We start from the raw sequence: 62,597 nt of genomic DNA, 5'->3' as shown, positions 1-62,597 counted from the left end.
CCATCTGAGCCTGAAAAATTTATGCAACTTAAGAGTTGTGGGCTCTAATAACGCATTGGATGCTAACTGCCTAACCTATTCCTTTCTAGAAACTCCAACATAACCAAAAGTGATGCATGCTTATTAGAAGGATTTCTTTCATTACCTTGCAAGGATTAATTTAAGCCATTTCGTTTGTTTTTGTTTGTTTGTTTGTTTGTTTGTTTGTTTGTTTTTTTTTTTTTTTTTTTTTTTTTTTTTTTTAAACAAATTCATCTACATCCATATTTACTTATCAATATGTATGATGTTAGAAGAATCTAAAAAAATCCCATTGATAGTGTTAGAGGAGTCTCTTTTACCCTATTTCGCCTTGTTCGGTTAGCAGCTTGGGAGGCTCGTGCCCTATTAAGTGTGGTTACGATAGGCGGCCTACAGGCGTGGAGACATAAACCACTGACCTGAAAGTCAAACGCACCATCCGGCCCTGAAACATTTATGCAACGTAAGAGTTGTGGACTCTAACATTCAAACCTAGGCTTTACGCCATTCAAAGGAAGAATCAAAGGGGCGACGCGAAAATCAGCCAAGGGAGCATAATCAAGACATTTTATGTTGATTTCTAGACATATTCCCCTCACACCTATGTTTTAAACATTGCTAGGCCGTTATCGAGCGTCGGGTACAGTCCTAATTGGTGGCCTAGGGTTTTTTTTTTTTAATTTTCTTATGTTAATTATTAAATTTATTATACGACATATAAATAAATGCATATTTATTCTTAAAACAAATCAATAAATGAAAACTATACTTGTAATGGGGAAACATAAAATGCAAAATATAAATATAAATAAATTATAAAGTACTAGGGACATGAACACATTGCATTCTTGGTTTTCTTTTTTTTGTTTGGGAGAGAGTGAGTCAAGACTCATTGTCAATTAAAAAAAACAAGACAACTACCTATTCCGCTAGGCACACAGAGGCGCCATACCTTATTTTCTAACCGACTGGTAGTTAATAGTGGTGTTGGCCAGCTATATAAACCGTTTTTTAGAACATCAATTCACACTGCTTTCACCATCTATCCTTCACCTTTCTTCATTGGTCATCCGACCACATGTTTTTCATCAATCTATAGATTATAAGTAAAAATTAAAAACATAAAACTATTTGGTTAACAAACTAGCTCTTAAGTTTCAATTTTGTACCAAAATGTAGTTAGGCCTTATAGAAAACTAAAGTATTCCACTGTCGAAGTCGAAGTCCATATTGAAAGTTACCAATTTGTTTTTGCTACGACGGATGTGATCGGTATTAACGTTTTACTAGTCTCTAGGAGAGGAATACAACTTGCTGGAATGCACCCACTAGTTTTCTAATGGTGGAAAGTACTACTCTTTTCTTCTATAAGAGTCAATATATTGGCGTCCGACCTTGAGTTTGAAATTGTGCGGCGGAGTGCGGTTCTTTTCTTTGAGTTGTTGAAATTCCCACCTGCTTCAACAAATTTTGTTTCTTTCTGTTGTGTGTGTGTGTGTGTGTATGTCAACAATCTGTGATATAATTATATATGTTAATAAATAATAAATGCGAATAGAAAAATTAATAGATTATGAACAAAACAAAAATATAAAACAAACAACTTGAAGATCGAGGCTTGCGTAGCGCAATGTCCTTGAAATAGAAATTTCGTCCCTACTCAATGCTTGTAGTTCTGCGAACGTTTGCTTCACCAGGATTCAACGATCAAGTTAGAATTCCAGCATCGGAAAATTTAACTTTTGGCGAATTTCTGTGTGGTTCTCTCAGTAAGAAGGTTTAGGAATGTAGAAGAAGAATTTGATATTTTCTGTATTCTAAATGTCATGCAAATGGATGTATATATAGTGGGATTATGCCTGTTCGCAACAAGTATGAGAATGAGATGTGACTGTTGGGAGACATCTATTCAGAGGGGTGTTGTGCTCTCTGTGTTTTTTAATGATGAGTCTGTTCAAATAAAAAATAATTAAATTAAATTGGAAATTAATTAAATATAGTACACTCCAAGGCCCATTTTTGATATATAAGCCCAATAAGCCCAACCCTAAGGGTGAGCTAATTTTATTCTCTAAAACCTATCACTTCAATCATTTTCTATAAGGGATAAAGTCTTATAAAGTGAGGAAACCTTTTGGGAACGATCAATGTGGGGCAATGAAATTTCTACTCAAAATTTCTAACACTTTTTTGCACGGATTAAGATGGAGGTCGAGATACCCACAACACCATGATAATTCAATGAGCGAGCCAACTTCGTCCCTGAACTCATCTTGACCCTTGTATTCTATCAAGGGAAGGTTGATCGATGACCAGACTTTACATCTCTTTCTTGCCAATTGGCTTTTTCTTTGTAAGATTGTGTACCCAAAACTCATTGCGAACTGAAAGCAGTAGAAAAGTGGAGAAAAAGAAAATCCAAACCTCAAAAACTCAAAAGTGTAATTGTATCAGTATCAATGTTACTCCTTATTATCCTTAATGTGTTGCGGTCATTTAAAATGTTATCATGGTTATATATGCACATTGTGTTTTTTTCCATTTTTGGGTTAAATTCACTAACGGTCTTCACCACAAGAGTTTAAATGCATCTTTGAGGTTGGATCGTTGAAACTAATTTCGTAGAATGCATATCCTATCAAATTAATAGATTTAACAAATATTTAAGAGTTAATGTTATACTTCCATTAAGTGTAAAATAAGATTTATCCATTAGTGTAAATATTTTAAATTGAAGATCGAATTCATTCAGTGCATCCTTATAAGGTAGAGGAGTGTAGCTGTAAAAAATCATCAAAATCGAAGCTAAAATAACCATTAAATTGTGATTTTTCGTTCATAACCATCGAAAACTTTTGTTCCGTTACCTAATCTTTGAATGTTTGTTTTTTGCGATTTTTTACGTATGCGATCTCGAAGTGTGTAAAAATAAATTTGACGGTTTGATCATTGAAAAACATTTCGTAGAATGCTTATCGCATCAAAACGGTATATTAAACAAACACTTAGAGTTAATGTTATACTTCCCCATCAAGTATAAAATAAGATTTTGTGGTATCCATTAGTGTAAATATTTTAAATTGAAGATCAAATTCATTCAATGCATTCTTATAGGGTCGAGGAGTGTAACAGTAAAAAATCATCAAAACCAGAGCTAAAATAACCGTTAAATTGTGATTTTTCGTTTATAACCATCGAAAGCTTTTGTTCTGTTACCTAATCTCTAAATGTTTGTTTTTTGTGATTTTTTACATATGCGATCTCGGAGTGTGTGCAAACAAGTTTGACGGTTAGATCATTGAAAAAAGTTTTATAAAATGTGTATCGCATCAAAAAGGTAGATTAAATAAACACTTAAAGAGTTAATGTTATACTTCCATTAAGTATAAAATAAGATTTTGTGGTATCCACTAGTATAAATATTTTAAATTGAAGATCAAATTTATTCGTTACATTTTTATAGGGTCGAGGAGTGTAGCTGTAAAAAATCATTAAAATCAGAGCTAAAATAACCGTTAAATTGTGATTTTTCGTTTATAACCATTGAAAACTTTTGTTCCGTTACGTAATCTCTGAATGTTTGTTTTTATGATTTTTTACGTATGCAATCTCGGAGTGTGTACAAATAAGTTTGACGGTTGGATCGTTGAAAAAAGTTTTGTAGAATGCCTATCGCATCAAAACGGTAGATTAAACAAATGCTTAGAGTTAATATTATACTTCCATTAAGTATAAAATAAGATTTTATGGTATCAACTGGTGTAAATATTTTAAATTGAAGATCGAATTCGTTCATTGCATTCTTATAAGGTCGATGAGTGTAGCTGTAAAAAATCATCAAAATTGGAGCTAAAATAACGGTTAAATTGAGATTTTTCGTTTATAACAATCGAAAACTTTTGTTCCATTATCTAATCTCTGATTTTTTTTTTTTTTTTTTTTTTTTTTTTTTTTTTTTGCAATTTTTTACATATGCGATCTTGTAGTATTTACAAACAAGCTTGACGGTTAGAGCATGGAAACTAGTTTTCGTAGAATTCATATCTCTGTTAAATTTGCCTAAATTTTGAAGTGGGAAAAGTAATTTGTGCTAAATTTTTATTTATGTTTTTCAAGTATTGATTAAAAAATATTTAGTTTGTGTGATGACATTTTCATTATACAATTATCTTTTTGTTTCTTTATCGCATATTTTACATAGGCTATTATCTATTAGACCAAACAATTATTTATTTAATTTTTAAAAACGTATTCTATTTAAATATATATTATTTATTTATTTATTAAACCAAACAATTATTATTTTATTTTTTAAATTCGTAACAAAATTTTGGGGGGATTTTTGCCGTCATTTTTTTTCTGATGGTTTTTATTTTAAAATATGTTTCTGTCGATTTTAACTGACAGTTATGAAAATTTTCCAAAATAAAACCTCCTCATCTCTTCATTGCGTTGGTGCCTTCTCCCTTCCCCCTTTTCTCGGTTGAGACAGAGGACCACTTCAGGAACCAGAAGTAGAGCAATTTGCTTAATGTGTTGGTTTCTGTGGTTATTCCTCCCATAACTCTTTTTCTTAACGTGGAGCTGACCTTACTTGCAGCGTACATCAATAAGCCCAGATCGTAGGCTTGTTGCCGTTGTTGGTGATCATGTAGATACATTGCTCATGGATTCGCAGAATGGGAAGGTACCAAGATCTTTTTCCTGATCATGATACTCTTGTCTGCAACTTATTTTGCTGCATTTTTCTTTCCATAGAAATATTCTTGCTAATAAGATGAGGTAAACTGTTTGAAAATTGAACGCAAGACATGTAGACTTTGAGGAAATGGTTAATGGTGGAAAAATACCAATACAAGTGTTATCTTTAATACGATAACAAATTCTTATAATTGTTCACCATAGAGATATCTGTCAGAGGATACGTTTTAAATTTCAGGATGCATTAACTGCATCAGTTTGGAGACGCTCTATAAATAGAGCACTCCGCATGTTTGTAAGTTACAAGAAAATAAGAAGAAGAAAGAAAACTAGAGAAAAATATCAGTAACATCATCTACTCCTCTGTTTTTTTATTTGTTATCTGCCTGTGCTATAATTTTAGTGTGGCATTTTACATCTACATTGCACCCACCACTTAAAAGGTTATCTCTCAAACTTTATTCCTTTTATAACACGTTATCAGCACGAGTCTCTATATATAATTATTCTCTCATCTCTCTTCGCCGAACGAACGAAAGAAAGAAAAGAAAAAAAAAATGTTTCCTTTAAGGTTTTTACTGTTCATCTTCTTCCTCTGCCTCAACTGCGCCGTGTACCCTCGCGACGAATTGTTTGCTCCGTGCCTACTCATAGTCCTCCAACTAACGGTTACATACATTTTTGATTACTTGTTTGGTGTAGAGATTGATTACTAACCCAGTATTTATTCTACTGCAATCCAAGATGGTGCGGTACAATCGCCCATCTTGAACTGCAAATTTATTCTTACTGCGATCCAAGACGGTGCGGTATCATCGCCTATCTTGGACTGCAGATTTAATTTTACTGCAATTTTTAGGTGGAGCGGTATAATCGCACACCCTACCCTGCATATTTGAATTTACCTGCTGTTTAATTTTATTGCAATTTTATGTGGTGCGGTATAATCGCCCACGCTGCTCTGCATATTTAATTTTCCTGTTACTTGAGTGGTGCGGAATAATCGCCCATTCTATATTACATTATTTCAATGAAAATGGTGCGGTACGATCGCCCTTCTCATTCACCCTGAAAATCTCGAGCCAGAAGTTTCGAGTGCTTATCATTTTGGCCTGAAGATCAAAATGAAAAATTTGTAAGAACCAGAAGTTCTAACATCATATTCCTCCAGGAATACATATTATTGCAAGTTCTTACACATCTCATTTTCTTTCAGAAAAGAAAATGGCGAACTTGGCGAAGCTTGAATTTGCTGCCCTGGATATTACCGGGAAGAATTACCTGACCTGGGTACTGGATACCAAGATCCATCTGGAAGCAGGGAATCTTGGAGATACCATCAGGGAAGAGAGCAACTCATCCTCTCAAGATCGGGCAAAGGCCATGATTTTCATTCGCCGCCATCTTGATGAGGCGCTAAAGAGCGAGTACTTAACGGTTGAAGATCCGTTAGCTCTCTGGAATGCCTTGAGAAATAGATACAATCACCAGACAACGGTGATTCTTCCAAGGGCCCGCTATGAGTGGACTCATCTGAGGATCCAAGACTTCAAGTCAGTGGCAGAATACAATTCTGCATTGTTCAGAATTACCTCTCAGATGAAGCTCTGTGGGGATATTATTACTGAGGAGCATATGCTGGAAAAGACTCTCAGCACATTTCATGCCTCCAACGTGCTCCTGCAGCAGCAGTATAGAGCGCGAGGCTACACTGAGTACAACCAGCTGATATCTGTGCTCTTAGTAGCTGAACAGAATGATGAGCTCCTGATGAAAAACCATCATTCCCGACCTACTGGATCTGCACCATTCCCAGAAGTGAATGCTGCTTCCCTCGAAGTGAATGCCACATCCTCTGGTGGTGATAATCATAAACGAGGACGTGGCCACAAGCGAGGTCGATGGAATAGGAAAGGCAAGAACCATGGAGTTCAGTTTCACAACCAGGTTCCGAGGCATAATTCAGGCCCGAGCTTCAAAAATGTGAATCGCCACAAAGGCAAAGCTCATATGAACCATGCTCCTAGAAACTTTGAAGGAGCCTGCCATAGGTGTGGTGGCAATGGGCATTGGGCGCGTACTTGTCGTACCCCAAAACATCTAGTGGATCTGTATCAAGCCTCCCTCAAGGAGAAGGGTGTCGAGACCAACTTTCTCGACCAGGCTAGACCAATGGATATACCTGATCCAGTGTTCGACTTATCAGGGCAGTTGAACACAACTCATCTAGATGTTTCAGACTATATTGTGGAAAGAGGAAATGAAGTATATCGGTCCGATTGAATCATTAATGTACTTTTATTATGCTGAACTTGTAGTATTTTCAGATTCAATAAAAGTGGCATGTAAATTTTCTTGTTATAACTTGCTTTTCTCTTACTCAGAGAGCATGGATAAAAATTGTGGTTATTCTCAAAACATGAGAAATGGCGGAGATATTTGTCTTGCAGACAGTGCAACCACACATACAATACTTCGTGATCGAAAGTATTTCTCAAGCTTAATACCTACAAGAGTAGGGGTAACAACAATATCAGGACCTTCAGATGTAATTCAAGGTTCAGGGAAAGCCCAGATTATGTTACCAAATGGAACAATATTGTCCATACATAATGCATTGTATGCTACTCGATCTACTCGAAATTTGTTGAGTTTCAAAGACATACGTCTAAATGGATACCACATTGAAACAAAAAGTGCAGAAAATGTTGAGTATCTATGCATTACCTCCAATGATACCCAGAAACGTATATTGGAGAAGTTGCGTGGTATGTCGAGTGGATTATATTATACATACATAAGGACAATTGAATCACATACTGTCATGAACCAGAAGTTCATTGATTCAAAGGTTTACATGCTTTGGCATGACCGTCTGGGTCATCCAGGATCTACCATGATGCGTAGGATCATTACCAACTCTAATGGACATCCATTAGTGAGCAGACACATTACTGCCTTAAATGATAACCCTTGCAAAGCTTGTTCTCAAGGGAAGTTGGTAATTAGACCATCTCAACTAAAGGTTGATGCTGAATCCCCATCATTTCTGCAAAGAATTCAAGGAGATATTTGTGGGCCTATTCAACCATTATGTGGACCATTTCGATATTTTATGGTTTTGGTTGATGCATCTACCCGATGGTCACATGTTTGTCTCTTGTCTACTCGGAATGTAGCCTTTGCGAGACTTCTTGCTCAAATAATTAAGTTACGAGCACAGTTCCCAGATTATCCCATTAAGTCAATCCGACTTGATAATGCTGGTGAATTTACGTCTCAAACCTTTGATGATTATTGCATGACATTGGGCATTGATGTTGAACACCCTGTTCCTCATGTCCATACTCAAAATGGTTTAGCAGAAGCATTGATCAAGCGGCTTCAGTTAATAGCTCGCACTCTGCTTATGAAAACCAAATTGCCAATCTCTGCATGGGGACATGCCATCTTACATGCTGCATCATTGGTTCGATTGAGACCTGTAGCCAACCATCAATACTCTTCAGTACAACTCGTGTTTGGACATCAGCCAAACATTTCCCATTTACGAGTTTTTGGTTGTGCTGTTTATGTGCCTATTGCACCACTGCAACGCACTAAAATGGGACCTCAGCGTAGACTGGGAATTTACTTGGGTTTTGATTCACCATCTATCATTAGATATTTGGAACCCTTGACAGGTGATATGTTTACAGCTCGTTTTGCTGATTGTCACTTTGATGAGACAATTTTCCCGTTGTTAGGGGGAGAAAAGACCGTTCCAGAAGAACGGAAAGAGCTGACATGGGTTGTTCCCACCTTGTCTCATTTTGATCCTCGCAACATTCAATGTGAAAATGAAGTGAGAAGGATCGTTCATCTTCAAAGCATTGCCAATCAAATGCCAGATGCATTTAATGATGCTATGAAAGTGACAAAATCACATATACCAGCTGCAAATGCACCTGCAAGAATTGATGTCCCTGTTGGACAAAATAAAGTGGCAGCAAATGATTCATCTGGTGCACGCCTGAAGCGTGGTAGACCCCAAGGTTCAAAAGATTCAGCTCCTCGAAAGAGAAAGTCGAGGGCACAACTGAATCCAAATGAAATCATTCAGGAAGAGAAAATGAATGATACATCCACAATTCATCATTCTGGACTTCCAGAAAAAGAAAATGTCCTTGATGAGACATCTGTCCCTGAAGAGACAGAAGTACATGAAAGCAAAGAAATCTCCATAAATTATGCATGTACAAATGAATTGTGGGATCGAAATGAAATAATCATCGATGATATGTTTGCATTTGCAGTAGCCACTGAAATCATCTTAAGTGATGATATTGAGCCCCGTTCTGTTGATGAATGCAAACAGAGACAGGATTGGCCTAAGTGGAAAGATGCAATCCAGGCAGAATTAAATTCCTTGGAAAAGCGGAATGTTTTTGGACCAGTAGTCCAAACCCCGCCTAGTGTAAACCCCGTGGGTTACAAATGGGTATTCACAAGGAAACGCAATGAGAAAAACGAGATCGCAAGATACAAAGCACGACTCGTTGCACAAGGTTTTTCTCAAAGACCTGGAATTGATTATGAGGAGACATACTCTCCTGTAATGGACGCAATTACGTTCCGTTACTTAATAAGTTTAGTGGTTTCAGAAAGACTTGACATGCGACTTATGGATGTCATCACTGCGTATCTATATGGAGAATTAGATACTGACATCTATATGAAAGTCCCAGAAGGACTTAAGTTGCCTGAAACAAGTAATAAACCACGAGGTATGCTCTCGATCAAATTGAGGCGATCATTGTATGGTCTGAAGCAATCTGGACGAATGTGGTATAATCGTCTCAGTGAGTATTTGATCAAAGAAGGGTATATCAACAATGTTATTTGCCCTTGTGTGTTCATTAAGAAATCCAATTCTGGATTCGCTATAGTGGCAGTATATGTTGATGATATGAATCTAGTTGGGACTCCTGAAGAGCTCCATAAAACTGCTGAATATCTGAAAAGCGAATTTGAAATGAAAGACCTTGGAAAAACGAAATATTGTCTCGGCCTGCAGATCGAGCATTGTGCTAGTGGAATTTTGGTCCACCAATCAGCTTACATTGAAAAAATTCTGAAGCGATTTGGTATGGATAAGGCTTATCCACTAAGCACGCCAATGGTCGTTCGTTCTTTGGACATTAAGAAAGATCCATTTCGTCCAAAAGAAGATGATGAGCTGGTCCTTGGTCCAGAAGTACCATATCTGAGTGCAGTAGGTGCTTTGTTGTATTTAGCACAATGTACTAGACCAGATATAGCTTTTTCAGTTAATTTGTTAGCAAGGTATAGCTCTGCTCCAACAATTCGCCATTGGAAGGGTATCAAAGATGTATTGCGATACCTTCGTGGGACAACAGACATGGGTCTCTTCTACTCAAAGGACTCCACAGATGACCAGGTCCTTGTTGGATATGCAGATGCTGGCTTCCTCTCTGATCCGCATAAAGCCCGCTCACAAACTGGATATGTGTTTAAGAATGGAGATACAGCAATCTCATGGCGCTCAACCAAGCAAACATTAGTTGCTACATCTTCAAATCATTCAGAAATACTTGCTTTACATGAAGCAAGTCGTGAATGTTCTTGGTTAAGATCAATGATCCATCATATCCGGAATTCATGTGGTCTAACTTCGAAGACAGACAATCCAACTGTCATCCATGAAGATAATGCAGCCTGTGTTGCCCAAATGAAGGAAGGATTCATCAAGGGCGATAAGACTAAACACATATCTCCAAAGTTTTTCAGTGCACATGAGCTTCAGAAGGCTAAAGTTATTGAAGTCAGACAAATCCGTTCAAATGAAAATCTGGCAGACTTGTTCACCAAATCTCTACCAAAGTGCACATTTCAGAAGTTAGTACAAGGCATCGGATTACGTCGACTTACCAAACAGCTAAATTTGGAAAATGCGGAATCAGGGGGAGATACATATCAGGGGGAGCATCCCTGATACATGCTTGTTGTACTCTTTTTCCTTCGATTAGGATTTTTCCCACTGGGTTTTTCCTATCAAGGTTTTAACGAGGCAACATAAGCATACTTGACACTATATCAACGATCCAGGAAAAGTTGTACTCTTTTTCCTTCGCTATGGTTTTTTCCCACTGGGTTTTTCCAAGCAAGGTTTTAACGAGGCAACTCATGTTGATATGTGGGCATCCAAGGGGGAGTGTTGAAAAGTCTAATGTTTGATGGCAATGAATGCCCACAAAAGCAAAAGTCTTCTGCATGGGCAAAGTTTTCAATGCCCATGCAAAGTGAAATTGGAAAGTGAATTGTAATGTCAGAGGATACGTTTTAAATTTCAGGATGCATTAACTGCATCAGTTTGGAGACGCTCTATAAATAGAGCACTCCGCATGTTTGTAAGTTACAAGAAAATAAGAAGAAGAAAGAAAACTAGAGAAAAATATCAGTAACATCATCTACTCCTCTGTTTTTTTATTTGTTATCTGCCTGTGCTATAATTTTAGTGTGGCATTTTACATCTACATTGCACCCACCACTTAAAAGGTTATCTCTCAAACTTTATTCCTTTTATAACAATATCTACTTTTTGTTTATTTTTCAGTATACCTTAACTTCGTGTTAGCAGAGCAGTTGTGCTTCTAAATTCCAAATTTACACCTAAAAGCATTTTCCAGGTTGTATTTTCAAAGATGGGAACCGTTTACTAACTCTAAACAACTCCGTTTTTTTTTTTTTTTTTTTTTTTGTCATTCCAGACTATTACTAACTATATACAAATCTTTCATTGCCAGTTGCCGTTCTGAAGAATAACTTGGGTGCTGCTAGATCAATTCGCTTTTCATCATATGGTTAGTTCATGATGGTCGCAGAACCTGCAGATTTTGTGCATATATAGCACAAGGGTAGATTACAAAGTGCAGCAAGAGATTGATTTCTTTGGGGAGATATCAATGAGTTGGGATGACGAGTCTCTGTATATAGGAATCTAGGATCGAACCATCTGGAGAGAAAAACATGCAAGATGAGGAAGTAATCTTATCTCTTGGTTTCGCCGGTTTTAGGGTTGATTATGCTTTTGTTTTCCTTTGTTTTTGTCCATTGTATGAGAGGTTTTGTTTCTTAGTGGTCTATATTTTTTTTATTATTAATATATTTTCTGTAAGTTTTATTCGATGGAGTATGCTCTATATTCATTATTAATAAATTCTCTGTCGGTTATATCCGACACAAGTTCTGTCGGTTTTAGAGTATTTGTTGTCAGTTTTATCCGACAAAGAATACTCTTATTTATTCATTATTAATATATTCTCTGTCGGTTATATCCGACACAATTTCTATCGGTTTTAGGGTATTTTCTGTTGGAAAATTCATTTCCTGACGCTAGCAATTATGTCGCTTATTATATCCGTCACTGCATCCATTTTCTATTGGATTTTGCTTAATATCCTACAGTAATATAAGTTCCTTGTCGATTATCATAGCGACACTAATAAAGGGTTTTGTAGTAGTGGAGGATTTAAAATCTCAAATGTAGTGTTTGCAAATGATTGTCTCCTGTTTGCTAAGGCCACGCCGAGGGGTGCGAGGAATATTCTTCAAATACTTAATATGTTTTCTAAAGAGGCGGGTCAACAAATAAACTTTCATAAGTCTTCCTTGTATTTTTCCAAGAATACCACTTCTTCAACTGGAATTGATATTGTTAATATTTTAAATATTCATTATAAAACTACTATAGGTAAGTATCTAGGAATTCATAATATTGTTTTATGGAAAGACCAAGTTAATGGTAATGTGCTACTTAAGAGGGTTAAGCAAAAATTAGCTGGTTGGAAAGCAAGCACTCTTTCAAGAGCAAGGAGGCTTACTTTAATTAACTCTAATCTAATGGGTATGCCTAATCATGTTATGTCTTGCTTTAAGTGTCCTGACAGGATTGTCAATAAGCTTAATAAAGAGTGTAGGGATTTTTTCTGGGATAGGGACAAGAAAATCTTTCCAATGGCTTGAGATTCGGTTTGTGCTCCTAAGAAAGTGGGAGGTTTGGGAGTTAGAAGACTTGATCATTCTAATAATGTTTGTCTTGCTAAGTTGGGTTGGAAGGTAATGACTTAGGAGGATTACTGGTGGATGAAGTTAGTTAAAAGTAAGTATCGTAAAAAGGAAAATTTTCTAAATAATAAAATTATACAAAATCATTCTTTTGCTTGGAAATGTATCTTGAAAAGTAGAGATGTTATTCTTAACGGTATGAGATGGAGATTGGGTAATGATAAGGACATTTTGTTCTGGTCCCACATTGAGTTTTTCTTTACCTGTTATTCTATCTCTTACCTAATATTGACAACCAAAACATTAATTGGGTCTTGAAAGTTGGTGAATTTATTGATAATTATTGTTGGGATAGGAGAAAACTTTCGCAAGTGGTTAGTAATGAAATTGTGAGGAAAATTTGTAATATTATAATTCCCTTGCAGGATTCCAAAGATGTGCTAGTTTGGGGTCCAAATACAAATTGTAAGTTCTCTGTTAAATCAGCTACTTGGATCCAGAAAGGGATGTTGACTCAATCTACAAAGCATAAGTTCATTAATAAGATGTGGAAACTTAATATCCCTCTTAAAGTTAAGATGTTTGCGTGGTTGTTCATTCGTGATAGACTTCAAACTAGAAAAAGATTAAGTCATATTGTAATTAATAGTGATAAGTTGTGTCATTTTTGTAATTTCGTAGTCGAGGATCAAAAGCATTTATTTTTTCATTGTGGTGTCATCAAATTGATTTGGGACATTTGTTCAATTAAGCTGGGCAATTTCACTAATGCTAACTTCGACTCGGCAGTAGACTGGCTAAATTCTTTAAAGCATGTTGATAAGGAAGTTCCTAGTGAATTGAGCTTGTGTTTGCTCCTTTGTTGGCAAATTTGGAATAACTATAATAATATGGTGTTAAGAAATGTTTTGCCCATCTCGGCAAGATCTAAGTTATTGGCTATATCTATGGGTGAGTGATATCTTAAAGCCAATGGTAAAGGTTAGAGAAGAAATACTAATGATACTTCCACAATTGTTAAATGGCATCTGCCGGATAAGAGTTCTATTAAGTTAAATTTTGTAAGTTCGGCGGTTCGGGACAAGGCGGTGACGGGATTTGTTTTAAGGAATCATAATGGGTAGATTATTGGAGGTGGAACTTTAAATTTGGATGGTGCCACTATTTATGAAATGGAGGCTAAGGCTCTCAAAGAGGGCCTTCTTTTTGCTTAGAGGAAGGGCTATACAAAGATTATGGTTGAAGGTGACTTTAAGTTGGTCATTCAGTCAGTGTTGGACCAGGGTGTGACTTCATGGAATCTGGTTTCTATTATTGAAGATATCAAGGGGACGGCAACCAATTTTGATTCCATTGACTGGAAACATACTTGTAGAGATGCTAACTTTGTGGTGGATGTCTTCGCTCGCCAATGCCTTCTTATTACTGATTGTCATACTTGGGATGATTGTATTCCTTCATTTTCTCTTCTTGCTCTTCAGTTTGATTCTGTAGGTAACGGTTGTACTCGAGGGTTTTCCTTTTAATATATTTTTCTTGATTAAAAAAAAAGTACTATAATTATAAGAATTTAAATTCGATTTTTAATGTAGAAAGAAGACCTCGTTCGTCCTAGTTAGGGGTGGGCATAAAAACCGCCAAACCGCAAAACCGCATCGAACCGTAAGAAAAAAAACCGAAAAAAACCGTGTTGACCGGAAAAGTCAACTTTGAGTGAAAAACCGAACCGAACCGTTCAAACCGGTTCCGGTTCCGGTTTCGAATGACCAAGAACCGGCCGAACCGAACCGAACCGTTTTATTAATAATAAATAAATAAATTATATACACACACACACATGTCATGGTATAATAGGTTGAAAAATAGGTTGAAAAATTGTGTACAGGAGCTGCTGCTTCTTGCTTGCTCTCTGAAGTCTGAAAACTTGCAATTTGTTTCATCATTTTTTTGTTTGTTGACTGATTGACCAGTGCATATGTATTTTAGTTGTCTCTTTTTGTTGATTTGGTGCCACTACCAAAAACATTTGCATTAAAAAAGATGTGTTGTATGCAACTTTATGTAATCAGTTTTAGAAGATGTATTTGAATGCATAATGATTTGGTATTCAAATAATTTATTATTAGGAACCGTAAACCGGCAAGAACCGAATCGGAACCGGTGTAGACCAAACCGTAATGTTCTAGTCATAAATTTAAGTGGAACCGCACCGAATTGAACCGTTAATATATTTCGGTTGCGATTCCAATTTAGGGGTGGAATTGCACCGAACCGTACCGTGCCCACCCCTAGTCCTAGTACAGGTTCAATGAACTTTGGCTAATTACATTCACTATAAGGTAATGAGATTAATTAATTTGCATGTATGGTAACAACTGGAAAAGTTAACAAATCCACAGAAAACAGGGGGTCAAATAACGCGGACATTTCCACTTTCTGTCACCTTACCAAAAACCTCATCCTTTCGCCCTCCACCATTCATCAATACCACCAAAGCACATTTCCTTAAATAACGTGCCCCCTAGATCACCTCATCCTTACCGTCCGATCAAATCCAACGGCAGATACCCTGCAAATATAATCAGGCGTGAACAAAACGCACAGTGCAACTCCTTCCCATTGTCCTCAAGAACCAAACAACGAACGAAACCGCAGAAATCAGAGACGAAGTGTGAAGACCTCTGTGGCTCTGTGCTTTTTATTTCAGTCCCCGAACTTTACCAAAATTACACTGACGTCCCCGAACGATAGACGATAATGCACCAAAAGTCGGATTCGGATGTGACGATGAGCGTGGAGCAGTTGACGCCGCCGCGGTCGCCTCGCCGTCCGATTTACTACGTCCAGAGCCCCTCCAACCACGACGTCGAGAAGATGTCGTACGGCTCGAGTCCTGTTGGGTCGCCGCAGCACCACTACTATCACTGCTCCCCTATCCACCACTCCCGCGAGTCCTCCACGTCGAGATTCTCCGCCTCCCTGAAAAACCCCGGCAGCATGTCCGCCTGGCGAAAGCTGCAGCGCGGGGACGAAGTGGAATTGTCCGAAGGCGACGAAAATGACTCCGCATTCGACGACGGCGGCCCCGCGCTTAATATTAGGTTGTACTTCTGCTTCGCATTGCTGTTCGTTGTGCTCTTCACGGTGTTTTCTTTGATCTTGTGGGGCGCCAGCAAGGCTTACGAGCCTCGAGTCATCGTTAAGGTAAATGATTTCCGACCTTCCTTTTCATTTTGCTCTAACGTTTATTTTAGTTACTTAATCCTCTATGATTTATTCAATTAAAATAACAGAAATAAACATGATTAATGTGCAAGGGGAGATGTCTAATTTATATTTACTTGAATATCTGTTCATTTATTCAATTCAAATGTAAAAAATAACCGAAACGTCTCAAACGAGACGTTTAGATATACTTGAATTTTTTTTTGTTTGTTCAATTGAAAATTTAGAAACTCAGAAATAAATACAATGTGAACACGGACATGGAGATAATAAAGCTTGCCGGAGTAACTTTTAGGTTTTACTTTTTTTACACGGTAATGGACCGAGTTGACTCGGTTGACGGGGATTTGATTTCATTTTGTCTGACGGCGTTAGGTTTTGTTTCTTTTTTCCTGGGGGCTAGCAGAATATTGTGTTCGAGAGTTTAAATATACAGGCGGGGAGCGACAGGACGGGGGTCTCGACGGACATGCTATCGTTGAATTCGACGGTCAGGATATCTTACAAGAATCCCGCGACATTCTTCGGCGTCCACGTCACGTCTACTCCATTGGAGCTCCACTATTACCAGCTCAAGGTTGCGTCCGGCCAGGTGCGTGATGTCCGTTCTGCCATAGATAACAAGGGGATTCTAACCTAATTCATATTTTGTACATGGGTAATTTTGTCAATTTAACTTGCCATAGTTAAGAGTGCGTTCCAACGTTAAAGGGGTTTGTACTTTGCCGGTTGAAAATTAAAATATTTATAAATATGGTTTCGGTTTGGTCAAAACGGCAGACGTTGGGAGTTGGGACAGCAGATGAAGGTTTGAAAATTTTGATGTGTCCTCTCAGTTGTCTTTATTGGGGTCACTGAAAAAGCTGTTTGTGCTGCCGAAGCATGAAGGGACCCGGCTTGTCTGCCCTTTCCGTTCCGTATATTTTTATCTTCTTCTATTTTATACGATCACGGTTAAATCATATTAATATTTTATATTAATTTTTTTATAAAAATAATAAGATAAAAAATAATAGTGATATAAAAAATATTAACATGATTTAACTGTAATCGCACAAATATGAGGAAATAAGAGTGTATAAAAACTAGAAAAGCAGAGAAGCCAGGCCCATGAAAACCCCCAACACCTTAAATACAAACATCTCTATTGGGATGCGTGGCCCAAATTTTACTGTCCTAATGTGAAAAATGGTCATGCGTGCTGTGAGTCTAGCAACATTGAAATATGGAATTTTTTTTTATATAGGTTCAAAGTAATTAAGAATTGGATCTATTTTAAAAGTTAAAAGTCATTAAAAATTGTACTTATTTCACAATGTAGTCTATAAAATTAGACCTATTTCAAAATTTTTTTTGAAATATTTTCGAATGGCGTTACTAATTTAGATTCATGTATTATGTTGTCCAGCTCGAAAAATCAGTAAAACAAATTCTTTGTGAGGTGGGTTATTTAGGGTTTGTTGTTATTGGTAACGACACATAACGATATAATGTCCACATAAAAAACTTGAGAATTCTTCCTTTGTGATAACCGTGACCAAATCTACTCGATTAGTTTCGAAATCATATTTGTCAATATGCATTACTATATATGCTATTGTTATCAAACATAAGAGTGTTAAATTCCAAAGCTTGATGGATTTCAATGGAGAATCAGAATCCACTTTTTGACTATTTGTTCATCTTTTAATAGGTTAAAGTCTTATAGGACCACCAAAAGTCGGGTGATGATTCCAACTTTCTTATCTTGTGGCTCACGTCTTTTTACTCAGCATTGACTTAGAGCGTCTCTTTTAGTATATGTCAAATTTTAAATATAAGATTTAAATTTGACAGTTTAGAGCATCTCCAAATGAAATAACAAAATCTCTACATAAGCTATAACAATAAAAAAAGACAGTAGCTAATTTTTTCCAACCGAAATATTAAATCTTATATGGTATGACAATGAATGGTAACAAAGGGGCTTGCTGTCCCATTTGACACCAGCTTCCCAAAAAAAAAAAAAAAAAAATTATTAATTAGTAAATGTCTTTTATTAATAATTAAATGTCATTTATTATTATATGTCTTTTATTATTGGATTGCTGACTGTAGAGTTTGTTTTATACGCTACCCTCTTTCTTCTTTTTTTAATCAACAAGTACTTTTCAACTTTGTGAAATACACTTATTCATTCTTCAATAGGTATCCTACTTTATTTTGTGGACATGCCTCAAATTTTCTTTTTTTCTCTTTTTTTTTTTCATTTTAAAAATGGGGACAATTGGTGGTAAGTTAGAGTTATCTATTCTTTTCGAGAGCCGAAAAGACTTACAGAGACATTTTAGTCTCCTCATGGCTAGAAGTTTGACTTCCACATCAGCAGCAGGTTTCGAAGCCGATACCTCAAATTTTTAGTTTTAAGGAAGTCTCGTAGTCTGTCATTTACCACTGAGCCAGCAGCTCGTGGTTGACATGCCTCAATTTTTTTCAGACTCATCTTCTAAGCAAGCGGAGGAGTCTAATAAAATTTGAGGCATGTTCACAAATATTTTGTTTTTAATTAATATTTTCAATTAAGGGTTGTATTTTATTGGATTATTTGTATTAGTATTTTGTTGTTAATTAGTATGAATTATTTATATATGTAATATTTAAAATATAAAATAGAAATTAAGAGAAAAATTAATTTAATAAAATAATAATTTAAATTGACACATCGGGTGGAGAGTGAAACATTAAAATATGTCAAAATGCCACATAAACCATCAAATTTAAATTTTGTGTTCAAAATTTAACATCTCCTTTGGAGATGATCTTATGTAGCATTTTGATATCTTTCAAAATTTTGATCTCCATCCGATATGTTAAATTAAACTATTATAATAAATGTTAAAAAAAACTAATTAAATTAATTAAATGCATTTAATAATCAATTAAAAAAATGATTTGAAGCTGCTATCAATTTTGGTAACAAGGGTAAGGGCTATCAATCCATGTTATGCAACATCATATTTGGCTTTTCGGTTGGAAAATATTGTTGTTGTCGGTTTCTACTGTTAGTGTTGATTTTGACAATATGATATCTACTTTGGAGATGCACTAATCTAACCCTTGATTGTTATTTATTTTATTTTTTGGGTGGTCAGTAAACTAGAAGGAAGGCAATGCAAGTAATGTACATGAAAACATAGGAATTACTACAAAAATCAAGAACTTACAAAGGTTAAACTGGACGTACTGCTTTTAGTGATCGAGATTTTTATTCGGAACTGATAGCAAGATCACTCCCTAGCTTTAAGCGCTTTTCGGTTAGTTTACAGAGAGTTTGGAAGTCTTTATTTCCTTTGTTGATTTTTTATCTTAGACCTTTTTCCGATGAAATGAAACAGATTGAAAACTTCTACCAAGCAAGGAAGACGCATCGGACAATAAGGACGGTTGTGCTAGGGTACCAAGTGGCTCTTTACGGGGGAATTTCAGTTATTCAAGATGTTAAGGAGGATCAGCAGAGAGTGGTAATACCGCTGAATCTGACGTTTGTTGTGAGGTCAAGAGCCTACATTTTGGGAAAACTAGTGAAGTCCAAGTTTTATGAGAGAATCAGATGCTCTGTCACTCTTAGAGGAAGCACACTAGGCAAGCACTCAAATTTGACAGATTATTGTGTCTACGACTGAATGCTGTGTTCTGTTTATCATTAGTAATCTTTTTGACAATGTTAGTGTGGATTAATTGTATCATTTTAACTGCTTAGATTACCTTGATGTCTATCGGACTTCGAATTTTGTAACAATGACTTCGACCTCTTTGTAGATTTTTCATTTGTGTAGAAAACAAGAGAAGAAAGCGAGTAATTGTTGCCTTCCATTCGTTTCTGTAGAATGGATTTGTAAAAAGATGCATTGTAATCAATTTGTTGCTTGAATGTATGGCACATATATCTTCTGTTTGGTAGATGAAAATGTTGATTCAGAACTTTAGATGCTCTTATATAAGTTTTGATAATAATTTTGATGTTAGGCGACTTTAGCCAAGGTAAATGCAGTGAAATTTGTCATGGAAAATAACATTTCTAAGGCATTAAGGATGAGTTTATGTCAAGGATGTCCTTATCGTAGAAAAAAAATGCTCACATCCGTCAATGCAGTTCAATGACAGAAACTGTCTATACTTTAGGCCCTCCAATGCTAATTCATCTAGTTTTCAAAGAATCATCTAAAATGTGCCAAAAACGCAAACCGTTTGATAAAACGAAGATGCAAATATCAAATTGTTCAGCGGTTATTTAGTTGGTTAATCTCGGTCATTTCAAAGGCATTAAGGATGCAAATTTCAAATTGCTCAACAAGTATTTAGTTGGCTAATTTTTTGTATGAATGATTCTTTAGAAGGAACTTAAAAGCTGAATGGTTTTGGATTACATCGCGAAAATAGAATGTCCTTGCTTAAGAGCTTAAATAAAGAATTTTTAAGTAAAAACGAGAAAGAAGGTAAATATATAGGAAAGAGAAGGCCTGCAGGCAGAAATTTAACTGAATGCTAAAAAGAACATGAAGCACTTCCACAATACAAAGGATGAAAGGACCATAAATATAAAACACATTATAAGCAAACAGTTGTACAAGTACGGAAAAACCCTAAAACAAAACACACAGGCTACAAGCAAACATCAAAACCACTACATCTTTTATTGGCTGCATCGTGCATGCTAATTCTCCTTGTGCTTCTCCTCTTCAGTCTTGTGACTCCCAGGGAGCTTGTCCTTAATCTTTTCCAAGATCCCTTTCTTTGCCTCGCTGTCGTGGGAATGCCCATCCGGAGCATGATACTCTGCAGGAGCATGATGTTCAGCCTCCTTGTCCTCTCCCGGAAGCTTTTCTGCGATTTTCTTGACAAATCGCTTCTCCTCAGCAACATGTTCGGCCTCCTTGTGCTGTCGCGGAAGCTTGTCTTTGATTTTCTCTACAAATCCCTTCTCATCAGCGTGTCCATTCTTCGCTGGAATGGATGTGTGGCAAGCATCTCCCTCTTCCTTGTTACTTGATATTTTCTCCTTGATCTTACCCTTAAGTCCCTTCTTTTTCTTCTCCCCACCTTCTTCGTCACTGCTAGACTGGAAAAACAAGCAACAAATATTTTATCAGTGAAGATTGAAAATCCGATTCTTGAAGGAAAGAAAAGGGACTAAGCACGCATGTTCTGCATTTGAAGTTAAAAAAAAGTGATTTTTGCATGCAATTTTTTTTCCCAAACCTTTTGATTGAATAAATCAAAGAAGAATCAACAAAGAGGAACAAGGGGAGAAGTGTGAAAGGAGAAAACAAATCAATGTTTGTATGGTGCATCAAACACTTGTGGAATTGTAAACACGAAAAGTTCCGAAATTTCGATGTCCACAGGAATCATTGATACAAATTGTGTTCAGAGTTTAATTTTTTGATAACCAAATCAACGAGACTCACCGAGCTAGAGTCGCCGTTATGGTGGTAGAGCTTTTCAGCTAAAGTAGTGTGCTTGTGCTGCTCCTGCTCCTGGTGGGGTTTCTGATTGTCCTTCTTTTTCAAGAAATCAAGCATCCCACAACCCTGAGCTTCTTCTTCTGCTCCCTTGGCATGTGTCTGACTCTCTTTCGGGTACTGATCTTCCATGCTAGCAAAACGAAAGTGTAATCGAATCGAAAAGAAAGGTTTGAGCTTTATCTAATGTCGGAAATGGCGATTAATTAACTCTGATTTTTCACTGGTGGTTTCATAGCAGATCGGTGTTGGTATTTATAGAGAAATGCTACGAGTTTTGTTAGCAACTATGAAATGTACCAAGACTCTTAAGTGATTAAAAAAAAAAGGATAAAGAAACGTACCATTTGCATTGGAGAGGAGAAAACTCATATGGGTCGGTGTGGACGGTGTGCAAAATTCTGCTGTTATCAAGAGTTTTGTGCATGGTTTTTGAGATTAGGAGATTAACAGGGATTAATAGTACTCTTAACATAATCACATGGATGTGTTTGGTCGGTGTTTGGGTTGGGAAGTTAACTTTTTAGAAATTTAATTTTGTTAATCTTGATTTAGCTAATCAAAGTATAAACATTATAAAACTGTTTTCCAAGCTGAACATGAGTCAACCCTCCAATCAATGTGAATCTTAGGTTTTTTAAAATTTGACTGAAATCCAAGACAGTAAAAGTTGTTTCAGGTTATCGTATTTAAGTATAACAAGAATTACAGATAGGAGCATGTAATTACGTTTCTCTTTTGTTTCTCTTTTATTTCTCTTTTATTGACAAATTAATCACAACTTGACAAGTGTGTGTAACTTTTCTTTACGTATTTTTCGTAAGCCACTTACAAGAAACTTTGGGTGATCATAACATTGTCACGTTATATTACTAATTCACTCAATAATATATTCTAGTTTTAGGTTCATGATATATCAATTATGTTATTCAACTATATTATAATATGTGGATTGGTAACAACACATGCAGGATTGTGACAATAAAAAAACTTTCTCGTTCCTTAGCATAGGTGTCAGTTTTTTATTTTCTTTTAATTGTAAAGAGCAAAACACTATTCTATTGATGATATGCAGAAAGAGAAGTGGCCTATACACCATGGTCTCAATCTTTACCATTTTATCCAAACACATCCATCAAACTAGGGATAGGTAACGGTTATGACGGGCGGGTAACTGCGATTATTTATCTATAATCGTTTATGTTCATACCCGCATAACCGTTTATCCGTTGGGTAATTGCATAAATAGTTATACCCATAACTATAACCGTTTATAAGCGGTTAACCATACCCATAACCGTGTACCCATGTAACCATAACCATTTACCTATTTACTCGTTTTTGAACTCGTTTATCCCTTTTTTACCCATTTACCCATTTTTCACCTGCCTACATGTTTTTTTTTTTAACAACTTGAAACTTACAAAAGAAAAATTGTCATAATTTTCATTTTCTGAAATTAAACACCGTTATAAGTACATTTTAGCATGCATTTCCCTATTTTAATCATTTTAGTTCTCATACAATTCCAATAATTGAAATAATAGTTTACGAATGGTATTTTTCTGCTACACCCAAACAAGTCTTTAATTATAATTCATATGATTACAAAGTAAAGCTTCTAAAAACAAAAAGTAGTCATTATCTTGAATATTAGATGATTCAAAACTCCAAAATATTCTGAAACTAAACACTTTCGAACACCAATGCTCTAGCACATTCAATCACAAAGTCTCATCGACTCGTTGTCACCAAAAATGGCCTACAAAAGAAATGTATAAATTGAATTAGTATCCCATTTAGGAACACTGACACCAATTAGCGAGGAGGGAGAGATGAGCGGAGGACGAAGTGTTTGAGACTTTGAGTATTTTTAATTTTTAATTTTACATATATTAAATTAAATGGGTAAATGGATACCCGTTATGACCACAGATAATACCCATAACTGATGGATACCCGTTATAACCGCGAGTAATACCCATAACCGTCCATTTAAATTTCACATATAAACGGTTATACCCATAACCGTTTGTTCGTCTGAACGGTTACCCATCACCGTAACCGTGAACTTTAAATAGACGGATAACCGCGGTTACCCAAACCCATGGTTATTTTGCCCATCCCTACATGGAGTTTATAACTTCTTTTTTGAAGCATACAAGTTTGAGCAACTTCATAAATTTATCTGGCCTTCATATATAATTGCCAATTCCTTGGTCATGCCTATTGCCATACCAGGAAACGCCACTCATATTAAAAGATTGTTTATTGCATGGATGACGCATGCAAAGAAGTTGTCAATTACTTGAGTTGGTATACTGATATTTTCTACTAGTGGGAGTAGAAAACTGGCTGTGCTCTCCAGTTTCTTGAAGAAAATCGATTCTTTTTCATCTTCTTCTAGTGTAGTTAACCCATATACATACGCTTGCTTTAGTTCGAAGCCCTGCTGATTTTAATGAAACCCATGAGATGATGAGAGTGCTTGGATCTCCTGCACTAGAACCGTTAATAGGTTAATAGTTGTAACCCATATTAGTCATTATCAATTCTCAACAAATAAAATCTTTACGGCAGCATGATATTATGTCAATTTCTTGGTATAGCATCTCCAGTGAAATGATCCAAAAGATCATAACCTCTAAGGACCGACTGAAATTGAAAACTCCATTTAACAAAATTGTCATCTTGTAATCGCACTATGAGCATACCAAGTAACCCTTCAATCTTTACAGTAGAATCTGTGTTTTGAATACAATCGCAACTAGTCTTGCTCACACAATACTTGCTCTTCACACAAAACTATGTTCTTGAATATCAAGAACCCAATTCCAAATTTCTCAAGAAATCACTCTCTGGTTATCGGCCTTTTTCGAGTAAAAAATTGACAACCTTCAACAATTCTTATACAACTTTAATAATTTTGGCTAATCGCCTTGTAATCTTTCATAAAATGGTTATCGACCTTTCAATCTTGAATACAAATGACAGAAATTTGATACTGAAGCATTCAAGCAAACAGTTGGTGTGCACAGAAAAATCAGAAACACAGAACCTGATATACACTGCAATCTTGATCATGAGCGATGAACAACTTTAATCAACCAGCAAAGATCCTTCGACCAACCAAAAGGAATTGCACAGCGGAATCGGCACTGAGGATCGACGGGCGAGTGATACCATGATAACAGTACTACAAGTATCAATAAATTATCAACGAAAAGAAAGAAAGAAATGCAGAAATGGAAGAAGAAGGAAGAGAGAATTGGAGAGAGAGAGAGAGGACTATGAATTTCAGTGTATTTTCATTGACTGAATTGCAATGCCAGCTTACACACTTTATATAGCTCACTAGCTATCTTACACTCTAAGCTATTAGCCCCAACAACTTTAACTAACTGCCACATCAGCTAGATATCTAACTGTTTTGCCATATCAACATAACTAGTCTTTGGACAATACTACCCTTCAATCTATATCAATACCCACATCGTTAGAGCTTAACACCAAGCACGCCAACTGTCGTGTTTTTGGTTGCTTTTGTGTGTGTGTACATATTTTTAAAGATACGATAGTGTACTATTCATGAAGGTTGAACTCAAGAAGGCTCAAGCCGGATAGTACACGATTACAAAGTAATACAGGACGTTACAAGCAATCCTCAGCGAGGAGGCCCAAAATGAAGTTAGGGGGAGTCCCCAACCAATCACAATGGCTGCCAATTGATAGACTGTAACGAGCAAGCCGGTGAGCTACGGGCTTGGCGGCAGACGTGGGTGGGGTATCTCAATCTTCAGTGAAAGGGGAGAAAAGCTTTCGTATCCTCCACAATTTGGCCAAGCACTGACCAGTTCAGGGAGGGATCCGAGAGCGCCCCAACAATCCGAAGAGAATCGCCTTCGAGTTGTAAGTTTTTAAAACACCTTGTCACAGCCCAAACCACACATTATCTAGCAGCCAAAGCTTCTGCGTGGGAGAGGAGACGTCAAGAAAGTTCATGCATGCAGCTGCCACAAAGATGCCAGCGTCGTCTCTGACAACCATACTCACTCCTCCTGAATTCCTATCATGATCCCAAGCCCCGTCAAAATTGAGTTTCAATTCAGCCGTCCTGATGGAGGCGACGACCATTTGGGAGGACGGTGGAGCATTGACCCTGATGGATTCCTGCAGCCATGCAAGCATCTTTGCCACAACTAAGTCTGGAGTATCACAATGAAGTGTTGATGCTTTGCATCTCTTTTGCGTTGTACGCACCTTGATGGTAATAATATAGCGTGTCTTCCTTTTCTTTTCAAAGATGCAGCTTTAAGTTCCTGATATTCATGGTTAGATAGTATATGACTGTTGTGCTATCTTTTATGGACTAACAAAACAGTATATTCAAGTATTAAAAAAAAAAAAAAAAAAAAAAAAAAAAAAGAAATGGTTGAAAACAAGAGTGATGAATGACATCGTGCAGAGAGAAAATGTAACAATATTTTCTTAACATGAAAGAATAATGTTAAACTTAATATATATTTGTACCATCTCTAACAGATGTAGAGCCTATCTACACATGTAAGTCATATCGCAATTAGAAAGATGATACAAATAATGATACAAATATGTCATAAGAGTAACATTTTTAAATAGAAAAACTTAGTCTTATTTTGCTGTTCGATTCTTCTACCTACAGTGTTAGATACATTGAGTTTATTTTTGTACATTCATGTATTTTCTCCTAGAATGTAACCCTTTTGTTTTCAACCAATAAAACATTACTTCGTAGCATAACAGTTTGTGACAGTTGAAATTCTCATTGATACAAAATACCACTATTGCAAACACCCCCATAATCTTTTGACCAAAAGCACTCACATAAACAAGCAAATTACATCATTTAATTATTCTTTTATCGAAATGAATTGTATCCATAATTGGGTAACAACATCTAGACAATAACGCATTTTCTCTATTCCAATCATAACTACAAAGGCCAAATCACATTTCAAAGCGTCATACTTGGAAACTAAACTCTCACGAGAAGAGACAACAAATTGAACTAAAATTATTCAAGATGAAGATTTGGAATTACAGTAATGCCAGTAGTCGAGGTGAACACAAATAAAGATGAAGATTACAAACCAAATACAATGCATGGTTCTTTTTATAAAATTTGTATGGTGAAAATATGTAAAGAGAATATAGTAGTAGACCCCATAGGATAGCTCAAGTATTGTCTGTCTGTTATTAACATTTTGAAAAACTACAAATTTAATATAACATAATAATATTAAAGTGTTAATTTTGGGACAATAACTTACATCTGTTAATCAAACTGTTAACTATGCCATTAACTGATGACGTGACATCTATGTAAACAATCACTGAATGATACGTATCATTAAGAGGTCTACGTGGAAATTAAAAATTAAAAAAACATTTTTTTATCAAAAAAAGAAAAAAAGAAAAAACCTTTTTGTTACTTGTCTTCCTCCCAAAGGAAGTTCGATCTGCCCATCCGTCCCCAATACCCTCCTTCCTTCTCTTCTCCGCATCCACGGTAAGGCTTAGTCCACTCCCTCACCTCTCAGTGTCGCCAAATTAATTTAAATTCCTTGCAGGTAATCGTGAAATTGACAAAAATTCTTTGACATAAATGACTTCTAAACAATTTTTGTAACCCAATAATACTTAGCAAATATTATATTTACCTTTATTGGTAATAATTAAAAATACCGTCTGTAAACTATTATTTCAATTATTGGAATGGTATAAGAATTTAAAAAATTAAAATACGAAAATGTATGATGAATATACCTATAACGGTGTTTAATTGTTAAGGAAAAAAGAAAATTATAACAATTTTTTTTTTTTAATTTTCAAGTTGTTAAAAAACACGTAGACGGGTGAAAAAGGGATAATTGTAAAATAAATAAATAAACGGGTTAAAAAAGGTAAATGGATAAACGGGTATTAAACGGTTACGGTTAAATAGGTATGATTAACCGTTTATAAACGGTTATGGGTATAGATATAACCATTTAGGCAATTACCTAACGGGTAAATGTTTATGTGATGATAAATATAAACGGTTATAGATAAATAACCACAATTACCAGCCCCCCATAACCATTGGCCATCCTAGCTCCACCCAACCTTCCTCTCCTAGCTCACCCCCCGCCACCTCTTCTTCCAGATTAGCCGAACCCACCTCATCAAATCACCACCGTGAGCATCCAATTAGCCTTCGCCCTCGTCAAATCGCTGCGAGAGTCCAGTTTTGAGTTTATGATTTCAATCCTCCCACCGTTTGCTGGGCTTGCAACGAGAAGGTTCACAAACTGAACAAGCTCACGAGTTCTGTCCTCCCACATGCCCATTTTGAGTTTATGATTTGCAGAAGTTGTTGGGTAATTGAATTTTTTTAGTTTGAAGCAAATCATACCCATTGCAAAGAACAAACCAAACTTTTTTTTTTTTTTTTTTTGGGAGAAAAAGGGAAAAAGAATCCAAACACTTTTGTAAAATAAATCCAAAACCCTAAACCCAACTCTTATAATCTTTGTCTCAGTCCGCAGCAAAATCAAAATGCATGAAATCAATTTTATTTCGTAAAATCAAATGCAACCCCAAACTTTTTTTGTTGTTATTTTGCAGTTGCCATCTCAGAAGAAACGAAGCTCAGGAAAAAAAATGGCCCAAAGCTAGAGATAGAAAGTGAGAGACAGACTGACGATGGGAGTGTCATTGATGCTGAGATGGGGGCGAGAGGAGCTCCCATGACTCCAAGCAGCAGTCTCAGATCAGACCTCTTGTCGTTGTTATGCGCGACGGAGCTAGCGGAGGGAGTCCGCGAGATCAGACCCCAATACCCCGAACCACCTCGTCCTTGAGGTCAAAGAAAAAGCCTTGTTTCTTCTCCATTTTTGGGTTTCTGAAAATCCTGATTCCTCCTGCCTTGGTTTTTCCTCGACCCGAGAAGGTAGTGCGGCGGGTGGGTTTTTGTGGAATCAGAGGAAATGGGTTGGGAGTGATAGAATTTCTGATCTCAATAAATAATTCACTCACCCTTACAGCCTTACGGGAAGGCTTTGTTATATATCCTACAAAATGACAGTTAGATGTTTTATATACATCTTACACACACACACACACAATAAACTAAAACTGGCGTGCTTGCTGCCCATGCTGCAACACATCAGAGCACATGAGGTCTGCTGTCAAGGAATATTGCAGCTACGTGCAGTATTCCTTCTGTCCAGGTTACTGTCCTCCCTGCTGTCCATGAGTCAGCAATCACATGTCCACTATAGTTGTAATGATGGCAGGCACTTTAGAGTTTAAACATGAGCTGGATTCTTGTAACTCAGACTTGGTCTAACAGCCCCCCGCAAGCTGACAGGCCGAGAAACAACTGGAAGCTTGGACACCAAAAGCTTGAAACGCGAGGAGGACAAGCCCTTTGTAAACAGATCAGCGAGTTGATCTTGAGAACAAATAAAATGTATCAGAAGCTGCTTTCGAACCACCTTCTCACGGACATAGTGATAATCAACCTCTAAGTGTTTTGTCCGCGAATGAAATACTGGATTAGAAGCTAAGGCTATGGAAGAGACATTATCGCACCATATGTGGGGAAGAAGAAGATGCAGATGAAGGTCTTTGAATAATGACCTGAACCAAGATAGCTCAGCAGCCGTGTAGGCTAGTTGCCTATATTCAGCTTCTGTACTTGACCGAGAGACAGTCTTCTGTTTCTTTGAGCTCCAAGACACCAGATTGGACCCCAAATAAATACAAAAACCTCCTGTAGAGTGACGGGTATCAGGATTGCCCGCATAGTCGGCATCAGAAAAAGCATGCAGTTGCATATCTCCAGGTTTATAGACAAGACCATGATCATACGTGGCCTTTAAATATCGCAGGATACGTTTCACTGCCATCCAATGAGTGTCCTTGGGGGAGTGCATAAATTGGCACACCTGGTTAACAACATATGAGAGATCCGGTTTCGTGATGGTTAAATATTGCAACGCACCAACGACACTACGATATTGCTCAGGATGTTTGTAGGGTTCACCAACATAAGCACTCAATTTTTGGCCTGTAGAAACTGGAGTGGAAATTGGCTTGGCATCTTTAAACTTCGTTCGCTCAAGCAAGTCCAGAGCATACTTGGATTGAGTCAAATGCAGGTTGTGACCAACATAAGTGGCTTGAACGCCCAAGAAATAACTAAGGGGACCCAAGTCTTTCATGGAAAACAAAGTGCTAAGCTTCGTGATCAACCATGCCATTTGAGTAGTGTTGTTTCCTGTGAGCAATATGTCATCCACATAAATAAGCAAAATCAAATAAACTCCTCTGTGATTAAAAACAAACAAGGAGTAGTCACACATGGATTCTTGGAACCCTAACTGAAGGAGAAACTCAGAAAATCGTTGAAACCAGGCCCTAGGCGCCTGTTTTAAACCATATAAACTACGTTGTAGTTTACAAACATAGTTAGGATACTGGTTATCAACAAAACCTGGTGGTTGCTTCATGTACACATCCTCATTCAAATACCCATGCAAAAAAGCATTCTGAACGTCCAACTGTCGAACATGCCACCTCCGTGAAACTGCCAGACTCAACACAAGTCTAATGGTACTATGCTTGACAACTGGACTAAAGGTCTCCGTATAGTCGATCCCTGATTGTTGATGAAAGCCATTAGCCACAAGCCTAGCCTTATGGCGCTCAATCAAGCCATCTGCACGCCGTTTAATCTTGAAAACCCACTTGTTTGGCAATAAGTTCATGGCACGATGGTAAGGCACAAGAGTCCACGTACCACAGCGCTGCAAGGCACTGAATTCTTGAGCCATTGCATTCCTCCATTCTTTATGCTTTATGGCCTGACTAAAACATGTTGGTTCTGCCACCAGAGTGTCAGTATTAACATACAAAGCATATTTCGGGTTTGGCTTTTGTATCCCAGCTTTAGACCGAGTGGTCATAGGATGAATGAGAGGGGGGTCAGGAATCAGCACGGGATCACAAGGTTGTGACGGAGTTGGGTTCACAGGGACAGCAGCAACTATTTCTTGCTCATCTTGGTTTGGGAGAGGTTCACGAGAACTGGAAATGGGGGCAAGATTGGGAGTAGGAGCAGGTGGTTCATTTAGTGGTGGAGTATCTGGGAACCTAGTTGTAGTGGCGGGTTGGACATTGGGTGGGGCTAGACTGTGGTTAGTTGGTGTACCAGGGAGAGGATCTGAAAAATGAAAAAGAAGCTCAGAGGGTGGAGAGATACCTTTTGTGCAGACGTTTTCCTTGAGAAATGTAAGTTCCTGGAAGGGAAAGGAATCCTCATCGAATAATACATGGCGAGACAAATACACTCGTCTCGTGGATAAATCCAAACACTTGTATCCTTGGTGATTCAACGAATATCCTAAGAAAACACAAGACTTAGACTTGGGTTGAAGTTTGTGTTTGGCATAGGGTGTCAACCAAGGAAAACATTTACACCCAAAGACTTTAAAGGATACATAAATCGGTGTTCGATGAAATAGCTTTTCATATGGAGATTTGTTTGACAAAACCTTAGTTGGTAACCTATTAATTAGATATGTGGCTGTCAAACAGGCATCAAACCAATATTTGTCAGGGATGTAGGCATGGGAAAGCATGACAACACTAGTTTCAACTATGTGGCGATGTTTTCGTTCCGCCATTCCATTTTGCTCAGGATGTTTAGGGCATGAAAACCGTTGGGAAATACCTTGAGTCGCAAGAAACTGTTTAAAGGCTTGACTCTTATACTCACCACCTTCATCACATTGAAGGGTTTTAATGAATGTGTTAAACATTTTTTCAACATGCGCCTTAAATGTGACAAAAATGCCAAATACTTCAGATTTGTGTTTCATGGGAAAAATCCAAGAATAGCGAGAAAAATCATCGACAAACAAAACATAATAACGAAAACCTTCAATTGATATAACTGGTGAACACCACACATCGGAATGCAAAAGTTCCAAAGGAGAGTGAGACACAGACTCAGACTTGCTAAAGGGAAGTTTGGTACTCTTGCCCAAAGGACAAGAATCACAAAACAGTACATCGGCAGTACCATGACTTGGTACTTGATTATTTGAAATTAAAAACTTAATAATTGAAGACGCAGGATGACCAAGACGAGAATGCCATTTTTTGGCTGAGACTCTAACACCTAAGAACGTTGAAATAGGATACTGGGGTAATCCACCGCCACTTGGAAATGGGTATAACCCATTCTCACATCTCCCTCGGAAAAGCGTCTTCTGGGTCTTGAGGTCCTTGACAAGGAAAAAATGAGGAAATATTAGTAGGTAGCAATGGTTATCAAGAGTGAATTTATGGGCAGAAATAAGTAGGGCTGGAAAAAAATCCCAAAAATCCCAAACCAAACCGAAAAAATCCCGATCCCAAACCAAAAAAATCCCAAACCAAAATTCCCGAAAATTTCGGTATGTCATCCCGAACCAAACCGAAATTTTCGGTATGGGATTCGGTATTACATCTCCATTTTTTCGGTATTCCCATACCGAATAGAAATAAATATTATATATATATATTATTTTTTAATTATAAGAGAATTATTTTCTTAGTATTTATTTTCTTAGTATTTAATTTCCTCTTTTATTTTCTTAGTATTTATTATCTATTAGACTATAATTCATTTTAAATGATTTGTGGTTTATTGTTTTAGGCACGGCTAATTTGGGAGGTGAGGAGAATACAACTCAAGGGGAAGAGTACAAGCACCAACAAGAAGGGAGCAACCACAAGCATCAACAAGATCAAGGGGACGAAGGGGCCGAAGATGCCAACAATATTTATAGACTTTAAGCTTTGCTTTTTAGCTTTTGGTTTGTAACTTAATTATTGAAACTTTGGCTCATAACTAATTTTTTTGATTTTGGGTTTGTTACTTTATTTATTTTAAAACCTTGGCTTGTAACTATTATTTTTGCTTTTGAGTTTGTTACTTTATTTATTTTAAAACCTTGGCTTGTAACTATTATTTTTGGTTTTGGGTTTGGTACATAATTTATTTTTATTGCATGCATGATGCATGTGTAGTGGGCAAATTGAAACTTTGTTATTATTGAAACTTTGTGCACAAATGGGTAGTGGGTAGATTGAAACTTAATTTTAGCCCAAAAACATAATATGTCAAATTTTAGCCCAAAAACATAATATGTCAAATTTTAGTCCAAAAGCCCAAAAACATTTCGGGATTCCCGATTTGTCCCGAAATCCCGAAATTATTTCAGGATTCCCGAAAATTGGGATTCCCGAAAATTTGGTTTGGGATTGGTATTGAATTTGGGATTCCCAAAAATTTCGGTTTGGGAATCGGGACAAGGGTTTCGGTATGGGATCCCATACCGAACCACCCCTAGAAATAAGGCTAGTGGAGGCGGATGGACAATGAAGGATATTGTTTAGTTCAAATGAGCAAGCCTTAGTACTGATTTTATTCGAACCATAATGTTTAATGGAAAGGCCAGTATCATTACCTACACCACCGATATTCTCATTACCATTGTACTCCTTCGGATTTACCAGATTTTGAATATCAGGAGTGACATGGGCATTAGCTCCTGTGTCCAATAACCAGGTGCCATTTTGTTGTCGATTCAAAGTAACTGGTGAAGAGGCCATAGCAGTAAGACGTTTGGTTGGAATACGTCCTTCATAAGCACCATTCATGCGCTGATAACAATCTAGAGCAGGATGGCCAGGCTTACCACAAATTTGACAAGTGATTCGCTCTCCACTTGTATTGAAGCGTTCCCCATTAACGGCAGGATTACGCTGATTAGTGTTGCGAGGAAAGAAACCTCGCTGGTTGATAGGAGAAGCACCACCTCGATTGGACGGAAAACCACCACGTCCATTTCCACGAGAACGTCCACCACGTCCTCTTGCAGCTACAAAAGCATTGACTGGAGTAGCTTCCACCATAGGTACAGTTTGTTCCATCACGCGCCTCTCCGTGGTCAAAAGGAGGGCTTCAAGGGTTGGATACGTGATCGGAGTATCACGTGCCTGAGCTGCATTGACAGTCATCTCGAATGCAGGTCCAAGGTTATTAAGAATAATTTGAACCAGTTCATTATCACTTACTGGTTGTCCGGCGAGAGCAAGATTATCGGAAATAGCATTGACACGATCCAAGTAATCAGCTACTGAGAGATCGCCTTTTTTGGTCAGGAGCAATTCATTGCGCAAAAAGAGAATGCGATTCTGAGAAGTGGATGCGTAACGCTGCTCAAGAGCCTCCCATGACGCACGAGATGTGCGTTTGCTGGCAACAGTTGCTAGAACGGAAGCAGTCAGCGAGCCATTGATCCAACTCAGAACCATTTGATCGCGTTGCACCCATGTAACATACTCCGGATTGACAGCAGTATTTCCAGCCAAGTGTTTCGGAGGACAGTCCAGAGAGCCGTCGACGTAACCCATCAGGTCACGACTCTTCAGTATTGGCAAAATTTGCGCCAACCATAGAGGATAGTTGGCACGATCAAGCTTAATATTCACTATGGTAGTCATGGAAGAGGAGAAGGGATTAACGGATGAAGTTGCAGGAGGGGGAAAAATAGGGTTGACATTATTAGTTTCAGCCATGGAAACAGTGATGCGGAAGAAAAAAAAACAAGGATCTTTTGTCGTTAGACAGAAAGGCTCAGTATACCATGATAGAATTTCTGATCTCAATAAATAATTCACTCACCCTTACAGCCTTACGGGAAGGCTTTGTTATATATCCTACAAAATGACATTTAGATGTTTTATATACATCTTACACACACACACACACAATAAACTAAAACTGGCGTGCTTGCTGCCCATGCTGCAACACATCAGAGCACATGAGGTCTGCTGTCAAGGAATATTGCAGCTACGTGCAGTATTCCTTCTGTCCTTCCTTCTGTCCAGGTTACTGTCCTCCCTGCTGTCCATGAGTCAGCAATCACATGTCCACTATAGTTGTAATGATGGCAGGCACTTTAGAGTTTAAACATGAGCTGGATTCTTGTAACTCGGACTTGGTCTAACAGGGAGGAGTGAGCAGAGAGAAAGAAGAGGGCTAGAGAGAGTGGAGAATGCTGGGGGTTGTTGAAGAAGGAGAAGAATGTGAGTAATAGCGAGAGTGAGACTGGTTCTTCATTTCATAGAGAGAGAGAGAGAGAGAGAGAAGGAAAAGTGGGAAGCTCAAGCTTTCGCGAGCGAAAACGATTTCAGGAGTGTGAGGAGGGGATTGGAAGAAGAGGTGGCCGGAGGGTGAGGTAGGAAAGGAAGGTTGGGTGGGACGCGGAGGAGAGAAGGGAGGAGGGGATTGGGGATGGATGGGTGGATCGAACTTTCTCTGGGAGGAAGACGGGTAACAAAAGGGGTGTTTTTTTTTTTTTTTTTGATAAAAAATATTTTTAAAACTTTTAATTTTCACGTCGACTCCTTTAATGACACGTGACGTTCATCATTATTCATATAGGCATCACATCATTAGTTAATGGTAGAGTTAACAGTTTGACTGACGGATACATGAGACTATCCCAAAATTTATACTTTAGGTATGACTCTGGGATGAAAAAAATTTCATATACAAAATATTAAAACCACAAAACTTAAGAATAGTAAATTGATATTTATCTTTATCTTTATCTTTAATATAGTCAATAACAGTGCACAAGAAATTCAAAAGTTTTCTCAGTTAATGAAGCCTATGTTGCACAGACACAAATACAGATACGGGGGCACACAATATGGGGACACGATAGGTCTCAAAAAATAAGAACATGGATACAACCATTAAAATATAATAAACATTACATATATTAAAAACAATATTTCAAATTCATAATATAACAAAAGGAATGTGATATCTGCACATCATTTTTTTACTTTTCACACATTTTTTTAATTTTCAGCCGTCGGATCAGATGAATTGAAAATGATCAACGGATATAAATTAATAAAGGATGTGTGAGAAATAAAATAGAGTATGTGGATAACATATCCCATAACAAAATAGTCGATGCTAGATTCTGCGCATGGAATTAATGCGGAACAAAGTGGCTAAGAAAATGAAGCGAGAAAGAGTACTGGGGAGGGAGGCGCCAGATTAGATTGAGAGGAATGAAGTTAGGTTGAGGTTGGGGACTCTTCTAGGTTTTAGTTTCAATATTTTAAAAACTGCCCCAAAATGTTTTTTAATTTTACAAAAGGCCCTTGTTGTATCTTGATCGTGTCCAAACTGTATCTTGACCATGTCCAAGTGGTTGACCGTGTCCAACCCGTGTCTCGGGCTTGTCCGAGGCATGTCGGAGTGTCGGATACTATGACACTTTCGGGTTTTGGAGTGTCCATGCAACCTAAAATGAAGCTCCCATGATATATATGACTCTTAACAAAAGTTTGTCATATGATTTTCTTTTCACTACACTTGCTTAGTGAATTTCGATATACATGGGTTTTCTCTTTGCAAAGTAAAACTAATTAAGGTCTGAAGGCTTGAAGAAGTTGGCATGAAGACCTCTGCTAGCTAAGTTCCATGCTGCTGCAATGACTAAAAGAGCACTCAGAACAAGGCCTAAGCCTCCCAGTCCCACGTTGATGCACCACATAACACTTTTCGGCTTTGGTTTCTTTATTGCAATCCACATCAAACATGGATAAGCATATGTCAGTGGTAATGTCAATCCTCCAATTAGAGGCGCCAAGCTACCCAAAAATGGAAGAGTTACTGCTGCAAAGAATGTCATTCCTCCAAACAAAAGACGGAAAGTTGTTCGAAGCCACCTTGTGCATGCCTTGTTCTTCCTGCTAGTGTAGCTTGTCTCTAGTTTGTCGAAAATTATCATGCTGTAGATTTGGAATGTACTTATACAATTTATGACCACAAGTACGTATATCAGTCCCAGCACAATTTTTGATGTGTCATGTTGATGGAATTTCGACATTGCAATTAATAGTCCTCCATTCGATGAAGGTACCTGCATGGATCAAAAGAATTCAATTACGATCATGTACAAAAGATTAGTTTGAGCTACAACTTTCATTGTTGAACAAGAGGAATGTTAATTGTTCTCACCTTGTTTCCATAAGCCCAGAATCCAGCTATAGCAAGAGGATACAAACACATTGCTATAATTAGGTATGATACAGTCACTCCTCTCCACATTGGCTTGTGAGTTTGGTGTTTTAGACTTAAAGGCAATGTCCCCTGCAATCAAGTATAAAACTTTACTCTTACAGGCTACAATCAAATTGCAAGTATACACCAGCACTATTAACACCTAATAATGGTAAAATTTGGCTACCAAAACCAATGATTGGGGCTTTGATTTGAATCAAACATTTTCATCTGCAAGCTCCACACCCAATAAGATCAATTCATTCTAACACAAAGATGGGTGGATATCAAACTCTGGGGTGCAAAAAAGATGAGAGATTTTTCGAATCTACCTGGAACATAATAAAAAATGAGAGATTTTTTAAATCTATCTAGAACACAACCACATGGTGTTAATTCCGCTCAAATTGTAGCACATGTATATATATTATAACTTTAAAATAGTACACTACTTGACAAGTGTTTCGGTTCACATAAAAACTTCCTAATTAAAGACAAGCTCTTAGAAGAGTAATGGACCCAAGTTTTGAATAACAATGAAAAACTAGCAAGAATTACACTCACCTGAATCTCAAGAACAACATTGTGGCCTCTGAATGCAAGAACAATGATGCCAAGAGCATTCAGAATCCCGCCAAATCTATCCATTTCGTCATCCATCTCCGGTGGGTTGTATGAAGTGCCATTAGGCCTGCCCTTGCCAATTGAAAGAGCCCAAATCAAAGTACAATATGCTATACCTGTGGTGGCACCAATCAATGAGACCCATGCTATGGAGTTCAGGTTGGGAAACTGAGCCACAACAATAGCCATGCACATGAACACCAGGAAGCACTCTACATTAGTCAATGACTTGGCATCACAGTTTGCCCCGTCGTTGCACACCGTCTTGATGAAAAGCTTTATGGTTCCACCTCCTAAGATTATTAGCTGGACACATGTACCAGCTGATAAATACATTACTGGGACTAGAGCTAAAAACGTCCCTAGCTTTTGACCTAAAAAACAAAAATTATAGCTATTTAGTGAATAATGTAATATGAAATATGAATAGTCTGTTTAAATATAAATAAAGTTACATGTAACACATTTGTGTTATTTTACTAACCGAAGGCCGTCATTGCGAGGTCAATGTATCTACTATAACGAGTTCCAGAATCGGATTCGTGTAGGTGTACAAGTAGCCATATCGTGTAGAGCTGCCCTGTAAATGCAAGTGACAAGCATATGATTCCCCATGCCCTGCAATGTAATGCGACCATTGAAAATTGTTGTGGAAGTTAAACCAAGAGGTAAGGTTGTGCTGACTGAAACCATATATTTTCTACCTTACATGTATTCAACCATGCATATGTAACTTTGTAGTTTGGACACAAGTATATGGGGCTGTCAAAATTTATTAGATTGAAGATTGAGTAAACTAAAGCAGAATTAATAGATAAAAACAAGCTGATGAGTAAAATACGTAGTGATAAAAGGGAGCCTGAAAATAATCACTGTTACCATCCAAGAGTGGCAAGTGCAACAGGCAGTAAAAGGGCTTGGATTCCAATTCCTGAACAAAGCAAAAGGAAGGTAGCTGAAAAGGTATTCCCATTCCTGGACTCTGTGATGGGTAGCCAAGCATCTTGTGGATTGAGCTCACCGCCTCCCCAGTTTGCAGCTGAAGTAACATGATAGTTAGAATCTTCACTCGTGGGACTTGTTGTGATGGGAATGACTTGAGCAGATTCTGATCTTCTACTTGCGCTTCTAAAGGAATAAACCCTATCTATGCTCCAATTTGCCTCCACAACCACTTCTTCCATTGCTGCCATTTCCTTGCAGCTTGCAAAACACAAACTGGCCAGCTAAAAGCCTTTGTGACGTTTGGTAGGTGAATGCAACTAATTTGAGCAAAATATTGTGACGTTTGGTAGGTGAATGCAACTAATTTGAGCCAAATATTATGTAATATGTTGTATTAAATATAGCTCTGTGTCGACTAGATGAGCTGTATGCAAATTTTAACACTAGCTGTTGACGGACTTGCTTATATAGTTGGGGTAATTGTTTATGCTGAGTGATGGGTGCATGCACTACTTAATCTGAAAGTGTGCATTGAAATGGTCTCTACAATTAGCATCAGTCCAAATGAAACGAGGAAGGTAAGGTAACGGTATCCAATATCCAAACCAATCATATAATGTTACAGGAAAAAAATTAAAATATGTAACAACCGTAGGAGGACCCTAAGTCTCTTCTAACTTAATTTTTCTGATGGCTTCATCTATGTATCCGACTATTAGTTTTTTGGGTGATACTAAGGAGACTATTTACTTGAACTATATTTTAAAAACTACATGATGTGGAGTTTGATGGTTGAATTTCTTCTTTAATTCATTAAAGAATGAAACCAATTATCAACGGTCACATTACATAATTTACAAAATATATATAAAAATATAATCTGTATTTATTTTTATTTTTTAATCATTAGAAATTTAGAAGGGATCCAGCTTACGCATATGAAGTATTTTCCTTAGTTTTTTTATTTTTTAGAAAGGATCCAGTTCACAGCTCAACTTTGGGTCACATAAGTTGATAAAAAAATTAACTAAAAAGTAGACGGAGATTTGACATTACAATGAATTCGTAAGTTGATGTATGACATTGAAATGTTTAAAACATGAGGTATAAGATTGTTATGTGACCCAAAGTTGAAGTGTTAAAATATAAATTTTCTTTTGAAAATTACATGATGTGGGGTTTGATGATTGAATTTCTTCTTTTAATCATTAAAGATGAAACCAACTACCAACTGCAACTGTCGCATTATATAATTTACAAAATATGATATAAAAATATAATCCCACTAGTATTTTTTTTTTTAATCATTAGAAATTTAGAAGGGATCCAGTTTGCACATGTGAATTTTCCTTAGTTTTTTTAAAGGATCCAGTTTACACATGTGATGGCTTATGTAAGTGCTCACGCACGTCCCATTAGAAGTTATTTAAGTATGAATATGATTCCCTCCCTCCTACAACTTTAACTATATTCATATTTATTTTCAACAGGTAGCCATAAATAGACCCAGCAGTTTCTGACACGACACGAAAATAACGAGTTTTAGATCAACACGAAAACTAATCGGATCATTATACCTGTTAAGAGCCCGTTAATAACGAGTTCTTAACATGTATACACGCAGGTAACATGTGGGTAACCTGTTTCAACCCGTTAAGAAAAAAATTATTTTGATAATTTTAAAGTTTAATTACTAAAAGATTTATTATAAAATACAATAGCCCTATTAATATATACAATATATTCTATATTAAATATATAGTTTTGTATTATTATTCTATATTAGTTATAAAAAATAGAAAATAAAAACTTTTAGTTATTATTTATTTTTATTATGAGAGTTCCTTTTTATCATTACTAGGATAAATTTTACTTAACATATTGTTGTCCAAAATTAAAATAAACTAAGAAGACATACATACAAGAATGAAAAATGTGAAAGAATACATAAACAGTTGTGATTCATCATTATTCCTCCATGAGTAGATAATAGTTACACTTACATTATCGTTTAAAATTTTAAAATCCTCCAAACCCTCATGAATAATGTTTTTTATTTGTGGGAAAAATTAATAATAATTATTTTAGAAGCGTAAAAAATGTAAAAAAAATATACAATCACTCATAGTGACAAGCTTTACAACTTTCATGAAGGGGTCAGCTTCGAAATCCAACACTATAATTCATAAACCTTAAATTTATATTTAACCGTCGATTGTCATTTACGTTTTATTTTTCTTATTGAATTTCATTTTTTAAATTTTCTTTTTTTTGAAAACAAGATCATCTGGCAGATGTAATAAAATGAACAGTTCAGATCCTTGATATCACGTTTTGATATTTACGGTTAACTGAAATATGAGTCGATGTCATATTTTTTGGATAAAAATATGGACTAGTTGTAGGGTTCACTCCACGTAATATTTCAACGATCTGTCTATTTTGTAAGTCTCGATTCATAGATCATCCTTACAAAAATTCAACTTAATTCGAAATTATTTGTCTATTTAACTATCATATTAAAATTTCATTGTTTCTTAGAGAACAAAGTGTTCGTCGATTTCTTTGAACTCAATTAGATGCTTCAAATATTTCCGATTTGGCTAATAATTTGTAAGGATGATCTATGTGATACAACTTGAAAAATAAACTGTTCGGATCGTTAAAGTTCGATGTGGTGTGAGCCCAACAACTAATCCCCATTTTTATTAAAAAAAAAATGGGGATCCCTTCCCTTAAGGGCTTCCTCTATATATATACATAAAGGTTCTAAACGACGTTACGTGCTAGTCAGGCGGTGGGCTGGGGCCTATCGTATAAATAAGTGTCTGGTTATACTTAAGAAATACATAATTGCGTTGGGATACATAAATTGCAAAATAGAATGAAGTTTAGATTATAGAGTATTAAAACATAATGCAAAATTACATTTATTTTATGTCTAAGTAAGAGCCGCGACCTAGGCAGATGCCTAGGCAGGCTAGCAGAAGCCTAAGTAGGTGTAGGTGCCTTTTCTTAATTTTCATACACGTAGGAATTAATCGGGATGATAGCCAACTGCCTAACGCCTAAGTGGGGCCTAAGTGGCGTAAACCGGATATTTTTAAAACATTGATATATATATATATATACCGAACATTACCCGGAGTCCAAACTCACCATCTCAACTCAACTGAAGCATGAAGTTTGCAGCTCAAACTACCATTCCTCTGAACCATCTTGTAGTAATTTTAATTGGTGATTTTTTTTTTTTTTGGCAAAATTTTGACTATAGCAAGGCTACAGACAAACTCCCTCAACTTTTATTAAAGCAAACCAAAGGCCCTACTTACAACTATACACAATCAGAAAAGGGCCAAAACCAAAAGAAGAAACAGAAAGAGGGCCTAACAACAGTGAAGCCCAAAAAACACACAACTGCCGAGAAACTTCTACTTAAATCTCCTCCACTGACAGAGATCCATACTAGCCAGCTGAAGCATCATCCACCACCGAGTATCACTGCCGTAGACACCACCGCCAACCCCGAACAGCAACCTGATCACATCCATTAACAAGAGATAGTCGGCACCAAAGAAGGATTAGCCAACTACCAAGAAGAAGCTCGGGGAAACCCATAAGCAACACTGTCGAAAACGACATACAACAAGGAGAACGTGGTGGTGTTGGAAACACCCAAGCCAAGGAAAAACTGGAGAGAAACATCAGAAGAAGCGAAAAGAAAAGAAGAAAAAGAGGAAAGGGGACATGACAGAGAAGGGGAAAAGAGGAGAAAACAAAAAAAAGAGAAAAGGGGCAACCGACTCCAACCAAAGCTAGAGTCGACGTCAGAAATGGCGGGCAAGATGGAAGCCCTCACAAAAAGAAGGAAGGACTCTCACAGAGAATGAGAGAATCTCTTTCACGGAAGGAGAGAAGAAAACTTTATTTTAACTAGCGGCTTGTTGGGTTTGGAAAGTGTTGAAGAAGGGACGAGAGAATGGAGAAAGGAAAATTGTATATTTTTGTGTAAAGAATGCGGCTCAAATCATTAGAAAGCTCAGAATATAAAACATTATCCTTAGATCATTGGCACTAGATCCAAACTAAGGCTTACAGCCTAGGTCTCCCATAAGAACATGACACTTGGCTAAATCTAAGATATACATGTTATACAAAGATGGATTGAATCTAGACCTTACACTTGTACTATTGACTTAAGTAGACCATTCTAGCTTAAATGCAATATACCATAAACAATTCACATTCCAACACTCCATTCTAAATTGTTAAACTAGTTTTACTCCAAGTACTCATATCAGATAGTTGAATCGATCCTTAGACAATGTCTTAGTGAATATGCTAGCAATTTTCTCCTCTGATATGCAATACTGTAAATTCACAACACTTTCTTGCAAAGCCTTTCTATTGAAGTGATATCGTCAGTTGATGCGTTTAATTTTCTAGTAAAAAATAGGATTCTTGGTCATTGCAATGGCTAATATCAACCATAAGTGGAGTTGCTTTAGTGTTCATTTCTCCAAAATCCTCAAGCACAAATCTCAGCCAATCGCTTGTGTTGTTACTTATATTGCACTTATATACTCACATTCGACAACTGAAAGTGCAACACTATGTTGCTTGAATAAGGCCCAAGAAAATATTCCACTTCCAAAGGAAAATGCTAAGAAGAGGTGTTTTCATGTCATCATCACTCCTACTCCAGTCACTATCATAGTAGCGAATGAGTAATGCAGCTTCTACCTTCTTGTACTCAATTCCATATTCAGTGGTACCTTGTATTGTACCTCAACACTCTCTTGGCAATTCCATAGTGTTTCTTGATAGCTAGGACAATGCATAAACATTTGAAGTAAGCTAGCTGCAAATATTATATCTGGCCTTGTAGATGTTAGATATAACAACATACCCACAATTTGTCTGTATAGACGTTCATCCGCAAATTCACTGCCATCAATTTTACTCAACTTCTCACTTGCAATTAGTGGTGTACTAACAGTTTGCAATCTATCAATCCAAATTTATCTAGCAAATTCAAAGCATATGTTATTGTCCAATGAATATAGCATTCTAAGTTTGAACAATTCCCATACCAAGAAAATGATGTAATAAGCCAAGGTCTGTCACTTCGTACATGTCCCTCAACTCAAAAAGACGAACATTGTAATTGTCATATATTTGATGACCTCTTATTATGGATTGTCTAGTGGGTAGGACTAGGTTTGGATATTTTGGGTTTTTTGTTGTTGTTGTAAATGACGACCCATTTTAGGGTTGTACGCATTTATTAAGGGATAAGGGTGTAAATGAGTCAAGCGAAGCCAAATACCACAGTGCTTAAGCTTGGTTCGAATGAAATGTTTTGTGCTTAAGCTTAGATCAAGATCAATAAAAACTTGTAAGATCATCTCCAAAAGAGATGTCAAAATGTCCAAATTAAGGGGCTTTTGGATCTAGGTCCAAAAGTATAGGTAGTTTTTGGAACTGAGTCCAGTTATCCCAATTACATATTTTGATATCAATTTTGCCCCTTCAGATAAAAATATTTAAATTCTTTAATTTTTTTTATCATTTATTCAGATTTTAAATTTTGAATATTTAAATACCCAAACTAAAATATTATCTAGTAACTACTTACTATTTATGAAGAAAACAAAACCGATATAATCTAGTAACTATTGTATAGGAAGAAAAATGCTTTATACCTACAAAGCAAATATAATCTACCTGCAAAACAAAAATAAACTACCTATTGTATTGGAAGAAAAATGCTAGGAACCTGGCGGAACATAGAAATATAAATATGATATAATATACCTCCATTAAATGAACGAATTTGGAGGGAAGAACACAAAAATATCACCCATGAAAAGAAGAGACAAAAAAGAGGAGGATTGATAGAGGGAATTGTTTGGAAGAAGGAAAAAAGGTGGGATGAAATGGACTAGGGGTTGAGGTGATTAGATGGCTATAACTAATCCTACAATTAAGGGACTAGTTAAACGACAAATAATCCCATAATTAAGAAATTTTGTATATTTATAACAATTCGTAAGCCTAAGGGGTAAATATGGTACAAACCACAAATAAGCATATTTGGAATCTTAATTATTGGACTTATTTCAATGAGTGGACTAATTCTACTAATGGCTCACAAAATTGGATCTATATCAAGTTATCCCCCAAATTAATACTAATAGTAAAAAAGGCAGCAATAAAGTTTTTAACCCAAGCCAAATCTTATGTGACATGACATGGATTGACAGCCCTAACCTTGCTGCCAAAATTGATAGCAACTTTAAATTTTTTTTTAATTGATTATTAAATGCATTTGATTAACGTTATTATTTTCTTTTTATTTTAAAATATTTATTATAATAGTTTAATGTAATAAAATAATAGTTTAATTTAACATATTAGGTGAAGAGTAAAACTTTAAGAGATGTCAGAATGTTACATAGCTTGTCAAATTTAAATTTTATGTTTAAAATTTAACATCACCTATGGAAATGCTCTATGAATGATTACTTTAAGCTCAAGCTCGGGTTGACAACAAACCTCAAGCTCTTGGATGACTTACCTTATGCTCTATGAATTATTACTTTAAGCTCAAGCTCGGGTTGACAACAAACCTCGATCTCTTGGATGACTTACCTTATGCTCTATGAATTATTACTTTAAGCTCAAGCTCGGGTCAATGGTGATGACTATAGGGCCATAGGCCAATTTTTAGTCCGTTCTATTACAAAACCCAACTCTAATGGAGGGTTGGCCCAAAACCAAGTAGATCCCGCCAGGCCAAATTAGAGCCTTTTGGCCATTGGGCTAGGCATGTTCAGCCCGCCTGGCAGGTTGTTTGTTGGGTTTTTTTTTTTTTTTTAAGGACGAAATTTAAAAAAAAAAAAAAAAAAAAATTAAATTGTAATTTTTTTTTTTGCTATAAATACCTAAGCCATTTCTACACAACTTCTAACATCATTTTCATCATTCCATATTATCTTACCTCATTTAATCCAATTCTTCACATTCTGTTCACCTAAAACACTCTTTTCATACACACTCCTCTCTTACCTTCCAATAATCTAAATTTAAATTTTTCAATATTTTTTCAAATGGCACTCAAAATATGTCCAGATAATCTTATTCATTTAGCGACAAGTGACACTCAAAATATATCTGGATAAACTTATTTTAATATGGTAGTTTAATTCAATTAACCAATAAAGTTAAGGAACAAACTTAAAAATAATAAATGATTAAGGGGCTCAAAAATAGCTCATATGGTTTGAGATGTTATATAAAAATAATTTCTTACAGGGCTATAACTCTAGATGGGGCTAAACATAACTGATTTGGTTGGAGATGGCCTTAGCTTATTTTTAAAATGAGCTCAACAAAAATTAAAAATTAATAGAAGAAATAAAAATAAGGGTTAAGTTCGGATAACTACTCAATCTTAAATTGGTCCTAACCTTTTAAAACATTTCAGAAAATATCTAATGTTTTGAAAATTGACATTTGTTGGGTTTACTAGCGTTGTATGTCATATGGATAATTATTAATTCTCAAGTCATTATAGAGCTTTGAATCTTCAAATTAACTTAGTTTAGCTAAGCAAATTTACTACTTCACTTGCTTTAACTTCACTAAAGGGAACCAATTTGAGGAATTAAAGCTCCAAACACAACGATTAGTCGAGAATAACTTATTTGTCCACCTTATCATTTAATGTTAGTAAAGTCATCATTTAGCGCCGGTGACCTTCCAAAAACTAAGCGTAATAGTTACATAATACCCATGTCCAATCCTTGTCGTAGACAACTTCTTATAATGCAAGTACATTATGAAGCGATAATGTTATGTTTATCCTATATTAATCACATTACTAATAGTTATCTAAGGCCGGAAGAAATTGGCACGTAGACCTTTGTCAGCTAAATTCCATACTGATGCAATGACTAAAACAACACTCAAACTTAGCCCCAAGAATCCAAGCCCAATATTCACACACCACATAGCACTCTTCGGCTCTGGTTTCTTCATTGTGATCCACATGAAACATGGATAAGCATATGCCAAAGGCAGAGTCATGCCTCCGATTAGAGGTGCTAGGCTCGGCAAGAATGGAAAAGCGACTGCTATGAAAAATACCAGTCCTCCGAACGAAATCCGAAAAGCTATCCGAAGCCACTTTGCACATGGCTTGTTCTTCCTGCTTGTGTATTTGAACTCCAAATTATCAAAAACTACCATGCTGTAGATTTGAAATGTGCTTAAGCAGTTTATCACTACAAGTATGCAAATTAGTCCCAACACAAATTTTGATGTGCTTTTATGTCCATTGAATTGTGAAAAAGAGCTCAAAATTCGTCCATATGAAGATGGTATCTGCACAAATATTTGAAGGGCACTGTCAATCTTTGATCATGCATATATCCCTAGTTTGGTATATTTTTCATAGTTTGGTTAAAAATAATTTGGAACAAGTGTCACGCTTACGTTGTTTCCATAAGCCCAAAACCCAGCCACGGCAAGAGGAAGGAAGCACATTGCTGTAACTACATAAGATACAGTCACTCCTCTCCACATCTGGTTTTGGGATGTCTGTTTTGGACTAGATGGCAATGTCCCCTGCATCAGAAGAAACATTAATTTAGCCTATTTATGTGTTAAACGAACTCACACTACAATTTTCTTGGTAACAACCGAGAGAATCGATCTCTTTAATATAGCACACACACTCACTTGAATCTCAAGAATGACATTGTGGCCTCTGAATGCAAGAACAATGATGCCAAGAGCATTCAGAATCACCCCAAATCTATCCATTTTTTCATCCATCTCTGGTGGGTTGTACGAAATGCCACTAGGCCTCCCCTTGCCAATTGAAAGGCCCCAAATAAGAGTACAATATGCAATTGCTGTGGTGGCACCAATAAGTGAGACCCAAGCTATGGAGTTCAAGTTGGGAAGCTGAGCCACAACAATAGCCATGCAGATGAACAACAAGAAGCACTCTGTGGCAGTCAATGAGTTAACATCCCAAACATTTTTTAGGAATAGTTTCATGGTTCCACCTCCTACGATGATCAGCTGGGCACACGTGCCCCCTGATAAGTACATTACTGGGAATATGGTGAGCAATTTCCCTAACTTTGGACCTGAAAACATAAAATAAAATGTCTAGTTAATACACTACTAGGCGCATGTTAGGGGGTGGTGTTTGGTATGGAAGAAGAAGAGCTCGCTTGGACTAACCAAAGGCTGTTATTGCGAGGTGCAGGTATCTACTGTACCGAATTCCGGAGTTGGATTCGTGTAGATGTACGAGAAGCCATGAGGTGTAGAGTTGCCATGAGAACGCTAGTGACAAGCATATAATTCCCCATGTCCTACAACAATTGAAAAAATTTAAGGAAAGTATTAGGCTCGTTAGAACAAAATATTACACCCATTAGAAAAATGAGCTAAGTTTAAACAACATATTAGATTCGTTAGGACAAAATATTACACTCGATAAGATAATGAGCCAACATTGAACTTTGGCACATTCATCTCATAAAGATGGGATCAAAGTATTTAGCTCATAAGCTTTACCTTATTTTGTCATGTAATATTTCAATACCAATACCAACGGTTTTGTTATTATGCAGTTTATATGTTTTTTTATATTAATTTTATATTTTCATTAAGCTGAGCCAAAGAAAAACTCAAGTTTAAATTATAGCCGAGCCAGGCTTGAAAATTTCATCTGAGGCGAGTTTCAGCATACATTAAGAGATTTTTTTCTAGCTTGATTATGTTATACGAGCTTGAGCGCAAATAATATCAACCAACCTGAACTTGAACATCTTAGTACTTAGCTCTAGGGTTGGAAATTTTTCCCGAAAATCCCAAACAAAACCAAACCAAAAAAATCCCGATCCCATATCGAAAAATCTCAAACTGATAATACCAAAATTTTTGGGATCCATACCGAACCGATCCGAAACTTTTTGGTACGAGAATCGGGATTACATATTCAATGGTTCAGGAATCCTGAACCGAACCGAAAATATATATGTATATTTATTTTGTTCATGCATATTGAATATTGAATTTAAGTATTTGAGAGTAGACTATATTAGAAATAGAATTATGAAAGTAAGTAATTTGGAACTTTAGAACGTTAGTTTGACTTGGTAAGAATGATTTTGATATTTCAATTGGTAAGAAATTTAAAAATGGTAATAGGTAAAAAACCTAAATTTCAATTAATATAAAATTGGGCAACAACATTTTAAGTCAAAAGCCTAAATTTTAGCTCATTACCCAAAAATCTTAAATTTATGGCCAAAAGCCTAAAAACCAAAACGCAATCCCGATCCATCCCAAAATACCGAAAATATTTTAAGAATTCCGAAAATTAAGAATACCAAATTTTCGGTTTGAGATTAATCTTCAAATTCCCGTTTCAAAAATTTTTAGTTTGAGATTCAAGATCCATTTTCGGGTTGGGATCCACCAAACCACCGTTAGCTTTGGCTCATTTGCTCCCCTAACGGATTTATAACTACTGTTTATTGTACAAACTCAATCGGGCAGATATCCCATGTCAAAATTGGTTGGCACTTGTCATTGAGCAAGAAGTTTCCATCAGATGGTAACGTTGTGAGGATATTTTATACTGGAATATATTGACCTATAAAAATACATATTTTTAAATTATTGCACATGCTTAATAAAACCAGGTGATTATTCAGGCTATTTTATGATCAGCCTAAATTAGGTCCAAGAATGTAAGGGCAGACAGCGTTCGCATGGAACAGTAATTACCTAAATAAATTCAAGTAAAATTTAACAGACAAATCAGAAATGTTTATTGTGAAATTAGACTCAATCATCTTGCATATAATCTAATATCCTAGTAGATAGGATATTTAGTTTCCTCTTATGTGTTTCGGGTTCGAATTTTTTTTCTTCTAAATTATTGTAATAATTTCAAATCATCTTCACTTCTCTTAATAATAATAAAAATTAAAAAAAAGATCACCTTGTAAATTATTGGTCCTCATTTTTTTGAGAAAAAAAGTAATCTATATTAGAAATTATAAGTTAATGATAGCGGAAGAAAAAATAATTATATTATTTAATTTATATTATTTGTATTGGGAGATTCCAAATCTCATAGAGATTTGAAACTGAACAAAAACAAATTGTCAAAGCAAAATAAGACAAGAAAAACGCGCGGGAAATTTGACTTCGAGAAACTCCTAGGTCCCTCCTTCCCATAAACAAGGACTGAGGTTGGTATTTGGTTGGCACGGCCTGATCCTTCTCATTTGTGACTTTTCAAACAACATAAAAGTCTATTATGGACTGAGGTTGGTATTTGGTTGGCACGGCCTGATCCTTCTCATTTGTGACTTTTCAAACAACATAAAAGTCTATCTACGCTTATTACATCATATCGGAAGTCTAGCCCCCACCTAGGCTTTCTTATCTCATCATAATTCCATCACCCATTCATGCATTCTGATTCCCATTTAATAAATTTCAAATTCATTTTAAATTCATTTCTGACTACTTGTCAATCTGTCATCACAACCACATGCCAGACATTCCAAATCAATTTGAACTGTAATGGTAAATTTCGAACAAAAAAATAAAAAGATGATAAATGTTGAAAAAAATTAAGGTTTTATTATAAAATTAATTGATAATGTAAAAAAAAAAAAATCATTACTTATAAGCACATGCAATATTCATTTTTTCCTAATATGAGATTTATACTCTCAAAACGATTTTTCATGTGTTGCGAAATTGTAAGCCTAATATGTGAACAACATCAATCGGATGACATAGATCGTGTGTAACAGTTGGAACTAACACACAAGACAATTTGCGCTGATACTATGAAAAAAAGAGGTTATACCTAAAACCAATTGAAAAAAATGAAAAGTAGCCCAATTACTAACATGAAAGGTCTTTCCATTTTACGGGAATAATACTCACAACAAATCTTAGGCAGCATCAAGGACCCAGGTACTGATTTTAATGATTTCATACCATCAAAAAACATAAAGGATGACGAACCCTAATTCCTAATGAATAATTTTTTTGGTGATATGAACATGTTATGAGGCAAAGTTATGATTTTTAATACATCTAGAGTTAAAACAAAATAGATATTACTTACCATCCAACAGTGGCAAATGCAAGAGGCAGTAAAAGTGATTGAACTCCAATTCCTGAACAAAGTAAATGAAAGGTAGCAGAAAAGACATTCCCATTTCTGGATTCTGTGATGGGCAGCCAAGCATCCTGTGGAATGAGCTCACCACCTACCCAAATTTCAGTTGATTCCTTTGAGGGAGTAGTTGTGATGGGAATTACTTGAGCAGAGTAACCTGATGGGCTTCTGAACAAGCTTCTTAAGGAATGGCTTTGCCTAGTTATTTCTTCCCGGCAATTTGCTTCAACAGCCACCGCTTCCAAGTTTTTCATTTTTTTTCAATTGCTGTAAAACTCAAGCCAGTCACTCATCATATAAATAGGTGCGAGATTTCACACCAAGCTAAGGTGCTTGCTGACAAGGCATATCCTTGTGGGTCAATTGCTTTTGTGTAGGACCTTTTTCTTTAATAAAATACGAAATAAGACTTAATATTTTACGGTAAAGAATATATAAATTATTATAATTAACTAACTTAACTCACATGTACAATATATAATGTAATAAGGATTGATTTAATATTAAGCAGAAAATCAAGCTTTTGCGTAGTATTGAGAAAAGAATTGCAATATTTTTACAATTTTCTATTTCTTGGTGTTTATTTTAGGGAGTATGATTCTCTCTCATTTTATTCTCATCTCATTTTCTCTCATTTTTTCACATTTTGGTTTTTATTCTTTTGTCTTTATAAAATATAATGTGATTTAATCGTAACCGTTCAAGTAAAAAGAGAAAGAAGAGGAGAAAGAATAGAAGGGAGAGAATCTTACTTAATACCAACTATCAAACACTTTTTCTTTATATAAAAACTGAAAATGTATCAATCACTTGTATGAACTTTAATCTCAATAAAGTTTGAGTGGATTCCGATCCATGTGTGATGTGTCCATAATTGTAAAGTTTCTTGTCTACATCCCCTTATCACATGCAAACACAAACTGATATATACAAATGGTGGTGCTATACACACACTTATTTGTATTTTTCATACATTCATTTCAAGTTTTGATTATCAAATCGAATAAATTGAAGAAGATCAATAAAAAAATTTTAATAAAGATGTGTAAAGATAAAAAGAGTATGTGAATAGTATTACTTTATCCAAATTATAACATATGTTGTAGATACAAAACGCATCATAATAAATGATGGTGAATAATTAAATTGCATTCTTGTTTGGGAGTTCAATACTTTTGTTTTTCTCATGTTTCTACTTAGTTAGAAGCTTTGTGATCTAGAACATGAAGAAAATTGAGATTTTATCATAAAATTAACCGGTAATATAAGGAATATTAATTGGCAAAATACGAAGATTGCTTTTCTCCTTATATTTACTTAATACGAAGAATTTTTTCATTGCAATTTTAATACTATAATTATTGTATATGATGTCATTAGTTTACGTATTATGACATACATAGCTAGATTGCAAACAATATTATGGTCATTCAATCCACGAAGTTATCCTTGTTTATTTACGCCATTTTCCACATGGAAGGTTCGTATCCCCTTATATAACCAGGACACGCTTTGTGTTCAAACGATGAAATCTTGAAGCTTGCAAGGTCAAGTACGTGTGATCGTGACATGATTTGCTCACCCCATTGTGATTTCATCGTAGTGATGAAACGGTTTGACGTAACTGTGGATATAGCCCTGGCTTTGTGCAGTGCATTCCGGATATTCATATTTTTCTAATGCTTGCAATGATTTATTTGGAAAGAAAAAAAAAAGATCAAGATATTATTAGTTAACTTCATTGCTTGCCTATGCACCACAGGCATTTTAGTCTTTATATTTTTTTTAAATTCGGAAATATTGGTGCAGTCTTGTAATGTGTCTGCTAGGGATGATCACTTGGAATTGAAATTCGAAATCGAAATACGTACTAAATAAGACTGCACCAAACGATTTGATTTTTGTTGTTATGAAACAGTTTTTGTTTAAAACCGACTTGTAGTTTGAAACAATAGTTTGGTTTTGGTTTTGAACTTTTGGAACCACACCGCAAAAATTAAAAACATATTTATTTTAATACTAATATTAAGTGGTGGGTTTCAATTGGTCATTTGGTCAAGTACATACATTTAATGGAAGGGTTGTTTTCTATTTGGAATAAATAAACTCCACGATCAGATTAAAATATTTGTCCAATTAGCTTGGCCTTGTCATAATTCATTATTTTATTCTTTTGATTGGCATTTCAGAAATTAACAAATATCTTATAGAAAATTGTAGCAATAGTCATTAAATTTTAACACAATTGGAAAAATAGTCTTTCAACGAAAAATTCATAATCATTGGTCCCTTAACTCATCAAAATATGCAGTTATAGTCATTTTCGTCATCTTTGTTAGAATTTCGTTAAAATTAGTCATGTTAGAATGACTATTGCTACAATTGGATTAAAGTTGAGGAACCATTACTCTAATTGGGTTAAAGTTCAAGGACTATTTCTTCAATTTGATTAAAGTTGAGACACCATTACTCTAATTGGGTTAAAGTTCAAGGACTACTTCTTCAATTGGATTAAAGTTGAGAGACCATTGCTGTAATTTTTCTCATTTGGTTTCTATATTTGCTCCTTGATTCAGCCTCACGTGAATGACACGTGACTCGTTTTGACAGAAGTTGTAATGAAGTTAACGAAAATGACTATAGTTGCACGTTTTGATGAGTTAAGAGACAAATGATCTTAGATTCTTAATTAAAAGACCATTACGCGAATTAAATTAAAGTTAAAAGACCATTACTACAATTTCCTCAATATCATACATGGTTTGGATATATAAAGCACACTACATATGAGCTAAAAATGAGGAGGACGAGAAGTAAGTGACATATTATCGAATCCTATTCCATTTGAATAGAGAAGGAATCTTTAAAGTTCGAAGAGGAACTGTCCAAAAGAAAAAGGAACAAAAAGTGTTAACGATATAAAGCAGTGATTTTAAAATTGGAACATTAAAATACCGTTGTTAAATTGCATGAACAAATTATTTTCTTTGGTTGTACCGTGGTACTATTATCAAACTTGATCCGAACTTTAATTTTAGTATGTTAAACTTAACTTTTTCAATTGAGTTGTATTAATGGCATAAAGTATTTAGTTTGCAAATAATTTAAAATTATGAAAATTTTATTAAGTAAAATTATGAAAGTATCCCTCCATAATTGTAAATTTTACAATTAAGCCCTCAAGGTTTCGATTCGAATTTCGTTTTCGAGTCGAGGCTCGAAAATTACTCAACGCACCTACTCAGGGGCAAAATCCTCATTTCACATGGTTTGAAAATAAAATACAATATTTTAAGTTATGGGTTGTAATAGTTTCGGAGACGTTGGCTCCGACAATATAAAATTATATAATAATCAGTATAAAAGGTACATTCAAAGGTTACGTTCATTGGAAAATTACAACATAAGTAAGGAATTGCGAAGATAGGGATTTAATTGTTGATTTAAAAATTTTATTTTTCTTTTCTTGATTAAGAAGCACAGAGGCTAAATTGCATAAGGTAAATGATCTGTTTCTTTAACGAATATGATAAAAAGGGGATGGGAGATAGAATTAATTTATAATTTTTAGCATAAAACGTATTATTTACTACCTATCCTCTACTAATATACAATAAACAATAACCTGTATTGAAATTGAGTGGGCTATAAGCATGAGTTTACAAAAGAATAGTGTTGTCCACACACCCGTTTTTACCTCCAACACACCCTTATTATTTTTTTGCAATTGATCATCTTCAATTTATTCAATCTGATAACAAAAAATTGAGAAGGATATGTGAAAAGTAAAAATGAGTGCTTGGATATCACTATCCTTATAGAAAACCTATGTGGGCCACAACCCACCTTAGCCATGTGGGTGGCTCCACCATTGTCCGCTCGTTCCGCTTCATCTTCGTCTACCAGCACCAGAAAGAAGCATTGGAAGCAATGGGAGTTCACGGGTGTCTCGGAGACGTTGATTCCAGCTATTTACAAAAAACCCCCTTGAAAAATGTCAAAAGAAGCTGGACTGCAAGAATAATGTCAAGGCCTACATCAACACTGTCATGGAGCCCCTGTCTGACGCCATTAACAAGATGCATTTGAGAATTTTACCCTTCATCTAAACAAAAATTAACAAAATTTTCATCTTTGTCGAAACAATCTGATTGACGAGGAATTTTCTGTTCTTAACCTGATGCAATGTCAGCCTGACGTTTCTACTTACAATACCTTGACAAAGGGCATTGAATTATTTATTTTTAAGTTTTTAATTTATATTTTAATGTTTAATTTATTTATTTTTAACATTTTCTTTGTCACATCCCGGCCCAGGTCCACATCGCATCCCGGGTTGGGATGTGACAATTTGGTATCAGAGCGGCGTAACAGAAGCGTGGTGGGCCCATAACCCACAGGTCCTAGGATTAACTTGGCTCAGATACCAAACTAACACATCCCGACCCGGATTGTCCACTAGGACTCCGAATTGAGATATGCTAGCTTCGTCACCTTCTAGGTGTCGACCAGTGTCACATCCCGGCCTGGGCCCCCACCACATCCTAGGCTCGACTCCACCGTAGCACGATATTGTTTACTTTGGGCTTTGACCACGCCCTCACAGTTTTGTTTCTAGGAACTCACACGAGAACTTCCCAGTGGGTCACCCATTATGAGATTGATCTTGCATGCTACTCGCTTAACTTCAAAGTTCCGATGAACTCCGAAGCCAATGAGCTCCCAAAAAGCCTCGTGCTAAGTAGAGATGGGAATATATATATATATATATATATATATATATATATATATATATATAAGGCTTACAAGATCCACTCCCTTGGGCGATGTGGGATGTTACAATCCACCCCCCTTAGGGATCCAACGTCCTCGTCGGCACACTTCCGGCTAGGGATTGGCTCTAATACCAAATTGTCACATCCCGGCTTAGGCCCCCACCACATCCCGGGCTCGACTCCATCGTAGCACGATATTGTCCGCTTTGGGTTCCGACTACACCCTCATGGTTTTTTTTGCCTTTTCTGGGAACTCACACGAGAACTTATTAATGGGTCACCCATCATGGGATTGCTCTCGCGTGCTACTTGCTTAACTTCGAAGTTCCGATGAACTCTGAAGCCAGTGAGCTCCTAAAAGGCCTCGTGCTAGGTAGAGATGAGAATATACATATAAGGCTTACATGATCATCACACCCTCACGGTTTTGTTTCTAGGAACTCAAACGAGAACTTCCCAGTCGGTCACCTATCATGTGATTGCTCTTGAGCGCTAATCGCTTAACTTCGGAGTTCCTACAGAACCCGAAGCCAATGAGCTCCCAAAAGGTCTCGTGCTTGGTAGAGATGGTAATATACATATAAAGCTTAAAGGATCCACTCTCTTAGGCGATGTGGGATGTTACAGCCAGCACATCTCAATTCGGAGTCCTAGTGGACAATTCGGGTCGGGATGTGTCATTCTTTTTCTAATATAATTCTTTATTATTTAACTAATTAGTTACAAGGTTAAAGTTGTCAATATATTAGTAGAATTATGACTAAAAGGGTTATGTGAAAGTGAATTAAAACAGAAGGGAGTGTTAGTCTAATGTTTTAAATGTGAGGGAGTTTTGTGAAAACTCGATAAAACTCATGAAGTGTTATAATTAACCCCATACATTGAAAAAATTTAAATGCTTTAGGTGCGAGGCAGTGATATCTCATATGCATGCATATCATATGCTACTTCAATCAAGAGGATCTAATATACTAATTTTTTATAATAGAGATTTTTTCTTACGATATAACGTTATTCATGAAAGGTTAATGTTAGAGAGACTACAATTTTAAATTAAATTTTGTAAATCATATGACGGGCTTGTTGATGATTGAATTATTACTTAAGTGTTGATTAACATGCTTATTTTCTATTGATAACACATCATATGGTTTGTAAATTTGGTCTAAAGATTAGTTTACCTAGCATTCATCTTCATTAAAACAACTTTAACAATTTATTAAAGACTAACAAGACACAAATTTCAACATACTGTTAAAGCAGCACTCCAAAACACTAAACTACAACTAATAAACCCATAACACCAAATGCAGCATAACATTGAGCCTACATAGCCCAAAAAAAACCAAAACCCTAAATGAATCAAAATAGCGCCACCACTGAACCCCACCACATCTAGCCATGTAGAACTTGTAGAACTTGTAGAACAAAGGGACGATATGGGGAAGGGTCAGTCACTAATAATCCAACTTTGCATAATAGCGGGAAAGAATCGACAAGGAATTGTCATCAGACAAATTTGACAAAAAAATAAATTGGCAAATCAAACCGAAGTCCTTCAAATCGGGGATAGAAATAAAGTTAAAAAAAAATGGAAAATTTAGAGAGTGCGTTCTTGGAAAGGGATTGAGATAAGGATCATGGAAACATAGGTGATTGGGTACGTACTAAAGACTTTGATTTTTCTCTAAGGTTTTTTCTCTGGAGGCTTTGCTTTAACAGAAAAATATACTAGAGATTGTTTTCATACCAACAGGATCCTCTTCGGATCCTTTTGGTGAGGATCTTAGAAATTCATAAATCGTATATGTTTATCATACATCGTGTAATCAGTTTTTATCAAGTATTTTTTGTATTTAGTTTTAAATAAAAATATTTAAAATAATTTCTGACCGCACAATGTATGATGAATGTATATGATTCACGGATCCCCGAGATTCTCACAAAGAGGATCCAGCGAGAATCCGGATTCGTTTTCATATAGGGTACTTCTTTAGCCAGGCGAACATTTATTTGATTAAAAAAATTCTCAATGAACAAAAACAATGAGAATGCCTATATTAAAGACGACTACAACGTGAAAATAAATACTATATGGTGAAAGTATTTTAAGTTTCTCTTTGTTTTCAATTTTAGACAAAAAAATAAAGAATATCTTATTTAATGAATAAAGGTGGAGAAACATCTTCAAAAGTTGTCCTTTGGTATTTTCAAACTAGAATTCACTTAATACGTTTTTGGGCTTTTTGTTTGAGAAAAAAATGAAAAATGAACTCAGAATACATTATCGTACATGCCCTAATTAATTTTTTGAGAATAACTTAAGTTCAAACTCCTATTAGTGTGAGCATCATATTGATTCAAAATCAATTCACAATGAGTGAATAGACCTTTCAAGATCATTTGAACTACAAATGCAAGGTTTCCATCTCCGATGCGAGATAACACCATCAACACGTACAGTAATGCTAAATGCTAATGCGTGAGGGAAACCACTATGCAGTCCCGACTGCCAACTAGCTAATTAATATTATATGCCTATCAAGTCATCAAAATAATATCATGCATACTCTTATTAACATAATTGTTACCAATCGATTCAAGTTCCACGACGCAGAGCAGTACTGCATTTCTTTCAATATGTCGTCTTCAAAAATGCGCCATAGAACCAATATGCATGGTTGGCCATCACTAGTGTTGCTGTACAGTTTAGTTGTTCCCTTCTAAGAAATAAAAATTTAGTTCATGAGTGGGGCCATGAAACTTGCCATGTATAACAGTAATTGTACACAAATTATTGTGGTTCATAAATGGCTTTCTCTATCATTTTGGTAAACTGTGGTTTTACCTCCTAAATGATTACTCTAGTTGAAATTGGTCCTTTAAACTATTTTTTTTGTAAATTAACTCCTAAACTATTTAAAATCAATCAATTAACCCCTTGCCATTAGATTCCGTTTCCTATTCTGTCAAATTCAAGGGCAAGTTAGATTTTTTATCATCAATTCTTACTTTTTAATTATAACCACAAATAAAATAATGTCATGTGAACACATAATATTTCAAAAACTTAAAACATAATAAGAAACAAAAAAAAAAACCAAACGTTTACATAACGGACCATTTCACATTATCATTACACATTAATATGTGTCCACATGTCATAATTTTATTGGTGGTTATAAGTGGCATGCAAGAATTTATTGTAAAAAGACTAATTTGCCTTTGAATTTGATAGAATAATGGACAAAATCTAGGGACAAGGGGTTAATTGGCATATTTCAAATAGCTCAAGGGGTTAATTTAACAAAAAAAAAAAAATTCAAATGGTCAATTTCAACTGGAATAATAGTTTAAGGGGTCAAACAGCAATTTACCCCTATCATTTATATAACTTTTGTAGTCATTTTTTTTTTCAGTTGTGGCTTCTCTATGTATCACAGTAATTATACACAATTATATGTCTTTCATGATTACAATAATTTTCGTCAGTCTCAGTTCATTAAGTTCATAACCTTAGTTGTTTTACGCAAATAACAGTAGTTCCCTATTAAGAGAAACGTAAAGAATACTGTTTTAAAGTAGAACTCTTCAACAGGTTACCAAGTTTTGGAGTTTAAAGTCTGGGTTAGAACTAGAAGTTTAGACCCCGGACACTATATATAATCTATAATACTAACTTTCTTCCTTGAAAAGAAAAATAAAGAAATTAAGGGGCAAATGATGCAGAGAATATGTAAGTTTTTGTGGGAAGGGATCCTCTTTGGATCCCATTTACTTAATTCTCCTCATCAAATAATTCGGACCTTTGAAATTTGATCAAACGATTCAAAACACAGGTTTACTAAATGTTATAATAATTTTAACCGTTAGATGAAATTTCAAATGCCCTATTTATTTGATAAGAAGAATTAGGTAAATGTCTTTCCCGCTTTTGTTGGCTGCAATTTCCAACGCATGCCATTAATGGCCAGCTGGCAGAAAAGTTATGGCGGTAAGGACTCAACATACCACTAAAGGAAAGTGCGGCGCCCCTGTAAGAAAAGTAAATTTGACGTGATTGGAGTTTGGAGGTCCCTTGGGTGCCGATTTGTTACGCATTTGTGTCCATTCGCATTGACGCTGTTGGTGATGAAGGGTATTGCGCGCACTCGTTTGAAGGGGTATCATTCAGCACTTGAACTTAAAATCAACGAACCTTATCATAGATAGTGGCAAGTTAAGCACAATAATCTATTTTGGAGCCAATGTGATTGCCATCCATGTCATAAATGTTGCCATTTTGGACCACAGCATGATCCCAATTGACGCTTGTAAAACTGTGGTCGAACCCTTGAAAAATTGTTACTTAGCGAACCTTCTTACAGAATATTTCCATTTTCTTATGTCAAGAAAATAAAGTTAGGAATGTGCTATCCACACTTTATTTTATTTTATATACATTCTCTTAATTTACGGCTGTCGGATTAACTAAATTAAAAAAGAACAAAAGATATAAATTAATGAGGAATGTGTGAAAAATAAAAAATGATGTGTGGATAATACATCTCTAAAATTATAGTTTTTTTTTTTTCCCTTCTTGTGCCGGTCGAGCTAATGACCCCGTGGACCTCATGTGAAACACAAAGCACCCAGGCCACAGGGAGACCGGCCCCCTAAAATTATAGTTGATTCAATACTTAAGGTACCGTTTGGTATGTGGGACGGGACGGAACAGAGTGGGACAAGGCGTTCCGTCCCACGTTTGGTGCGCCTAAAACGGGTGGAACAAGTTGTTCCACGGGACGAGTTTTGGGTGAATTTTCGTTCCATCTCACCCCCCTGGAACGACTCGTTCCACATCCGTGGAACACAAAATTATAACCTCTCCGTCTCCTTCTTCTTCCTCCCTTGTTTCCATCCGAGAGCATCTTTGCTCCCGCTCTGTTCCGTTCCGTCCTGTCCCATCCCGTCCCGTCCCATTCCGTTCCGTCCCGTCCCGTCTGCATACCAAACGATACCTAAGTTTCATCTTTTTAGAAATTTAAGCCTATGAAAAAGTAAAGCCCATGAACAAGTCATTAAGGTCAACAATTTTTCTTTAATACAACGTAGCACTGTGTAGTAAGAATGAATGAGTGCTATGTTGCATTTAGGCCATACCCAAAGGTCACATCATATATGTGTGTGTGTTAAGAAGATGAAACCACTTAATATTATGATCTAGTAGTATTCCACTTCACTTGTAAATAAGAGGTTTTAAGTTCAATTCTCGTCAAAGGTAAATTTGAACCATATTATTGCAAGCTCATTGGGGGGCTAAGCACATTCCCTTCACCTTAGTGTAGATAATATCGTTTGTTAAAAAAAAAAAAATGAAGCGAACCAACACTACAAAAAAAAATGGTCATTTGCGAGGGTCAAATATCGTCAGAAAAGACATTTTGCCGTCACAAATATTTATTTACGACGGGAAAAAGCCCTCGCTGGGCGTCGCAAATTGATCCATTGGAAATACTCTTTTTTCGACTAGCCGTGGAAATGCTTCATTTACGACACTTGTGGTTTGTCGTTACTAGTTATCTTTTAGTTGGAATTGATTTTTAAAAATGACAAAATTATTTTATTTTCGACATTTCTGTATGGTCGCAAATACTTGTATGACCGTCGAATATACTTTCCAAACGACATTTGTTTTTCGCGATGATTTTCTTACAACCAAAACATTATGTCGAGCGCACAATCGTCGCAATTACTATTACCGACAATTAAGAATTGTCAAAAAGACACACAAAAACATATTTGTGAGGGTCAAGAGTCGTTGGAATTATACATTTCCATTGATCCTACTTCGTCGGCAAAAATAAAAGGATATAAATACAATTTTTTTAATTTAATAATATTTTAAATGCCAATTTTTATTGAAAGAATTGTTTTATATTAATAATCATATATTCAACTATATATACAAAAAAATCAATGTAAAAATTTTACAAGTACTTGTTACAATCCTATGATATGTCCTATAATGCTGGTTTTTCATGTCCACTTTAACCAACTGTCAAGGAGTTCGAATATAGTGCTACGAACATTGATCCACAATTATTATCCTTATTCTGCCAAAAAAAGAAGAAGAAAAAGATAACTTATGTCAAGCACAATATATTTGTCAATTGGTAAGAAACTCAAACAATGAAAATCAAACAATAAACATAAGCTCTATTGAAGGGCCTTGCATAATTTTTGCTCAAGGTGTGAGTGTGAGCATAGCAACCACCAATCTATACCATAAATAATGCAAGTGAGTAGTTGAAGTGATAATTAAACACACTTCCAATACATTCTTCAATTTTTCTCGTACCACCCTAAGATCAGAGGATGCTCATAAATCCAAAGAATCTAAAAAAATATAAGGAAAGTAAAACTAAATGCACAGTTTAACAATTGTGATGTTTCACGTTTTCAGAATTATAAGAACAACTATATCACATAAACTGAACCATGGTAAGGTATAAAGTTGGCTCTGTTTCAACAAAAAAAAGTTATTACAGGGAATAATGGTAAGATTGGTGGTTGTTTGGAGTGTATGGGCCTAACAGAACTAGAGAAAGGGGTGCAATTTATGTTGTTCCAGGAGGTGCACGAATGTGGAAATTTCCATATGGCAGGAGGAATTACTTGTACAAGTATCTTTCTTCTCAACATCAAAAAAGAAAGGGGAAAAAAGGAAAAGAAAAAAAATAATACCTCTAGGGCTATCCAATATGGTGTTCCAACAACTGAATGTGTATTAGCATCCGCTTCAGTCAGTTTTGTCGCAACACCGAAGTCAACTAGTTTCACAAGTCCCTGAAAAGGATGCTTCATACAGATCAAGAAATACAATAAGTTATTACTAAAAAGGAAAAGGTACACAAGCAACAGATGGTAGATCAATATATACTTTACAAGAACATGATAGTAACTGTGGATGCAAATTTCCATCTTCTTCTTCTTGGACAAAATTGCACCTACAAAACAATTAACACTTGAGGTCAAGGCCAAGAGCCTCACGTGCTCACGATGAATTTTGGGGGGGGGGGTTTAGCTGAAGAACCTCCTATGCCAAAGTTAGAATTTAGATAGAAAAGTGTTTGGAGAGTTTTTGGGAGTTTTGCAAGAGTATGGAACTAGGTTTTTAGAGAAAAATGAATAGTATTTATAGGGCATGGCCGGTCCCATTTAGAGAAAAGGTGGCCGGCCTTTGGGATGGTTTTTGTGTGCATTTTGTGGTTTAATGTGTGAGTTATTTAGCAATTAATGGATTAATTAGGTAATTAATCCATTAATTAGCCAATTAACACATTTTTGGAATGAATATTTTG

General features: G+C 36.0%; 5 protein-coding genes and 1 long non-coding RNA gene across 8 annotated transcripts; 2 read left to right on the top strand and 4 right to left on the bottom strand.

The window, feature by feature from the left end:
- The first annotated feature begins 5,456 nt into the window (after positions 1-5,456).
- Positions 5,457-7,279, top strand: LOC148696865 (uncharacterized). The gene has a single exon (XM_088694561.1). It carries the CDS (start codon positions 5,947-5,949, stop codon positions 7,003-7,005), a length of 1,059 nt encoding a protein of 352 aa, XP_088550687.1. The 5' UTR covers positions 5,457-5,946; the 3' UTR covers positions 7,006-7,279.
- Positions 7,280-15,211: 7,932 nt separating this feature from the next.
- Positions 15,212-19,971, top strand: LOC137727036 (uncharacterized). Of its 2 annotated transcripts, none has more exons than XM_088694560.1 (3): positions 15,212-15,993; positions 16,418-16,606; positions 19,389-19,971. In XM_088694560.1, exons 1-3 carry the CDS (start codon positions 15,547-15,549, stop codon positions 19,674-19,676), a joined length of 924 nt encoding a protein of 307 aa, XP_088550686.1. In that variant the 5' UTR covers positions 15,212-15,546; the 3' UTR covers positions 19,677-19,971. The 2 variants fall into 2 exon arrangements, with proteins under 2 accessions (XP_088550686.1, XP_068322081.2); XM_068465980.2 differs by having other exon boundaries at positions 15,221-15,993; positions 16,421-16,606.
- Positions 19,972-20,603: 632 nt separating this feature from the next.
- LOC137724540 (uncharacterized) lies at positions 20,604-22,067 on the bottom strand. The gene is made up of 2 exons (XM_088694559.1): positions 21,462-22,067; positions 20,604-21,112 (listed from the first exon to the last, which is right to left on the bottom strand). The coding sequence occupies exons 1-2, from the start codon at positions 21,645-21,647 to the stop codon at positions 20,708-20,710; spliced, it is 591 nt and encodes a 196-aa protein (XP_088550685.1). The 5' UTR covers positions 21,648-22,067; the 3' UTR covers positions 20,604-20,707.
- Positions 22,068-23,094: 1,027 nt separating this feature from the next.
- LOC148696864 (uncharacterized) lies at positions 23,095-24,898 on the bottom strand. Of its 2 annotated transcripts, XR_015962034.1 has the most exons (3): positions 24,574-24,898; positions 23,824-24,012; positions 23,095-23,277 (listed from the first exon to the last, which is right to left on the bottom strand). It is a non-coding gene; the product is annotated as an uncharacterized LOC148696864 (long non-coding RNA). The 2 variants fall into 2 exon arrangements; XR_015962033.1 differs by lacking the exon at positions 23,095-23,277 and having other exon boundaries at positions 23,594-24,012.
- An 11,013-nt stretch (positions 24,899-35,911) lies between these two features.
- On the bottom strand, positions 35,912-38,556 carry LOC137723276 (lysine histidine transporter-like 8). The gene is made up of 5 exons (XM_068462435.2): positions 38,182-38,556; positions 37,787-37,920; positions 37,243-37,676; positions 36,637-36,768; positions 35,912-36,538 (listed from the first exon to the last, which is right to left on the bottom strand). The coding sequence occupies exons 1-5, from the start codon at positions 38,493-38,495 to the stop codon at positions 36,038-36,040; spliced, it is 1,515 nt and encodes a 504-aa protein (XP_068318536.1). The 5' UTR covers positions 38,496-38,556; the 3' UTR covers positions 35,912-36,037.
- A 7,381-nt stretch (positions 38,557-45,937) lies between these two features.
- Positions 45,938-50,750, bottom strand: LOC137726389 (lysine histidine transporter-like 8). The gene is made up of 5 exons (XM_068465313.2): positions 50,426-50,750; positions 47,506-47,639; positions 46,993-47,408; positions 46,747-46,878; positions 45,938-46,635 (listed from the first exon to the last, which is right to left on the bottom strand). Exons 1-5 carry the CDS (start codon positions 50,731-50,733, stop codon positions 46,144-46,146), a joined length of 1,482 nt encoding a protein of 493 aa, XP_068321414.2. The 5' UTR covers positions 50,734-50,750; the 3' UTR covers positions 45,938-46,143.
- Between the last annotated feature and the right edge of the window lie 11,847 nt (positions 50,751-62,597).

This window comes from Pyrus communis, chromosome 5 (genome assembly GCF_041283825.1).
Source record: "Pyrus communis isolate YQ-2024b chromosome 5, ASM4128382v1, whole genome shotgun sequence".
NCBI classification, from domain to species: domain Eukaryota; kingdom Viridiplantae; phylum Streptophyta; class Magnoliopsida; order Rosales; family Rosaceae; genus Pyrus; species Pyrus communis.
Note: the sequence above shows the minus strand (reverse complement) of the source record. Positions and strands in the feature narration are given on the sequence as shown.

What these genes read in the sequence shown, in the direction of transcription:
- LOC148696865 (XM_088694561.1), top strand. Translation starts at nt 5,947, where the DNA reads ATGGCGAACTTGGCGAAGCTTGAATTTGCTGCCCTGGATATTACCGGG.
- LOC137727036 (XM_088694560.1), top strand. Translation starts at nt 15,547, where the DNA reads ATGCACCAAAAGTCGGATTCGGATGTGACGATGAGCGTGGAGCAGTTG. An exon ending in AGCCTCGAGTCATCGTTAAG is followed by an intron (nt 15,994 to 16,417) that starts GTAAATGATTTC and finishes CCTGGGGGCTAG; the next exon opens with CAGAATATTGTGTTCGAGAG. An exon ending in TCAAGGTTGCGTCCGGCCAG is followed by an intron (nt 16,607 to 19,388) that starts GTGCGTGATGTC and finishes GAAATGAAACAG; the next exon opens with ATTGAAAACTTCTACCAAGC.
- LOC137726389 (XM_068465313.2), bottom strand. Translation starts at nt 50,733, where the DNA reads ATGAAAAACTTGGAAGCGGTGGCTGTTGAAGCAAATTGCCGGGAAGAA. An exon ending in ATGTCATTCTTGAGATTCAA is followed by an intron (nt 46,879 to 46,992) that starts GTGAGTGTGTGT and finishes CTTCTGATGCAG; the next exon opens with GGGACATTGCCATCTAGTCC. An exon ending in TTTGGGCTTATGGAAACAAC is followed by an intron (nt 46,636 to 46,746) that starts GTAAGCGTGACA and finishes ATATTTGTGCAG; the next exon opens with ATACCATCTTCATATGGACG.
- LOC137724540 (XM_088694559.1), bottom strand. Translation starts at nt 21,647, where the DNA reads ATGGAAGATCAGTACCCGAAAGAGAGTCAGACACATGCCAAGGGAGCA. An exon ending in ATAACGGCGACTCTAGCTCG is followed by an intron (nt 21,113 to 21,461) that starts GTGAGTCTCGTT and finishes TTGTTTTTCCAG; the next exon opens with TCTAGCAGTGACGAAGAAGG.
- LOC137723276 (XM_068462435.2), bottom strand. Translation starts at nt 38,495, where the DNA reads ATGGCAGCAATGGAAGAAGTGGTTGTGGAGGCAAATTGGAGCATAGAT. An exon ending in GCACTTGCCACTCTTGGATG is followed by an intron (nt 37,921 to 38,181) that starts GTAACAGTGATT and finishes ATTACATTGCAG; the next exon opens with GGCATGGGGAATCATATGCT. An exon ending in TCTGGGCTTATGGAAACAAG is followed by an intron (nt 36,539 to 36,636) that starts GTGAGAACAATT and finishes TGATCCATGCAG; the next exon opens with GTACCTTCATCGAATGGAGG.